Below are 72089 nucleotides of genomic sequence, written 5' to 3' on the forward strand. Positions count from 1 at the left end.
AGTTGAGAATTTCGCTTACATTTCCAAAATCAATCAATCAATCAATCAATCAATCAATCAATCAATCAATCAATCAATCAATCAATCAATCAATCAATCAATCAATCAATCAATCAATCAATAGTAGTATAATAGGACAGTTCGGCCGCCACCGCCACCGCAGGCTCTCAGAGGCCACCTCCACCACCACCACAGTCAGAGGCCTCCCAGATGCCTCCTCCACCACCCCCACAGCCAGAGGCCTCCCAGAGATCTCCTCCACCACCCGCGGGAAATTTGAATTTGTAAACAAAGCCACGCGCTTTTTGACAGCTGTCATCGACAACAACGCATCGCTAACCTCAGTACTGCCATCTTGACGGGCCTAAACTTCAGTGGTACCAACTTAACCTAACTAGCGCGAGGTAAACAAAGCCACGTCTTTTTTGACAGCCACGTGCTTTTTGACAGACAACAACGCATCGCTAACCTCACTGCTGCCATCTTGACGGGCCTAAACCTCAGTAGTACCAACTTAACCTATCTAGCGCGAGATAAACAAATCCACGTGTTTTTGACAGCCACGTGCTTTTTTGACAGCTGTCATCCGCCATCGTTAAACCACAGAGCACTATGCTGCCCTCTTTATCGTAGTAGATGTAAATTCGTCACCTGTCATCGGCAGTGCTGCCATCTTGGCGGGCCTAAACCTTAGTGCTACCAACTTAACCTCACTAGCGTGAGATAAACAAATTCACGTGCAGCTGACATCCGCCATCTTTAATCTATAGAGCACAGTGCTGCCCTCTTTAGCTACTTACCTTTGAAATGTGGTACGTCACAGCTGTCATCCGCCATCTCGCATCGCAAACCTCAGTGCTGCCCTCTTTAGCTAGATACCTGTGGTGGCAGACAATTCCACGTGACAGCAGCCATCTTTGAGCACAGTGCTGCCCCTCTTTGTGGCGGCGGGAAATTCCACGTGCTCTTGTTTGGAAACAAATTCACGTGCTATTTTCTGACAGCTGTCATCCGCCATCTTGCATCACAAACCTCAGTGCTACACTCTTTAGCTAGATACCTTTGAAATGTGGTGGCGGCAAATTCTACATGCTCTTGTTTGGAAACAAACCTATGCGCTTTTTTGACAGCTATCATCCGCCATCTTTAATCCAGAGAGCACCGTGCTGCCCTCTTTAGCTACTTACCTTTGAAATGTGGTGGCGGCAAATTCTACGTGCTCTTGTTTGGAAACAAACCCATGTGCTTTTCTGACAGCTGTCATCCGCCATCTTTAATCCAGAGAGAACAGTGCTGCACTCTTTAGTTGAAATCTGGTGGCGGCAAATTCCACGTGCTCTTGTTTGGAAACAAACCCATGTGCTTTTCTGACAGCTGTCATCCACCATCTTTAATCCAGAGAGAACAGTCCTGCACTCTTTAGTTGAAATGTGGTGGTGGCAAATTCCACGTGCTCTTGTTTGGAAACAAACCTATGTGCTTTTCTGACAGCTGTCATCCACCATCTTTAATCCAGAGAGAACAGTGCCGCACTCTTTAGTTGAAATGTGGTGGCGGCAAATTCCACGTGCTCTTGTTTGAAAACAAATTCTACGCGCTCTTCAGCTGTCATCCACCAACTTTAATCAAGAGAGCACCGTGCTGCCCTCTTTGTGGTGGCGGATAATTTGAAAAATTCTTTTCGACAAGCAGCCATCTTTAATCCAGAGAGAACAGTGCTGCCCTCTTTAGCTACTTACGTTTGAGGCGGTTAATTTGAAAAATTATTTTCGACAAGCAGCCATCTTTAATCCAGAGAGAACAGTGCTGCCCTCTTTAGCTACTTACCTTTGAGGCGGTTAATTTGAAAAATTCTATTTAACAAGCTGCCATCTTTAATGAAAAGAGCATCGTGGTGCTATCTTGCGGGTAAATTTTACGTCACAGCTCTCATCCACCATCTTGCATTGCTAACCTTAGTGCTGCCCTCTTTAGCTACTTACCTTTGAAAAAATCTATTTGACAAGCTGTCACCCGCCATCTTGCATCGCAAACCTCAGTGCTGCACTCTTTAGTTGAAATGTGGTGGCGGATAATTTGAAAAATATTTTTGACAAGCAGCCATCTTTAATCAACAGAGCACCGTGCTGCCATCTTAGCTACCGCCATCTTACATCACTTACCTCGCTGCTGCACTCTTTAGTTGAAATGTGGTGGCGGTAAATTCGAACAAGTTTAATCACGCATCGGGAAAGCTAGAGTAAGCACGTGCTGCAGTGATGACGTCATCATGCATGTTTAGACTTGTCCGTTTTCTTAAGAGTAAGTCGGTGTAAAGGAATGTGGTAGCGGTAAATTCGAACAAGTTTAAACATGCATCGGGAAAGATAGAGTAAGCACGTGCTGTTGTGATGACGTCATTGTGCATGTTTAGACCTCATCGTTTTTTCTTAAGAGTAAGTCGGTGTAAAGGAATGCAATAAGTACAACATTTTTTTGAATGCGATCAAATATTTATTTACAAATGTACTACAACAGTGTTCGTTTATGCTGCTGACAAGTTTGGTGTGCTTCTTAACAACGTATGCTTCTGAAATGCCTCCTGCAACATTCAAATTAAACAAAACATTTAGAAATATATTATACTAAGTATGTTATGCTTTACAGAGAAGATCATATACTTCTTACCTTGCTGTTATTCCTTTTCGGAATCATCATCATCATCATGAGGTACTAGAGCAAGTTCATTCATACACTGTGTACAGTGTTCAGTCCTCGGATTTGGTCCATCCCAATCATCATCACCATTTTCTCCTCGATGCTTGTAATGTCGTTCACAAGTTCTGCATAAAGCTATTTCGATCGACATCTTACTGTGTAGAGGAAGGATGTCCAAAAAATTATGTACGTAAGAGGCAGCGTACGTATATAAAAATCCTGGTGGTAAGTATTGAATAAGATGTTTCGGCATCGACGATCTATGTTTATAGAACATCTTAAAAGCCTCACTCACTCGTGAAAGATAAATAAAATGTTGCGTATGAGCATGCAAACAGCATGCACATTTACAGTTTTGTTCCATAGCGTACGATGTCGAAGCACACACTAATGAAAATGATAAAGATCTATTCTTATTTATAGTCTCGTAGCAATATTCGTTAGCGGATGGTAAGTAACATCACTCATATGAATAATAAGACAATAGGCTGCTGTGTTAGCAGGAATGTTTTCAGATGTTTCAAATTCTAAACGAATATCAACTGGAGATTCTTTTATAGATTTTTCATGATAAGAGCAGTCTATAACTACAATCGGTGCTTTATTTTAAAATTCTTGAGGTGTAAATGGCGGACGATCTTCTTTCTGATAATACGATGATTGAAATTTACAAAACATGTCATAGAGCATCCCAAACTTATTTTTCTCAAAGTTAATGTCGATGTTTTCGTAGGGATACGTAATTCCGTTGAGATATAGTCTAACGTATCTTAATTTACAGTGATCAAACAGTGAGCTATCTTTTTCGTGATTGAATTTACGATTAGTTTGAAATCCGAAAATAATGTACAAGGGCTTCTCAGTAAAACGTGATGTTTTAACAGCCCAGCTATGCTTGTTTGTAGGTGGTAACACAGGATATTCATGCAGCTCCCAACTTCTAAAACGTATAGGTAATGGTGTATCATTTTCTACAATCTTGAGCAATCGAAGTTTTTCACGACCAGATAAGGTTACATGTGGAATCCGCCACAGTATACGATGCAGTGTTATTTTCGATTCTACAGGTGTTTCTACTGCTTTAAGAGAATTGTAATCACTTCGATCACGGATTAGAATAAGCTCTTGTTTTGCGTTGATTATAATACGTGTAAAGTCTTCTGCGAATCCAAAAATATGTTTCAGTGATAACATACCCGTAAAAGTTCCATCCTCATTGATCATCCAGTTGTTAGTAGCTTTTGGACACCATCCAGCCATCCGCAAAAGATTACTTTCTTCATCACAGAAAGAAGGGTAGAGTTTCATTGCACTTGTAATACCAACATTCTTCGTTCGATCTATTTCAACATTATTTACTTCATATCGCGCTTCAGAAAAGAGAAAAGCTAGAGCATGGTTGTTTAGTTGTGAAGTGCTTGGTCCACTTCCATCAGAGTTTTCTAATCGTCCTTCAATATAGAGGTAGCTTTCGTGTGGTAAGGTGTAAACATCTTGTTGATTAATAATAAAATGAATTTCATCATTGTTATTTAATCCAAACGTAAAAGGTTGATAGGAATGAAGCTCACTTCGTACTACACCTTCACGACTTTCTACTGTATTCGTAATGTCTAGCATTTCTTCCGTTCTGTTGTAGTAGTGTATATCCTAACTCTTGGAGTATCTGCTTATGGGTATCTGTTAACTCGATGAGTCTCTGCACACATGTAGTATGTCTTCGGAATGTACACCGTATTTTATAGATGGTTTTCATACTGGTTTAAGATGTAGTTTGTAAGCTACGTACGCGTGCTGATCTAAATGAATAAGCTGATTACGTTTATTTACAAGTCTAAGAGTAATGTTGCTAATGTGCTTTACAGACACAGGATGATAAAGAACTACTGCTGGTTTCTCACAAATAGTATATCCACGTTCCTCTGTAACAATAGAGTCGTGCAGGACGTGCAAAGGTTGTAGATTACTATTCAAGTCTGTAATAATATTACAAGTAATGTTCACATTATAATCATCGAAGAGTTTTATAGGTTGATCAGACTCGTAACGTACGTTCGGTAGGAGCTCCCTCGATGAAAATCCAAGCAGTGGTCCAATCGAATCAGGTTGTGATTTGAAGTCAATTTTAAATGATGATTCAATAACACATTTATGTGTAATGTTGCTTATAGTGATTGAGAACTTGTAATTATGATTACTAAAACCATCTTCCCCAAACTGATCAATTAACGTACTTTCAATATAGTCGTGAATATCGTCTACTGTATAACTACCTGAGGGTAGTGTTAGCACATACTCATCGTAATAGAACTTGTTTACACCATCACGCACATTATAGATTTTATTGTAGCTTTCAAACGATACTAGTCCAAGACTATGCGGCTGATAGCTAAGTTCGATTGGTGGATTAAAATAGACGGTTGTTTCAGGTCCTTCTCCGCGTACAGCAAACGTTCTTTCACTGTTCGTCATCACGTAGACACTAATGCACTTTCTGTACTGTCTGGGTTTGATATAAGAACATAAGACATAATCGTCCGCACATGCGTGTATTAAAGTTTTGCACACGGTTTTTATTGTAAACAATGTCCGTACTGCTTCCGAAATAACGTATGAGCTCAAAAGGAGGAGGTAAGTCTCCATAGCTATCAAAATACCATACTTTAGATTTACGTTTTACATAAGCAACGTAATGAGTTCCAGGTCCACGACTGTCGTCCAAGTTAATTACGGCACTTTCACGTTCACGTGGGCGTGCTGGTAGTTGATCGCGCATATACACTCCTCGAAAATAATGAATTCCTAGTTGTTTAGCAAACATAAAAACATCATGCGTTAGAGCTCGATGTGGCGGTGCATTCAGTAGACTTTTTTGGAGAAATGTAGATACCAAGCCCTTTCTTGTATGGCGCTAGCTTCATGTTCATACCTTTGCCTCGTAATGCAATTGCCTCCATCGTCTTGTTATGACGTTCACGCTCTTTCAACTGTTGTTTCGCTTCTTCTACAGCTTTGACTGTTCTCGCTACAGCACTAGCACCACCTAGCAATGACCTAAAGCTGCTAAGCCAGCAAACAGCGCAGGAAGAAATCCTCCTCGTTTTGGTACAGGAATAATTCGTGCACGTTTACTAAATATTGCTCTGCACTTTGGAGAAATTCTCGCTCTTGCTGCGCGTAACGCTTTAGTAATAGCTACACGAGGATTGTATTCCCCTCGAGTAGCTTTTTGCGCAGCCTTTATAACATCTTTCCATCCAACAGTTTTTACTTTCTTCTTCTTCTTCATGTCGTTTGGATATCGTTGTTTTACCGTGCTGGACACGACTTTACCAGTCAAGAGCAAATCATAAACTAACCGTTACCTCTTGTTTCGTTTAATATATATATTACTATTACATACTTTATGATTCAGTTATCATGAAGATTATAAAGCAGCAAGACACGCTACCTGTTACCGACATTGTACAACATCTCTTACCTAGTTCTAGTACTACTACAGGAAAACGTCATGGAACGTTGTTTCCTTTTACTGTTCGATGTATTATATCAGGCCCGTCGGGATGCGGGAAAACAAATCTTTTACTCACACTTATTACTTTTGTAAATGGTGTACGCTTCGAGAATATTTACGTTTTCGCAAAGTCACTCTCTCAGCCGCTATATACTATTCTACAAACTGTAATGCACGATCTAGTTAAAGATGGAATAAGATATTTTAAATTTAATTCGCATGAGCAAGTACCATCACCAGACGATGTGCTTCCTAATTCTCTTATGATCTTTGATGATGTCGCAACAGAACAGCAAAACGTTATTCGTGCATTCTTTAGTATGGGTCGGCATAAATATGTTGAATGCATCTATTTGTGCGAAACTTATTCTCGTGTGCCCAAACAGTTGATACGCGACAACGCAAATGTTATTGTGCTTTTTCGGCAAGATGAGCGCAACATGCGACATGTGTATAACGATCATGTTAACACTGATATGACATTCGATGACTTTAAACGTATGTGTGCTAAATGTTGGTCATTACACCGTTACAGCTTTTTAGTTATTGATTAAGAAAGTGATGTACAGCATGGACGATATCGCATGGTTTTCGATCATTTTATATGCATTAACACAGAATTACAGTAACTACTTGATTAAAAACCATCATCATGTTAACATCTAGCAAGGAGATCACAAAACATATCATCCAAGCTCGAAACAATATTCGACGGAAATTTAAAGAGCTTAAACGTATTCAAGCAGACACGGATTTATTTTTAAAAACACAACTAGGTACACCACTCAAAGAAATTTTTAATTCTACTTCATTACCGCAGTCTACTTCAAGTTTTGCTTCTATGCAAACATCATATCATAAAGAGAAGCATGAAGAAGAAAAGCATGAACAAGATAAGGAAGAGAAGAAGCAGGATGTAGATCAAGAAGAGGAAGATAAGGAAGAAGAAGAAGAACTTAATGATACATCACCATCTAAGCTTGTTGAGTTTTTAACTACAGATGTTATTGCTGAAACACTTACTACATCGACGCAAAATCTACCATCTTTGTCTGAGGTTATGATTACACCAGAGTATCGCAATCAGTTTAGAACTTTTATTCAAGATACCTATGGATCACTCTTTGCACCTTATATAGAAAAACTTTTTACAGGACAAACTGACACTACCTACGGTATTCGCTACGAAGATGACTGTTTCCGGATAGAAAATTCAAATGTTAAGATTAATAACAACAAACGCATTGTAAAAGGTGTTACCTATAAACCGACGAAAGGACTCTTAGAACTTCTTTTCTCACGAATACCTGACAAGGATATAATTTTACAAGGTGATCTTAAAAAATATAAAGCAACACTTTTTGCTACTGATGCAACACGACGTAATTACAAGAGAACAGAAGCTGTAAATGCGAATAAGAGTTACAAGTATCGTGAGTTTATTTCTAAGCTGTTTCCGACTGCACGTAGTCTTGATGTTATCTACAAGCCTTTGTTGCCGTATGTGGATGTAAGATACTGGAATGACCCAAACTTACTCGTTGAACGATTACAACTTTTAAGAGCATCGCAAGAGGCTGGTCACACTGGTCACGGATCAGAAATTCTAGAAATAGAAAGAGAACTACGTTATGCCGGTATTATTTTGTAATGGCTCGTCAAGAGAAGATCTCACCTGTAAAGGTAAACATCGCACATGAGTTACATAAACCAGCACGTCGCACCTACTGTCGCAGACGCGTTATTACACGAGGAAAAGATGATCTCTGGCAAGCAGACTTAGTAGAAATGATTCCATATGCCTCTAGTAATAAGGGGTATAAGTATCTACTTACTGTTATCGATGTGTACTCGAAGTTTGCTTTTGCACAACCCGTGCGTTCTAAAACAGCAGCTCAAGTTAAAGAAGCATTTAAACATATTGCTGAAGAATCGAAACGCTGCCCAAGGCTTCTTCAAATTGATCAAGGTAAAGAGTTTTACAACAAGGATTTTTCTTCTTACCTCAAGTTACTTGACATTCAACACTACTCTACGTTCAGCAATCTCAAGGCAAGTGTTGTAGAACGCTTTAATCGTACACTCAAAACAATGATGTGGCGAGAATTTTCAGCGCAAGGTTCATATCGTTGGATTGATCTGCTACCTAGACTTTTATCTACCTACAACGATACACCTCATCGCACTATCGGAACAAAGCCACATCTCGTTACAAAGAATACACCTCGTATAAATGCTATTCATCTTGTAATTAAAACAGCTGATCCACGTCGCCATCGCTTTAAAGAAGATGATTTCGTTCGCATCAGCAAACACAAGTCTATCTTTGCAAAAGAATACACACCTAACTGGAGCACTGAAATTTTTCAAATCAGAAGTGTTAAGCTTACTAATCCAGTTACGTATTTACTTCGCGATCTCAGAGGACAGCCTATTGAAGGAGGATTCTACATCGAAGAACTGCAGAAAACAAAATATCCTGATCACTATTTAGTTGAACGTGTTATTCGACGTCGTGGCAATAAACTGTATGTTAAATGGCTTGGTTTTAATAACAGCTTTAATTCATGGATTAATAAAGAGGATGTACTTTAAGTCTTATGTGTGTTTTCTTTTAATCCTCTACGTTTCCTTTCTTCAAAGTCACTAGGACATGCTGTAGGATTAAACCACACCTGTAATATGTTTTGACAATTCATATTTATTTTAGAATATATATATGTACATTTTTATCCTTTGTTTATTTTACGGTCTTTGTCACTCAGTTTTCGTTTTATTACACCAACAACGACAAGTGCTGCTATATTCTTCTGAGCAGCTAAAGCACTAGGTAATATCACACACACACACACACACACACACACACACACACACAGCATAACTTTACGAAGCAGATTTTAACAGCTACACGACATACTCTATGCAGGCAGCATGTAACTACATGTCAGGCGAACGTGTTCTAGGGCCGCAGGGGAGATGAAGCACGAAGAAAAGAAGATCAATCACTCTATTGATGAGTCCACTCCCAACATGCTTCCTCATCTTTCTCCCAGCACGTTTCTTCACCTTTTCCTTGTTTACTCTCTCCACAGCCATGATAAGTGTTTATAAGCGAAGACAACTCGTTAGTTTTAGGTCCGTGATACAGTTTAATTAGTTGACATGTACGGCACTGTCTCACAGAAGGTCTTCTACCTAAACTCACGTGTTCATGATGTAAACTACACGTTTGAAGCTCTGACAAAACAGGATCTTGAGTCCACTCACGAGGCACCTTATCCCAAATCTTCTTTACAACATTCGCAGCTACATTAACCAAAAATGCCTTTGGTAATGCATTTAACTCTTCTTCAGTAAAAGTGTTTAGTTTTTTTTTTGCATGCATAAAACTTTACGATCGCCTTTTCAACTGCGTTACACTTAGTATCTGTTAGAAATGACATGATGTATTTACTCTAGAAATGTTTCTTTTACACTAAGGTTATTTCGACTTTGCAGTTTACATATGTTGTTCACTTCCCGGCATGCACTGCAACACAACCAATCAAAGAGCATGCATACATGTTGTAAAGACTGTTTACTTGTTTCTCTACTATGCTCTTTCGCAAGAGTTTTAAATGATGGGCACCAAAATTCATGCATGTCGATAACTTCACACGATGATGGTAGAAAATCACGCAACCATTCTTTCTTTTCACAACCCTTTAAAAGAACAAGATCTGCTCTTGACAAATGTGCATTCATCATTAAAGGTAGAAAACGATAAGGTATTCCTTTTTCTTCCCATTTCAAACCTAAATTGTTTTCAATCCACTGAGTCTGCTTTTTATCTTCATCTGTTTGCAAACAGTAAGGGAACGGTGGACTAAATACTAAACTAACAAGTTTTGGTGCCCACAACACACTGCAATCTAACACAGCCACCTCTTTAAACACAAATTTGTTTCCGTTTACTTTAAAGCCTTGCACATCAGCTATTAATGTTTTCGTCATGTTTGCACTCCACTCTCTATCACTGTTTCTCGAAGACTAAAGCTTTTAGTCAACGAACGGGTTTAAACATGCACAATAACGTCATCACTGCAGCACATGCAAACTCTTGTTTTTATGATGCATACTTACTGCATTCCTTTACACCGACTTACACTTAAGAAAACGGACAAGTCTAAATATGCATGATGACGTCATCACTGCAGCACGTGCTTACTCTAGCTTTCCCGATGCGTGATTAAACTTGTTCGAATTTACCGCCACCACATTTCAACTAAAGAGTGCAGCAGCGAGGTAAGTGATGTAAGATGGCGCTAGCTAAGATGGCAGCACGGTGCTCTGTTGATTAAAGATGGCTGCTTGTCAAAAAGATTTTTTCAAATTATCCGCCACCACATTTCAACTAAAGAGTGCAGCACTGAGGTTTGCGATGCAAGATGGCGGGTGACAGCTTGTCAAATAGATTTTTTCAAAGGTAAGTAGCTAAAGAGGGCAGCACTAAGGTTAGCAATGCAAGATGGTGGATGAGAGCTGTGACGTAAAATTTACCCGCAAGATAGCACCACGATGCTCTTTTCATTAAAGATGGCAGCTTGTTAAATAGAATTTTTCAAATTATCCGCCTCAAAGGTAAGTAGCTAAAGAGGGCAGCACTGTTCTCTCTGGATTAAAGATGGCTGCTTGTCGAAAAGAATTTTTCAAATTATCCGCCACCACAAAGAGGGCAGCACGGTGCTCTCTTGATTAAAGTTGGTGGATGACAGCTGAAGAGCGCGTAGAATTTGTTTCCAAACAAGAGCACGTGGAAATTGCCGCCACCAGATTTCAACTAAAGAGTGCGGCACTGTTCTCTCTGGATTAAAGATGGTGGATGACAGCTGTCAGAAAAGCGCATAGGTTTGTTTCCAAACAAGAGCACGTGGAATTTGCCACCACCACATTTCAACTAAAGAGTGCAGCACTGTTCTCTCTGGATTAAAGATGGTGGATGACAGCTGTCAGAAAAGCACATGGGTTTGTTTCCAAACAAGAGCACGTGGAATTTGCCGCCACCAGATTTCAACTAAAGAGTGCAGCACTGTTCTCTCTGGATTAAAGATGGTGGATGACAGCTGTCAGAAAAGCACATGGGTTTGTTTCCAAACAAGAGCACGTAGAATTTGCCGCCACCACATTTCAAAGATAGGTAGCTAAAGAGGGCAGCACGGTGCTCTCTGGATTAAAGATGGCGGATGATAGCTGTCAAAAAAGCGCATAGGTTTGTTTCCAAACAAGAGCACGTGGAATTTGCCGCCACCACATTTCAACTAAAGAGTGCAGCACTGTTCTCTCTGGATTAAAGATGGCGGATGACAGCTGTCAGAAAAGCACATGGGTTTGTTTCCAAACAAGAGCACGTAGAATTTGCCGCCACCACATTTCAAAGGTAAGTAGCTAAAGAGGGCAGCACGGTGCTCTCTGGATTAAAGATGGCGGATGATAGCTGTCAAAAAAGCGCGTAGGTTTGTTTCCAAACAAGAGCATGTAGAATTTGCCGCCACCACATTTCAAAGGTATCTAGTAAAGAGTGTAGCACTGAGGTTTGTGATGCAAGATGGCGGATGACAGCTGTCAGAAAATAGCACGTGAATTTGTTTCCAAACAAGAGCACGTGGAATTTCCCGCCGCCACAAAGAGGGGCAGCACTGTGCTCAAAGATGGCTGCTGTCACGTGGAATTGTCTGCCACCACAGGTATCTAGCTAAAGAGGGCAGCACTGAGGTTTGCGATGCGAGATGGCGGATGACAGCTGTGACGTACCACATTTCAAAGGTAAGTAGCTAAAGAGGGCAGCACTGTGCTCTATAGATTAAAGATGGCGGATGTCAGCTGCACGAGGTATTGTTTATCTCACGCTAGTGAGTTTAAGTTGGTAGCACTAAGGTTTAGGCCCGCCAAGATGGCAGCAGTGAGGTTAGCGATGCGTTGTTGTCTGTCAAAAAGCACGTGGCTGTCAAAAAACACGTGGTTTTGTTTACCTCGCGCTAGTTAGGTTAAGTTGGTACCACTGAGGTTTAGGCCCGTCAAGATGGCAGTACTGAGGTTAGCGATGCGTTGTTGTCGATGACAGCTGTCAAAAAGCACGTGGCTTTGTTTACAAATTCAAATTTCCCGCGGGTGGTGGAGGAGACCTCTGGGAGGCCTCTGGCTGTGGTGGTGGAGGAGGCATCTGGGAGGCCTCTGACTGTGGTGGTGGTGGAGGTGGCCTCCGAGAGCCTGCGGTGGCGGTGGCGGCCGAACTGTCCTATTATACTACTATCAATCAATCAAAGCAAGCAAGCAAGCAAGCAAACAAACAAGCGTGCAAGCCAGCAAACGATCGATCTAACAAGCATGTCATTTAGGGCTGTCGTCCAGGTGGCAGATTCCATATCAGCTGCCTTCCTTTTCTTAAGTAATTTCAAAGAAATTCGAAGTTTATCGAACATCTCCCTTAATAGACTATTCCAATTCCTAACTCTTCTTCCTATACACGAGTAACTTATATGCCCCAATTCATCTGCTTGAATTCTAACTTTATCTTCATTATTATCTTCCTTCCTTAAAAGAATCTTAATTGAAATAAGCCTGAATAAGTTTCGAGCCTACCGTGAACGCAAACAAGAGAATAACAGAGTCGAAAGGAATCGATAAACACAAAATTCCCGAAGTCGAGAGTAAAAGATCTCGTAGATAGAGCCCTCCGCAGATATACAAAATATTATTCGCATCCCACCCGCATCAGCATCCACGAATGGTTATCCGCATCTGCAAATGGTTATCCGTGGATATTGGAAATATTTAACTACAGTATATTACACCCAATGCATTAAACCGAGAGATTTGTTTAACATAATACAATAGGCCTGATACTTGGCACAAGAACCCCTACAGGCACCGACTTATGAGGGATTTTCTCTTGCGACAACTAACCACGTTTTGACCTTTGTTCCTTCCTTACACTATTTGCGGGCCGGAGCCAGTTATTCTAGGTCTTATTTATGGCTTTATGGCCTCAAGGCCCTTTATATATCACCATTCTCCCATACCAATGTCAAGGATCGCCTAACCACAAGCAAAAATAAGAGCGTGCCTGAGTGAAAATCAATAAACTTCATTAGTGATAAATTATCAGCAAAATTATCCGCCAAGACACTAACTTAGCGGAAAATCCGCGGATATCCGCATCCGTGCAGGATAACGTAAGAAAGGCAAGATGGCCGAGCACCGCGAGCCGAAACTGAGTACGTTTGATGCTCCGTGGAGCCTATGGGGATAGATACATCAATCTTCGCATACAGTAAGTAAGCCATTCCCTCAAAATACATCTCTCTCTGCACAAAATATCTGCAAACAGTCAAACACCATCTCTCAAAGCCTAAACTCCGTTCATTCAACCGATACCTAAAAGCCGAAAAACCTACGCCCGTGCCTCGAACAAAGCCCTCAACTACGTTTTCATAATTTGAGATAGGGGGGAAGCATTTCATTTCACTTAGTTGAAATGATATGTCTCTGAGGGGCGTGATAAACGAGTGGCATTGTCAGTGGCTTCTCACCAAGGTAAATGCAGTTTCGAATCTCGGCCTATAAATTCTGTTTCTGAAATTAAAAGTCACACCATGTGGTTTGCATACAACTTAAAATAAAATATCCCATGTCCATGATCAACCTGCCTGCTGTCATTTCTTGATGGTTACAGTACTTTTACATCCATCTCTTGGCACAGGCCAGAGCAAAGTGTAGCTTCTACTGAAGTCCCAGTCTCATCCATGGCTGTGACAATATGGAAGCTGCTGGGGTATGGGTGGTGCTGATTAATGACATTCAGAGCACAAGCAGTGTGTGTGTGTGTCATGAAAGGTGTTGCTCATAGGGTTAGTTGTGCTACAATAGCACTGTCTGGCCCAGTGAGGAAAGCAATGGCAAACTACCTCACTCCTCATCTTGCCTAGTATGCCACATTTTGGTACTGCCATTGGTTTTTGTGGTTTCCCTATAACTGCATAGCCTTTGGTGATGCTATTTGAGGATCCAACCAGCCTCTGGGCTGATGACCTAACAGACAGACATGTTCAACAGTCACATCAAACGTATCAGTTTTTATGTCCCTCCTTTAAATATTTAAAATCTGGCAACGTAGTGGCTCAATTAAGTACAGTTATAGGATATGGTCTAGAGTATAGTCACGTTGTAATTTATCAAAGAGATTAATTACTCCTTTAGTAAATTGCAGACAACTCCAAATTGTCTCATTGCGGTCAACTGTGGTATGGAATTTATGTACTATTTTGAGAAATCAATTTGTTGCACATCCCAGACTGAAGGAAATAGCTAATTTTCAGAGGTCCATAACTCATCGCCTGCTCTGCCGTGAGTCACGTTCAATATTCGTCCTGTCTGCCTTCCTCTTGCCTTCCTCTCCCACCGGATTGCCGAGAAATTAGCTCTCCAAGTCAAGAGTTTGGCAAGAATATTCTCTCGCTTAATTAAGTCGCTCTATGGTTTTCACGCTAAAAAGAAATCAATTCTGTTTGAAGTTGGAGAGAAATAGTTTCTCTTTCAACTTCCTTTTCTCTTTAAAAACTGCCAAAGAAAACTTTTACTTACGAACATTTCGACGGAACACATCCAGTCATTTTTGGCATTACTCTTTTCCTCTTCCCAGGACTTATGACTCTTTCATTGCAAATGGTGTCGTAAGTCATCTAATTCTTTTAGAATGTGCTGTATACTGTATTTTTGAGAAGTCCCTCTCTAACATTTGACATCGACCCTATTAGCCTGTGTATTTTCCTGAAGAAAACTAGATTTTCCTCTCCTCATTCCATCTCCAATCAAACAAGCAAGTAGGCAAGCTTGTAGTTTTGCGTGGCAGTTAATGTCATTACAGCCGCGGAACCTCCAATTATAGGCTACTTGGAATTTAAAGTACGGAATCGTGACTTCTCTTTCCAGAAATATGAAATGCATTGGTCAGGATTAGAGCCAAGGCTGCCTTCGCTGAGAAGCCAGTCACTATGCCATTCGAGCACTATGCACTCTTCCTAAATTAGTTACAACTTACACCCTAAATTATCCTGAAGATGATCATCTTACCAAACACTTTCACTAATATATCTAATGGCAACGATAGGATAGGAAAGGGATGGGAGTGAGAAGGAAGCGGCCGTGGTATTAATTAAGGTGCAGCCCCGGCATTTTCCTAGTGTGAAAATGAGAAAACAATCTTCAGCTCTACCGAACTTCCCGAATGCAACCTAACAGTCAGTGGTACTCCAAGTGATAAATTCCTCTTTCCTGTCTTATCACAGGTAAATCTTGGTACAGGTCCTACTCTGTGGTATACTGCTTAGTGTGATTAGCTGCCACTCCCGGAGGCCCGGGTTCGATTCCCGGCTCTGCCACGAAATTTGAGAAGTGGTCCGACGGCTGGAACGGGGTCTACTCAGCCTCGAGAGGTCAACTGAGTAGAGGTGGGTTCGATTCCCACATCAGTCATCCTGGAAGTGGTTTTCCGTGGTTTCCCACTTCTCCTCCAGGCAAATGCCGGGATGGTACCTAACTTAAGGCCATGGCCGCTTCCTTCCCTCTTCCTTGTCTATCTCTTCCAATCTTCCTATCCCCGGCAAAGTCCCTGTTCAGCATAGCAGGTGAGGCCGCCTGAGCGATGTATTGGTCATCCTCCCCAGTTGTATCCCCCGACACAGAGTCTGAAGCTCCAGGACACTGTCCTAGATGCGGTAGAGGTGGGATCCCACGCTGAGTCCAAGGGAAAGGCCAACCCTGGAGGGTAGGCAGATTAAGAAAGAAATGTTGGTACAGTATTTTCTTAATCCTAATCGTCAGTAATTCAACAATAAAAAAATTAACAGTGGATATCAGTCGACATCCTGAGATACTCAGTATTACTAGTTCATTATTCTCGTTAGCAAGGGGCACACCAAGTGTTCCAGGTCCGCGTCACTTACCGAGTTAAGAAGAATGTCTTATCACATTTCTTCATATGCTCGTGTGATCATGCAGTTGTTATGCGAAATGTTAAATGGATATGATGGACTGCAAGCAGCATTCGTTGCGAACAGTGCTCCTGAAATATTGAAATACTCCACTTGGAGTACACGTGCAAATGTCAGTGTGCTGCCGCATCGCTGCTATTGGAGAATGAGAAAAAATGATCGCAACTTAAGGGTGTAGTGGGTAGAAACTGGCTTCGCCACTCTGCTAACGTTATCACTTGCTGTTATCGAAGGCCTGCCGTTCGTTTTCTATGACAGAACAATATCTATACAGAAAATGCACCTCCATTTTCAAAATGTAGAAAAAAGAAATATATCCAGCAGTGACTTGTAAATGTTGTTGCATAATTTGAGGGATTTCTGATATCTTGGTCAATAGTAAAGTGTAATGACATAGAGACGAATGTGATAGGAAAGAGATATCAAATTCACAATCTTATGAATTTTATTCCACATTATAGATCAGAGTTCACATGGCTATTATCAAAATATAGATAATCAAGTGGAGTTTAACAGATAAATCTGTGGGTCTGTGGTGTATGTACAAGTCTACGTTTCATTATTATTATTATTATTATTATTATTATTATTATTATTATTATTATTATTATTATTATTATTATTATTATTATTATTATTATCTGTTATTTGTATTTGCACTTACAGTATGTGTAGACTTATATTTCACAGTAGCTAAGTAGTAAGAGAGGGGCCTTGAGATGATACTTCGATTCAAATAAAGGTAATATCTATGTACGTATCTGCCTATCCATTTATCTATGTATCTTTTTGTTCGTACGTATGCGTATGTATGGGGGAGAGCGAGATAAAGACAGTTAAAATCTGTTTCTTGAACATCCTAGAAGAGGATTTCCGCGGCATCGTTACCAAATCTAAGAAAATGCTGCGACAGTATCTTCTTACAGGCTACAGTCCCCCCTTCCCCCTCACTCTCTCTTTCTATATTTCACCCCTAGCCCCAGCTAATTAAAAATGAATACCAGTAGCCTACGCCCACTAAACATAAACAGACTCTTGGACATGCCACAAGCTCGTTTAAGGCGAGCTACTTGGCCAGAGGTTGGTAGGCCTATTCTTAAATATAAAACTGTAACAATAACAACGATATAACAAAAATAACAGCAACAAGAGTGTAAAAGGCCTGTTAAATTTTCGCTTCTTCGAGGGAAATATGTATGTTCGTTTTAATATACATTATCTTATCTTCACAGTTTATACGATTTTATGTACATCTCTAACCGAATGATACTTTAACATTAATTTTCAGGGTTCGTTCCCGAAATCTCCCAGAAAAGAATTATATTCCTTGAACTACTCGAGTGCGTTCCTCAGAAGAATATTCGGAATCAATTGAACTGGATATTTCTAATTAGAACACAGTTCAAAATGTTAGTTGCCCTTGTAAGTTGAACTCGAAATGCTACTCGTCTCTATAGTAGATAGGTACGGACCAAACCAAATATCACTACCACCACCATCATCAACATCATCATCATCATCATCATCTGGGTCCGACTCGTTGGCTGAATAGTCAGCGTACTGGCCTTCGGTTCAGAGGGTCCCGGGTTCGATTCCCGGCCGGGTCGAGGATTTTAACATTCATTGGTTAATTCCAATGGCCCGGGGGTTGGGTGTTTGTGCTGTCCCCAACATCCCTGAACTCACACACCACACATAACACTATCCTCCACCACAATAACACGCAGTTACCTACACATAGCAGATGCCGCCCACCCTCATCGGAGGGTCTGCCTTACAAGGGCTGCACTCGGCTAGAAATAGCCACACAAAATTATTATTATTATTATCATCTGCATTATTGTAATCTCTTCAACCCAAAGGCTGGTGGGGAACATGAAAGTTGTGTACTGGCTGCCTTCTTTCGGCCACTTGTTTAATTGTTTGATAAAGTTGTCCTAGTTTGATGCTATCGAGAAATTCTGTTCTAGGTCTTCCCCTGGGCATTCCTTCCTGCAGCATAAAGCACCAATTGGAGGTGGCCGATAAGTTGAATTTTAATTTCAATTGCAACACTTCTGTATTTCTTTTCCTACCTCTGCAAGATATTCGCAACATTTGTCGCTAGCACCACACCCCAAACGCTCCCTCCCGTTCTCAGTTCTTCCGAGGGACCATGCTGCCAAGGCGTATATACATGTGTGCTTTAAATGAACTCCACGGCACTTAGCGCCCTTGAAAGGGCTTTAGCCTGCCCAGCGACCACTGCTCAGCCCGAAGGCCTGCAGATTACGAGGGGCCGTGTGGTCAGCACGACGCATCCTCTCCGTCGTTATTCTTGGCTTTCGAAACCGGGGCCGCTCTATCACCGTCTGATAGCTCCTCAATTCTAATCACGTAGGCTGAATAGACCTCGAGCCAGCCCTCGGGTAGAGAGAAAAATCCCTGATCTGGCTGGGAATCGAACCCGGGCCTCTGGGCGAGAGACTGGCACGCTACCCCTACACCACGGGGCCAATTCATAAGAAGAAAGTTAAAGCAAATTGTGAAAATTATAGAGGTATATCTTTGCTTAGTGTGGTCTATAAGGTTTTAGCCAAGGTTTTGTCTATGAGACTCACTCCACTGGTTGGGCAGATACTAGGAGACTACCAAAGTGGCTTTCGACAGGGTAGGTCAACAACAGATTACATCTTCACTGTCAGGCAAATGCTATGAATATAATGTGGATGTGCATCAGCTGTTTGTGGATTTTCGGCAGGCTTATGATAGTGTGGAAAGGAGGAAACTGTATCAAACAATGATGGACATGGAGTTCCCAACTAAATTGATAAGACTGGTACAAATGACCCTAACGGGTACTAAATGCATAGTTAAAATGGAGGACAACTTAATAAAGAGTTTGAAGTAAACCAAGGTTTGTGGCAAGGGGATGTGTTATCTACCCTGCTCTTCAATGTGGTTTTGGAGCGTGTGATGAGAAAGGTGGAGGTCAGTAATCCAGGCGATACGCTGTTCAACCGTGTAACACACAATCTGACTTATGCTGATGATGTTGATATGCTTTCTAGAAGATTGAAAGGCCTAGAGGAATGACTGGATAGATTAGAAAGGAAGGAGGAGAAATGGGCCTAAGAGTGAATAATGCCAAAACTCATTACCTGTTTGCATCTAGGAGGACCGTAATTAGGGCAGACAAGTGCATAAAATGAAATGGGATTAACTACGAGAGATGTAAAAAGTTTAAGTATTTAGGAGTGTTGGTGACAAAAGATAATGCCATGAAAGAGAAAATAAAAGCGAGGATTGCTGCAGGCTATAGGGCTTACTTACCTTTACTGAAAGTGTTTACATCACGTAGCCTTGGTAGAAGATTAAAGTTGACAGTCTATCGAACAGTAATACGACCAGTGGTAACTTATGGTTCTGAAACATGGACAATGATCAAAGTAGATAAAGAACTCTTGAACAGATGGGAGAGAAAAATACTGAGAAAGAATTTTGGCCCAGTGAAGGAAGGAGAATTGTGGAGAATAAGGAAAAACAAGGATTTGGAAGAACTCTACGGAGATTCAAGTACCGTAACCGAAATCAACAGATTAAGGTGGTTGGGACACGTGGAGAGAATTCCAGATAATAGGGCTGTCAGGAAAATCTACAAAGGAAATACAGGTGGTAGAAGATGGAAAGGAAGACCCCGGAGAAGACGGCTGGATGATGTGGAGGAGGATTTAAGAAAGATGGGAATAATAAGATGGAGGAGGCGTGCAAAAGATCATGAAGATTGGGCCTAGGCCCTACAAGGGCTGTAGCACCGAGGAGTAGAAGAGAAAGTAAATGTTTTAAATGTCTTCCAAGTTGTTAGCGAAGTTGTTTTAGATATCTATAGATTATTCCTAAATTATTATATTGCTTAGACTATTCCGGTTGCATTTTCGTTTTGACATCTTTTCTCTGATCGTGTATGCCTGCCTCGATAAGCAAACGATTTCACTTGTAATATTCCGATCAAAGATTAGTCTTTTGATTATCATCACGAGTTCATTTTATATGTTTGGATTTTTTTTATAAATTCGTATTGCTGACTTCCTTCAAGTTCTCGTTCATAATTTCAAAGTTCTTCTTTAATAAGAGCTATGCCGCATACAAATCGTACAGTAGTAAACTGTACTCTATTTTATCCTAACGACAAACATGTTAACATTAGTCATTTCGTCCATAACCTCTTCGATACAGGTTGAACACGAAAGATAAAATTCCACAACTCACTCCTTCCGAGATCGTTGTTTCGACTGTCTTTTCCAATGACAGCTTTCCGATTTTTATACAAACCAACATAATCATACCTATGTGTTACATTTGTGTTAGTGCATTAGTTTCGATAGGTGAATACTTCAGTCCAGCTCGGTATAATCTTCAATCGCTGGATTTAGTGGCTCTTGATGATAGAATGCTGGCTTTCTAAGCTTCTTGTCGGTAGACTGTCGCCACGTGAAAGAACTCCTGCGGGTCCTAAATTTTGGCATCTCTGAACATAGTAAAATTATTTTAAAATATTATATAGTGTATATAGATAAATCTCATTACAGCCAACTACAGACGTCATTTCAACAGTCGACTCCTTTGAGCTTTGACATTTTCCCAGTAGTTCCACATTCCCTCTCTGTGTTGTTCGCTTCTCTCCTGTGTCCATGACTTCGCTGGTTTTAGCTTCGGCTCTTCCTGGAAACCATGGCATGCTTGAAGTTTCTTCTTGAGTGGGATACACTCCACGATGTCATTATCTGATGCACTTCGAGATCTCTTTCTACCTCAGTGAACCAGGCCCCTTTGATTTTCTTGTCCTGAAAGTAGTTAATGATTTGATTGGTCAATCCTGATAGGTTAATTCACGTCACGTGTACATAATAGGTGATCCTTCTTTTCCACATGGGTGTAGAGTTCATTGTTGAGCCGTCTTCTATATTCAACATTTTCTATGGCAGGGCGCAAGAGTTTTTCTCAAAATGTTTCTTCCCTTTCTTCCCACTTTTTCAATCTGGCCTTTATTGTTCGTTGTGAGACCAGATCTCTGGTCGGATGACTGCAGTAGCGCCTCAGCATCAAATTGAAGAATGTTGAACTTTAATTGTAAATACTCTTAGTTAGCCATGTCCATTTTGTCCGTGCCATACACGAAGACCTTTTTATTGGAGAAATCGGGTTCAATACACTCTCGCAGGTTCTTAGACGTTTCTGCTCGCTTGATTTTTCCTTGTCCCAAGAAAAGTTCCCTGGACGCCGGCTTGATATTTGTTCTGAACTCCGTTTCTCAAAGGAGAACTGGAGTTCCGCCTTCTCTGCTTGTGCCGCAAGCCGATTAATTAGTTTTGTGGTTGTGTCCAGGGAATCAGGAAAAATTACAGATCATCTGCAAATGCTAGAAAATCGAATGCAAACTTGAAGTTTAGTATTTTTATTTTGTACAGTTTTGCTATGTCCACCTCTGTGGTGTAGTGGTTAGCGTGATTAGCTGCCACCCCCGGAGGCCCGGGTTCGATTCCCGGCTCTGCCACGAAATTTGTAAAGTGGTACGAGGGCTGGAACGGAGTCCACTCAGCCTCGGGATGTCAACTGAGTAGAGGTGGGTTCGATTCCCACCTCAGCCATCCTGGAAGTGGTTTTTCGTGGTTTTCCACTTCTCCTCCAGGCAAATGCCGGGATGGTACCTAACTTAAGGCCACGGCCGCTTCCTTCCCCCTTTCTTGTCTATCCCATCCAATCTTCCCTTCCCCCGCCAAGGCCCCTGTTCAGCATAGCAGGTGAGGCTACCTGGGCAAGGTACTGGTCATTCTCCCCAGTTGTATCCCCCGACTCAGAGTCTCACGCTCCAGGACACTGCCCTTGAGGCGGTAGAAGTGGAATCCCTCGCTGAGTCCGTGGGAAAAACCAACCCTGGAGGGTAAGCAGATTATTATTATTATTATTATTATTATTATTATTATTATTATTATTATTATTATTATTATTATTATTATTATTATTATTATTATTATTATTATTATTAAACAATTTCGCAGGCGTGATTAGTGGAACAGCTGCTGACCTTCCACATGCATGGCCCAGTTTCGTGTACCAGACGAAATCGAGTTGGAATTTTGTCCTGAAATATTACATGGTGTTGGGAACGGTATTTGGCCCTCAACCCCTCGCCAATATCCAAAATGATACTGGGTGTCTCCATTGTCCCCCAAAATATCCACAGTTTGCTGAAGAAATATTTTAGTGTTATTTTTCAGATTTACGAAAGAGTGCGACTCATTGGCTATATGGTCAGCGTTGAGGCCTTCGGTTCAGAGAGTCCCGGGTTCGATCCCCGGCCGAGTCGGGGATTTTAATCGCCTCTAATTAATTCTTCTGGACCGGGGACTGGGTGTTTGTGTTCGTCCCAACACTTTCCTCTTCATATTCGCACAACACACTAGAGTATCAACCACCAGAGAAACACGCAATAGTGATTATATCCCTCCATATAGGGTTGGCGTCAGGAAGGGCATCCGGACTTAAAACAGGGCCAAATCCACATGTGCGACACAGTTGTCATCCGCGACCCCACAGGTGTGTGGGAAAAGCGGTAGAAAAGGAAGAAGATGAAGGAAGATTCAGATTTACGACAGAGCTAACTGGGAATTTACCGTTTTTTCGTAGTGTCCTTTAAATATCAAATTACATTCATTTTCCTTCCGAGCGTTTCTCCTATACCAAAACATGGCCTGCGTAACTTTTAGATAATATTTATGTCTATGTTATGTTTTGAAAGGTGTTCGCGCTGTATTAATTTTGAAGTTTATATTACTCCCTGCAGCTTTCTTTTTTGCATGATTGTGGTTGTTTCAATATTGTCATGCCTATAGCTTAAATGGACGAGGGATTTCATGTTAAGCCCCACAGTGCTCGTTATCGCACAGAATACAGTCTGTATTTTTGTCGGACACTGCGTCTCCTCACGCAGGGTTCTAAATTGAATCCTTTCTGGTAGCAGAAGCAACTGTGATCCAACTCTCTATGTCCCAAGATTCATCAGAGGCCGGTTGTAAGTGAACAAAAGCGGCAACTGAGGGATGATGTAGCGTTCCCTAGGGGTAAGCGAACCTTAGACCGTGAGGGGGGTGCCTACTGCATGCTCAGCGATGCATACACAAGTATTTCAGCGGTTTAGTAGGTCAGCCCGCTGTCAGGTGCACACGAACTTGAGAGGGCAGGGAAGGGGAAGTCTCCACCTCACCATAGCACCACTACCACTAGCCCCCTCACCCTCCTGGGAGTCGTGAATGATTAATGAGCGGAGAGGTTCGGTTTAGAGACGGACATGACTGGGTCACCAGGCTTAAACATATTCAAATAATAAAAATGGTCGGGGAAAATATGTGTAACATCTGCGAAGAAGGAAGAGAGAATGAAGGAATGGAAAGAAGAAAATCAAGTAAAAGTAGATCGCTGTGCTTCCCAGCTCCCGTTCAACCCAAATAACACGTCCACAATTTATGAGCACATTTTCAAGATTGCTCCTGGAAATCGAAAATACGGTTTCCTTGAATTCACGCGCGTGTCTGTCAATATTTTTAAGGACTCGCTACTATATCAGCCCCATTCACTCCTTTAATTCTATTATTGCCAGTGCTATGCGTAACCTCGATCTACCTGGCGAGACGAATAGAATTGAGGACCACCTCCCCAGCTAGCACTAAAATATTACACCTGATAGTCTGTCGTCGCAATTCTTTCCGTTTAACCCACGAATGAAAGCGGAACTCCCTGAATTTTTATAAAAGGAATAGTTGTAGAGCATAAGAATGTCACTAAAGATGCTCCTTTTAAATACTGTTGTTGCTTTAATTTACGGCCTTTATGGTTCTAGAGTCAAGAGACTCATTCAGGCGTTTGTACAGCTCCAACATCCAAGCGTAGGCGCTAGTTCTGATAGTGATGTACATGTAGATATAAATTCGTGATTGTTCTCAAGCAACATCTAGAATGTGCGAAATGGCACTTTAAATTATTAAATTATACTGTATAAGTTGATGTGCACAAAGATAGTGAAATAAGATCCGACATACTACCTGAGGATAATAGCGACAAGGTGGACTAACTCTAATGCTCGTACGTAGACCGTAGTGATTGCTAAATTTTGGATATGACTTCTGAATGATTCCACTTGTACCAATAAGTCGGACGACTACATGTATACATTCCAGTTTCTATTAATTCTGAAAGTATGGTAACTTTGATCATACATTGCTTTCTTTTCATCGCTGATAGTCGATGCATGTTTAATCCCTTGTTCTAACCACATTTTAGAGCATTTTAGAGTAGATTATTAATCCACATCTGGAACCCATAATTCAAAATTTAGGAAACATATTAATATATTATTATTATTATTATTATTATTATTATTATTATTATTATTATTATTATTTGATGACTATTATATCTGTCAACGATAATATATTTTTCGTTCTCTCATGTAAACATAGACATCTGGCAACGTTTAAAAAAAGCTCATGTTAGTGACCGAAAAATATTTCTCTATTTGTAACGTAACAATCTAGAAATTTTGCTATGAATTTGGCTCTGTTTCAATAATGTATGTTGGCGACACAGTTACTTTTATCAACCAGAACGAAAGCACAAAATATCAAAATTGTTAACTTTTCTGGTGTTTATTTTATGCGTTTTTCAATCAATCAATCAATCAATCAATCAATCAATCAATCAATCAATCAATCAATCAATCAATCAATCAAACAATCAATCAATCAATACTGATCTGCATTTAGGGCAGTCGCCCAGTTGGCAGATTCCCTATCTGTTGTTTTTCTAGCCTTTTCTTAAATGATTGCAAAGAAATTGGAAATTTATTGAACAACTCCCTTGGTAAGTTATTCCAATCCCTAACTCCCCTTCCTATAAACGAATATTCGCCCCAATTTGTTCTCTTGAATTCCAACTTTATCTTCATATTGTGATCTTTCCTACTTTTAAAGACACCACTCAAACTTATTGGTCTACCTCATTCCACGCCATCTCCCGTCTCCTTTCTCTCAAGTCTTCCCAGCCCAAACTTGGCAACATTTTTGTAACGCTACTCTTTTGTCGGATATCACCCAGAACAAACTGAGCTGTTTTTATTTGTATTTCTTCCAGTTCTTGAATCAAGTAATCTTGGCGAGGGTCCCATACACTGGAATCATACCCTATTTGGAGTCTTACCAGAGACTTAAATGCCGTCTCCTTCACATCCCTACTACAATTCCTAAATGCCCTTATAACCATATGCAGAGATCTGTACCCTTTATTTACAATCATATTTATGTGATTACCCCAATGAAGATCTTTCCGGGCTGCCAAGAGTGGGATTCGAACTCACTATCTCCCAAATGTAAGCTGACAACTACGTGACTCAAACCCCGCAGCTATTTACTGGGTCCAAAAATACTGTATTACATTATCGACTAGGATTCTGTTCCCTTTCATGATGATTGTAATTTAGACATTAATGAATACTAATCAATCAATCAATCAATCAATCAATCAATCAATCAATCAATCAATCAATCAATCAATCAATCAATCAATCAATCAATCAATCAATCAATCAATCACATATCAAAGTGTCCCGATAATTACAGCTTATAAGGGAATTATTTTTAAAGTAACGAAAATGTTAATGTAGGTCATCAGTAGCAGTGGAACAGACTGAGGATAGAATAAGCAGTCTTGATCCCTTGTACATCCAAAATTAGAAAGGAGAGAGGAAATGGTAAACGGAAAATTGGGAGATACGCTAGCCCTTAAAGAGGTAATACCGTTGGCTTTGGTTCAGCAGAGAGCAAGTGTTGTATATGAGACGTCGTACAAAGAGCAGGTACTAAATGAAATGAAATGGCGTATGGCCTTTAGTGCCAGCAGTGTCCGAGGACAAGTTCGGCTCGCCAGATGCAGGTCTTTTGATTTTACGCCCGGAGGTGACATGCGCGTCGAGATGAGGATGGAATGATGATCAAGACGACACATAGACCCAGCCCCCATGCCAGTGAAATTAACCAATTATGGTTAAAATTTCCGATTCGGCCGGGAATCGAACCCGAGGCCGCTGTGACCAAAGGCCAGCACGCTAACCATTTAGCCATGGAGCAGAAGTAATTATGTAGACATGGTATCAATGTCATTGTTCTAATTCTGTGGTAAATTATCATCATTAAAAGTTCTTAATGGTATTTCTTTCAACCTTCACATCAAATCATAGAAACCAGAAGCTCTTCAGCCTAGTAATGTACAACAGAATGCACGTAGGTACTGTGCTATTCACACGCATAAAATGTATAAAATAGCTAATACTGGTCAGCAGCGGAACGAAGCGACGTCAGCGAAGACCGGACAAGTGACGGCTGAATGGTCAAAGCTATCTGAGGGTAGCCATCCGATATTGCTTTCAATCGACCACACCACATATATTTTATAAAACAGACCACCGTTACGAACTTTTATAACTTATTTCACTGCTTGACTTTGTAAATATATTTAGATCTGTCCGTGTCGGATCTCAGCAATAAACCTTCTAAATATTCATTCCTAGAAACTTTTCTTTACATCTGATTATTTATTCATTAGTATGCTAATTATGTGCATTACAGTAGATCAGATCTGAGAATGAGAATAAGCTACTAGGACAGGAAATATTCCAATAACGATTCTTAAAACTTTCCGTCTTTCTAGTAGGAGCCTGCCCCTGAGAACAGGCACGGATATCCGTTAAACTGCAATTTGGCAGAAGACTTACATATGAGCGGTACAATGGAAAGAGAGACGAAATTAACACATTAGGTTCAGACTTTCTTGTTTGAGCCCTTATACACTGAATACCACTACATAGTTGGTTGAAAATTTGGAAACAATGTTTCTAAACTATAATAAGTTATAATAGAGGAAATCCTGAGACGTGGGACGGGGATATTTAAATGCTGATTTTGACACTAACATTTTTTAAAATATGCTCATAATAAAATCATATGCTGGAGGATATTTCTGTATATTCAATACTATTTTCAAACAATGGCTGGTTATTTAAATTGTTGGTGATGTTGTCTTCAGGAGTGAAAATCATTCTTTATGTAAAGGGAGATATAATTACTAAAGGAAAGAAGTTCCATACATACATCTTCATTATACACTGTTATACCTTTCAGCGTTCAGTTTGCAAGCCTCTATGAATTCACTAAACGCATCCACTGTGCTCTATTTGTAACTAGCTCTGTTACCTCGTATTTTTTTTTTTTGCTAGGGGCTTTACGTCGCACCGACACAGTTAGGTCTTACGGCGACGATGGGATAGGAAAGGCCTAGGAGTTGGAAGGAAGCGGCCGTGGCCTTAATTAAGGTACAGCCCCAGCATTTGCCTGGTGTGAAAATGGGAAACCACGGAAAACCATCTTCAGGACTGCCGATTGTGGGATTCGAACCTACTATCTCCTGGATGCAAGCTCACAGCCGCGCGCCTCTACGCGCACGGCCAACTCGCCCGGTACCTCGTATTTCAAAATATAAAAAACTGAGTCTAACTATGGCCCTCTTCGTCTCCCTACAATTCAATTATCCTCCATGACCGAGCCTACTCCACTCCTTCTCCATTCGCATCACATGGTCTCCCCCCCGAAGCCGGATTATGCGTACCGATTCGTCCATCTTCATTCCTAACGTAGCCTTTGTATCCCAATTCCAAGCACATTCCCGTCACTGTTTCCACTTGTTTGCACCCGTGATCATTCTCGCTTCTTTCATGTCTGTTACTTCTAACTTATGAATAATATATCCTGAGTTCTCCCAGCTCTCATACCCTATAGCAGAGCTCCTCTGAAAACACACCCGATTATTTCGACCGGGAACTGATTTCTTTCTCACAGAATATTGTTGATCGCAACTGCGAGCTCACTACATTAACATTGCTGAACCTTGATTCAATCTCGCTTACTATAATATCATCCATGGAGAAACAAACCAAACCGCATGGCACTACAGCCCTTGAAGGGCCTTGGTCTACCAAGCGACCGCTGCTCAGCCCGAAGGCCTGCAGATTACGAGGTGTCGTGTGGTCAGCACGACGAATCCCTTCGGCCGTTATTCTTGGCTTTCTAGACCGCAGCCGCTATATCACCGTCAGATAGTTCCTCAATTCTAATCACGTAGGCTGAGTGAACCTCGAACCAGCCCTCAGGCCCAGGTAAAAATCCCTGGTCTGGCCGGGAATTGAACCCGGCATCCATGGAGAATACACATCCTAAATAGTTGATATGGTGTACTTTTTTCAGTTTTGTGTTGTCCATAGAGTGGTATATTTTCAAGTTACGAGAAAATCAAGAATATTCTGTAAGACATACGGGGGAGATGATCATAGAACGTGAGACAGGGTTTTTCTCATATCAAGTGAGAGATTTTCACATTTAGAGTACAGCTTTGCATTTCATCCCTGGGGATATTTACCCTCAGAATTTTAGATTGGCCAGAGTATCCTTCGTAAGAATTACCTCTTCTTCATTTAGATCCCCTCTACTTCACCGCGGTGAATGATGGCCAAACATACGTCAGCGTATCGGACTTCAGGACATACAGGATGACCCAAAAGGCCCATAGGACGCCCTCTCTCACGACAGCTCCTTTTATACTGTACACGGTCTAATGCGGCTTCACTGACGTGTTGCTGTCCAGCGCCATCTGTTGGCCTGTTTGTGCACTCGTTGTTGGTGTCAATAAAACTCCATGTCATGTCAAGCACGTATGGCCATTTTTACCAGACGTGTTGCTGTCCAGTGCCAGCTGTTGATCATTTTGTGTACTTTATTTTGGTGTCAATAAAACCCCATGTCATGCCAATAATGTGTGTCAATGATTTCCTCTATACTTACAATATTCCATGAAATATTGCCTCGTCAAATGCTAGTGAATTTTGGGGTCACTCTGTACTACTCTGGTGTAGTTGCGATATTTAGCCTGCCATTTGCACTGATAGATGGATTCACAGAGGTGAAAAACTGTTTCCATACGTTTGGTCCGATGCTTCAGGGTTTTGAAAAAGGCTATAAAAGTAATAATAATATTAATATTATTATTATCATCCTGTACTTGAAGGTCCCTCAAGACGACTGCCGAGCAACCAGATATCCTGCATACAGTACATTGGAGGGTCACATGATCAGTTTAACGATTCCGTACCCATATTGCTTGACTTTCATGGTCAGGCTCGTTACCTGTCATGCCAGATCATTTTTCCGTTGATTTCAATAGCCGGAATAAGTCCTCTTATAGATGTCAGTCGTTTTACACATCTGTTTTCCAAAAAGCAGTTTGTAGTCAAATTTCGTGCTACACCGAATTATATGTGCTTACGTTGTTAAAAGTACAGTAGAAAGTGGAACTTTAAGATTCTGTAATTATTCAAAGTACTAAACATATTCAAACATACAAACATACAATCAGAAACCTTTCTTAAAACAGCTACTTAGATAGACGGCTACACTGCGTCGGGTAGGTGAGTCAATACAATTATCGACGGAATCTTGAATGAACCACTGTAGTCAGTGACTCCATCGAAACTTTGAGGCACCACTCTTGTGAGCTAACACCACCCATTGTCTAAATTACAAAGGAAAAGGCGAAGGTCTGTATAAAGCTGTAACTGCTCAGCTATACGGTGATATACGTTGTAAGATAAGTTTGTCTTCTTTGGAAACACTGAAGAGGGGAAGAAAAAAATTAATCAGTGGTAGGAAAATAGAAGAAAAAAGTAATTGGGCTCTGTTACAGTTTTATGAGAAATATTTCACTCATTTACAGTCACAAAATTACCTCTTGAACAAGTAATCAGAAGTATTAAATTTACTTAACAGCAAGCCGTTCTAAAGAGAATCACTGACATTTTCTAGCACGAGGGTGAAATGATACCATTTACAATGTAAAAAAGGTATCATTTAAATGTGTGTTCGTTTTAGCAAAGAGACATTGAGCGGCTGTTGTCACTGAGTGAGTCTAGGCATGATATCTTGTAACTTTCAAAATGTATTTCTTCAATATTTTCCTTAATTGATTTCCTCATCTGAAATAACTTATTTACTTTTCGAAATAATAATTTTCTTAAAATTCTGATCGCTACGCCTGTACATCTTGAGGGGAAAAATGCATCTTTGTATTTCCTCTAAAGACGTTCTGCAGGGGCGTTTGAAAGTATACGTTTCTTTTTTGAGAACATCCCCGGTGGTGATTGACGATGTAAGATAAGTTTGATTTCTTTGGGAACATTGGAGAGGTGAAGAAAAAACTATATCATCCAGAACTCGTGAAACTGATGGTCCTGTTGTAGAAGAACTGAAGTTATCTTCATGATCACTTAATTTCTTCCTGTTTCTGCCTCCATGCGATGTACGTAAATTGCTTACTAGAATATAAAGATTACATACTAAATTTAGAGATTACAATTTTATTTAAAAAGTAAATTACGAGCAAAAGTTACATTTTAGTTTTCCGCGGATTCCCATTTCCACACCAGGCAAATGCTGGGGCTGTACCTTAATTAAGGCCACGGCCGATTCCTTCCCAGTCCTAGGCCTTTCCTATCCCATCGTCGCCATAAGACCTATCTGTGTCGGTGCGACGTAAAACAAATAGCAAAATACAAACCAATGAAACAAGTTACATTTTTGTTAAAAGTAACGATTATGTATATGTATGTTGGGCATTCAGCCCGAAGGCTGCTTTGATTCTCCACAGCTATGCCAACAGCTGTCATAGATGGCCTAGGCATCACTGAAGAGGCATACTAGGGAAATGAAGAGTGAGGTAGTTTCCCGTTGCTTTCCTCACTGACCCAGACGTTGCTCACATATCAGTCTGCCAAGCCCACTGAAATGCACGCACCAGCCGACCCTATGAGTGATATTTTCATACCACTCATAAAAGGGACTGGCTGCATAAGGAATGGTATTACTAGCATCACTCATACCTCAGTCACTTTATTATTGTCAAAGCCAAAGATGAGACTGAGACAAGTCAATGAAAGTAACAAATTTATTCTAGCCCATACCGGAAGGTATAGTGCACTGTAAACACTACATCTCACCAGCAAAGGCATAAGTAACGATTATAAGTACAAATTACTGTAAGACTATTTGTTACAGCAATTCGATTACTTTCACTCAGTTACCTCCCACTCTGCTATACATGCACTACTACAATTACCTCTTGCCACAGTACCGGTACACTCTGTCTCCATGGCAGTCTGCATTTGATGAAAGATTTAAAAACAATATAAAATTCATGGATAGCGTCTATTATTTGGATGATGTGCCCTCAGTTGAGTGCTATGTGTTCAACTTAATATATTTTAATGAAAATAAAGTACAACACAGGATAAAATTCTTCACGTTTCACGTATTCGTTTCTAAACCTCACTTTTGGCCATTCAAACTTATATAACAATTACGTCAATGATAATATCGTAATCATAGCCATGGGAAGACAAATTTATTAGACACTGTATTATTTGATAGCTCCAGGCATTTAAGAACCTGGTAAAGCTTGTAGATATATAAACTCTCTTTCCCATTTTCTAATACTTCGGAGCTCATGAGACAAGATGAGCCGTCATCTAGCTGCGTACGTGGGAGGGACATGTGTGATGTGAGAACACATGTTGCAAAGGTTTCCGTTACCACGGACTGAAGTTAGAAGGTAATTTAGAAGCCGTGAAGTGTTAGACAAGGATGGGAGAGGCGAGAATATAAACTGAGGACGTGCGGGAGCAGGAAGAAGTCAACCTAATTTGGTCGGCAAAAACGGTCGAGGTCTGGTAACAGGCTGGTGGACCTCAATTGATGTAATTACAGGCGTCACGAGCACTGCTGGACGCATCTATCAGGCGTCGGGACGCAGCGCGCCCATTAGCGCTGGCAAAACACCAGTAGTGTGATGTACTTCTTGTGAGGCGAGATGTAATGTGCGTGCCATGTAAACACAGCGCCCTGTAGGCAAGCTACGTGTGGGTTGAATGAGGTGCAAGGTACTATCTGTTCCATAAGTAGCCTATTTCCAAGATTTCCACCCATTCTTACGATCACTCACTAATCTGATCATTTGTAGAGACTGTTTACCTCGTAACAAGTAGCCTATCAATTTACCGCTTCCTTCCCATTCCTTTCCTGTCCCTTCCAATATTCCCACTGCCCCCACAAGGCCCCTTTTCAGCATAGCAGGTGAGGCCGCCTGGGCGAGGTTCTGGTCCACCTCCCAGTTGTATACCCCGACCCAAAGCCTCGCGCTACAGGACACTGCCCTCGAGGCGTAAAGGTGTGATCCCTCCCTGAGTTTGAGGGAAAAACCAACCCTGGAAGGTAAACGGATTAAGAAAGAAAGAAAAGAAATAAATTATTCAGTTACTGTACATTCGACCGCCTTTGCTCAGAGTGTATAACCACTAACTACGATTGGCCAAGATACACTGACGACTGGGTGAGTTGGCCGTGTGGTTAGGGACGCGCAGCAGTGAGCTTGCATCCGGGAGATAGTGGGTTCGAAACCCACTGTCGGTAGCTCTGAAGATGGTTTTCCATGGTTTCCCATTTCCACACCAGGCAAATGCTGGAGCTGGACCTTAATTAACGACACAGTAGTTTCCTTCCCACTCCCTAGGCATTTCTTATATAATCGTCCCCATAAGCCCTGTCTCTGTTGGTGCGCCGTAAAGCAAATTGAAAAAAAAAAAAATGACTCATGTTAGAGTGGAGTTCAAATATTATTCGCCACTGTCATTTTCCATTCTTGGGGAATTCCCCAATAATAGAGTGGTTGTTTGGTTGAATAGTGAGTTATAAATTGAAAATTGAAGTATAAATTAAACGAATGACCAGCGGTAACGCATCTTGCTGCTTTATCCTTGTTCACAAAACACAACGTCCACCTTAGTGGTTAGTTCTCACAATGTGTTTTCATGTTTGTCCTCACAATGTGTTTTCATGTTTGTCCTCATCTCCTATTTCTGCTCCTCCCTCTTGCTACACTGAACTATCGTTGTGTTCAGCCTATTTTACGTTCCTTTTCACGTTCCTATTTGATATTTTTTTTATTTATTTCCAGTTACTTATATTGAATGTTCAACGTTGAGGCCTTCGGTTCAGAGGGTCCAGGGTTCGATTCCTGGCCGTCGGGGTATTTTAATCACGTCTGATTCATTCTTCTGGCTCGGGGATTGGGGTTTGTGTTTGTCCCAACATTTTCATCTTCATATTCATACAACATACTACACTACCAACCACCACAGAAACATGCAATAGTGATTACATCCCATATAGGGTTGGCGTCCGACCGTAAAACAGGAACAAATCCACATGTGCGATACAATTCGCACCCGCGACCCCACAGGTGTGGGAAAAGCAGTAGAAAATGAAAGAAGAAGATTTCTAATTACTTGTATTCATCCGTTGAAATTATGTTCTCCTTCTATGTTTGTCCTGTGTTCCTATGTTTCTACCATCTGTATTCATTATTTACTGTCTATTATGTTTTCGCGTGTCCATTTGACTTTTCTCTTATCCTACACTTTTCACATCAAGACTGAAGATAGGTGAAGAATACCCCTCAGTGAACGATGATTAAACCTCGCATTTTTAGGTGCTGTATATTTTATTTTAGGTACCTAAAATAGGCTCTCAAATAAAAATGAAAATATAGTTCCTAAAACATATTTTAGGCAGCTTCTATTTTACGTGAAAATACCATTCTTATTTTGCTAAATTAAAATAACTCTTTAGGGGGAGAAATTTAAAACAAATTACACTCACCTTAAAACGTCACAGAATATGTTTCACCATCTGATGTAAAGTGGGGAAACTCCTCTAGCCACTGTTTAAGTAAAGACGCCGGGGCTGAGTGGCTCAGACAGTTGAGGCGCTGGCCTTATGACCCCAAATTGCCACTCCGGTGGTATGTGAAGGTGCTCATGTGGCCGCCTTGTGTCGATATGTTTAATGGCACGTAAAATACACCTGCGGGACAACATTTTGGCTCCTCGGCGACTCCGAAATCCCTAAAATTAATTAGTGGGACTTAGAGCAAATAACGTTAGTATGCCTATTAAGTAAAGGCGACATAGAAGCTGAAATTTTCGGCATAATGCACGCACTGAAATTAGGAATAAAGAGTTTCGTTTCCAAAATTTCAATGGACACTGTCTGCTGTCTTGTGACACCCAGACTACGGGCGTGTATACCGTGGGATTTTATTCGGGATGTCCGGGGCGTGTGGTTTATATAGGCTATAGATTCCCGATTTTAAGATTTTATCTGAAAAGTGTTTCAATAATACATTGTATACTGTTCAAGATACCAAAAACGAGTTAGCAAACAGTGGGTTCGAATCCCACTGTCGGCAGCCCTGAAGATGGTTTTCCGTGGTTTCCTATTTTCACACCAGGCAAATACTGGGGCTGTACCTTAATTGAGACCACGGCCACTTTCTTCCAACTCCTAGGCCTTTCCTATCCCATCGTCGCCGTAAGACCTATCTGTGTCGGTGCGACTTAAAACCACTAGCAAAAAAGAAAGTCAGCAAATATTTCAGTTTCTCGGAATAAATAAAAATAATTATTGATCCATTTAGGAATTTAAGAATATAGGCAAATACACATTCTAAAGTCAATTTAGACTTTTTAGGCACTGTGGGACCATTGTTTTTAAACTTATGAATACATGAAACATGTAAATAAAATTATATTTTAAGACCTCTTCAGGAACAAAATAGGTTTTTGCCCAAAATACGAGGTCTAGTGATGATGTTATGATATTGGACATCCTATAAACTTTCCTCTTATTTCAAATTACATTACAGAATATTTGATGACATTTAGTTGAGTATTTTATTGGTTATGTCCGCCTCTGTGGTGTAGTGGTTAGCGTGATTAGCTGCCACCCCCGGAGGCCCGGGTTCGATTCCCGGCTCTACCACGAAATTTGAAAAGTGGTATGAGGGCTGGAACGGGGTCCACTCAGCCTCGGGAGGTCAACTGAGTAGAGATGGGTTCGATTCCCACCTCAGCCATCCTGGAAGTGGTTTTCCGTGGTTTCCCACTTCTCCTCCAGGCGAATGCCGGGATGGTACCTAACTTAAGGCCACGGCCGCTTCCTTCCCTCTTCCTTGTCTATCCCATCCCATCTTCCCATCCCTCCAGTAGGCCCCTGTTCAGCATAGCAGGTGAGGCCGCCTGGGCGAGGTACTGGTCATACTCCCCAGTTGTATCCCCCGACCAAGAGTCTGAAGCTCCAGGACACTGCCCTTGAGGCGGTATAGGTGGGATCCCTCGCTAAGTCCGAGGGAAAAACCGAACCTGGAGGGTAAACAGATGATGATGATGATGATTTTATTGGTTATACTACACAGATTGTCCGTCAAATAGTAGAGCAAGCCAATCTCTGGAGAATGCTGCATATCAAATGATTCTAGCATAATTTTCTTGAACTATTCTACCTTGAGTTCTGTATGAGAACAAACGATGGACTTAGCAATATCGCATGGTAACTACAGGTGGGTCCGCCTCTGTGGTGTAGTGGTTAGCGTGATTAGCTGCCACCCCCGGAGGCCCGGGTTCGATTCCCGGCTCTGCCACGAAATTTGAAAAGTGGTATGAGGGCTGGAACGGGATCCACTCAGCCTCGGGAGGTCAACTGAGTAGAGGTGGGTTCGATTCCCACCTCAGCCATCCTGGAAGTGGTTTTCCGTGGTTTCCCACTTCTCCTCCAGGCGAATGCCGGGATTGTACCTAACATAAGGCCACGGCCGCTTCCTTCCCTCTTCCTTGCCTATCCCTTCCAATCTTCCCATCCCTCCACAAGGCCCCTGTTCGGCATAGCAGGTGAGGCCGCCTGGGCGAGATACTGGTCATTCTCCCCAGTTGTATCCCCGACCCAGAGTCTGAAGCTCCAGGACATTGCCCTTGAGGCGGTAGAGGTGGGATCCCTCGCTGTGTCCGAGGGAAAAGCCGACCCTGGAGGTTAAACAGATGATGATGATGATGATGAACTACAGGTGGTCGTGTTGTAAACAGTCCTGGTAAATACGCGCTGATGTAGTGTGTGAGTCACCTGCCGGCTTCTACCGTTTGACACTGCGGATAAGTGACGCAAGCGGAGCCATTGCTACTGCCACACGTCACACTTTTAGAGAAGTTTCAGGTCATTTCGGTTTGCTGTGCCACTTATCGGGCACCTTACATACAGCGTGTAACAATAAGGTATGGCCAAACTTCCAGGCCAATTTCCTAAAACACAGAAGAAGAAAATTTGTTGTATAGACTTGGGCCCGAAACGCTTTATTTTCAAGTTAGAACTGATTTTTTTTAATAACTCTACATAGTAATTTAATAAAGGGAAACATCCAGGAAAGAACGTACCAACATACCATGTGAAACTCTCTCAAATGTTCAAAATGCCGTCTGTTTGCATTGATCCATGCATCAACCCGCCTTCCCAGGAATACGTCAATGCGGAAAAAGAACCTTACTCTACCCTACTGTAGGAATGTATGTTTGCATGACAAATTTACCCATTCCTAGAGTCTTCTTTTCTTATTTTCCTACCGCTTTATCCCACACCTGTGGGGTCGCGGTTGCGAACTGCATCGAGCATGTAGATTTGGCCCTGTTTTACGGCCGGATGCCCTTCCTGACGAACCCTATATGGAGGGATGTCATCACTATTGCGTGTTTCTGTGGTGGTTGGTAGTGTGGTATGTTGTCTGAAAACGAAGAGGAAAGTGTTGGGACGGACACAAACACCCAGTCCCCGAGCCTTAAGAATTAATAAGGAGCGATTAAAATCCCCGACCCGGCCGGGAATCGAACCCGGGACCCTCTGAACCCAACGCCAGTACGCTGACCATTCAGCCAACGAGTCGGACTTACGCACTTCCAGAGTATCATACAGTATATTTACGGTTCCTTTTCCTTTACGTATGCGCATAGGAAAATGATCACAACGAAAATTTTTCTGATGAACTGTGTATCAATATGTGGCTTCGATTCGTGACCAGTCTTAAGGGAAATAGTGGATAGTAAGAGCACTGTCACACTTGCGATTTTGACACTGCAGCGAATGCATATACTGTACTTGTGTATTTTTATTGAATTTATTTTGATAGCGTTTCTTCACCGGGCGAGTTGGCCGTGCGCGTAGAGGCGCCGGCTGTGAGCTTGCATCCAGGAGATAGTAGGTTCGAATCCCACTGTCGGCAGCCCTGAAGATGGTTTTCCGTGGTTTCCCATTTTCACACCAGGCAAATGCTGGTTCTGTACCTTACTTAAGGCCACTGCCACTTCCTTCCAACTCCTAGGCCTTTCCTATCCCATCGTCGCCATAAGACCTATCTGTGTCGGTGCGACGTAAAGCCCCTAGCAAAAGAAAAATAGCGTTTCTTCAGTTTTATGTGTTTGTAGGCTTATTATTGCATTTATTTTATCATATAATGATAAAAAGTATCATTACTACAGGAATTATACGTAGACTTAGCACTGTGCGTGTCACGTCGCAACTCTTGCTAGCAAGCCTTCTATCAAGATGACTGTGGCCGTGTACATCTACTGCTCCAACGGTAAAAAGTGATTTGGATCTCATGTACAAGTTAGTTTATAATTGAGAAATAAAATGTCGCCAAAATATATCAACTCTCTACTGACTAGTAATTTTGTACAGCGCCTTAGTTGAATGATCAGCGTACCAGCCTTCGGTTCAAAAGGGCCCAGGTTCAATTCTCAGTCATGCTTTAGGTAGCCTATTTGTGTTCGCCTTAAATACACATCCCCAAATACATTCAGCACATAACAAGATAAACCAATACAAAAAACCCGCAATAGAGAATACACTCATGTTCATAGAAACCAGAAGACGTTGAAACACTAGAGATAATAAGTTCATATTCACAGGACATATGCATTAGTATGTTCTGAAGAAATGATTAGCATTTGAACCACGTCGGCCCTCAGGTTCATGGTCCACATCGATATCTCGGCGCACAACCACCGACTGGTAAAATGTGCCTGCAACTCTCGTTATCGCTATAAACCGAAGGTAATGGAACAGTGTGACTTAAGCGGACGTGCAGGATGCCTCGCAGACGTAGGAGAGAACCGTACCGTCAAGTAAGTGAGTTTCAAAGAGGGCGCATTATTGCCATGAGAGAACGTGATGCATCCATCCGGGAAATTGCTGCTCGTGTGGGACGAAGTGTGTCGACAGTGCGACGGGTGTGTACAGAATTATTCACAGAAGGTCGTACAACACAACGTGGTGGGTCTGGTAGCACCACCCAGACCACCCTCCGAGAAGATAACACCTCATCAGAATGGCATTAAAGGACAGATCCGCGTCCTCCTCGGCTCTGGCCCAACAGTTGAACAGTGTAACACATCGTACACTATCAGGAGTGGCAGTCCGTCGCCGTTTATTACCGTCTGGGTTATCGGCGCGTCGTCCACTTCTCCGCCTACCTTTGACTAATATGCTTAAACATGCTAGACTGCAATGGTGTATGGAACGACGTCACCGGGGACAGGAATGGCAGCAGATAGGTTCTGTTTGTTTGAAAATGATGGCCGCATGTTAGAACAAACAGACATAAAGGGTGTCCCATTTGCCTCGACCACTCACCAACAACTCTATACTGCGCTAATTCATTCACAGTAAAAGTAACAAGGACGTCGGGCCTCATACAACCAACAAAATGGCGGTTGACGTGTTAGAAGGCGGTGATAAACTAACATCGATAATCATGGATAACATATAACCTATAAAAATCAGGATGGCCTACAAATAAATAACGGAGAAACAGCTGATATTACTTAATTATTAGTATCTGGCTGATAGAGGTTGGATCGGAATCATTGCTAATTTTTATTTATACTTGATAATAATAATAATAATAATAATAATTTGGTGTGGCTATTTCTAGCCGAGTGCAGCCTTTGTGGGCGGCATCTGCCATGTGTAGGGAACTGCGTGTTATTGTGGTGGAGGATAGTGTTATGTGTGGTGTGTGAGTAGCAGGGATGTTGGGGACAGCAAGGAACACCCAGCCCCCGAGCTACTGGAATTAACCAATGAAGGTTAAAATCCCCGACCCGGCCGGGAATCGAACCCGGGACCCTCTGAACCGAAAGCCAGTACGCTGACCATTCAGCCAACGAGTCGGACATTTATACTTGATGATGAGTGATGAATGATCATGAAAAACAACAGTAATTTATAAATCACTTTATTATTAATTTCGTACAAAAATATGTTAACTAATTATTATTTTACCTTAAAGGAATACAATCTTAATTATAAAAAATATGTTAATATACGTTAACACCTCTTCCCACACTACATTGCGAGAGTGGTGTGGATTCTCCCGTGGAAATAGTACTCTTAATATGCTTGGCCTCTTGACACTTGAAAATAACACGTACAGCATACCATGCATAAAAACTGATGTTTTTAGGTCGATGCCAAAAGACTCCAAAGTTTGGTCCTGCAATTTGTGCACCGTAATAGTAAATGCAGGTCTTACTGGAAATTCCGTAATAGTAAATGCAGGTCTTACTGGAAATTGATGTTGTTGCATGGTACATCCTGGATGACCTTCTGTGGAATCAAGGGTGAGTCTTGGAATATCCATTTCTTTGCCGGATTTTTCACCAAGTGATGAATTTGCTTTCATTACGTTATTACACACGCTTGCTACAATTAGTCTAGTTACGTTACTTAAATATCCTGATACATCCTAATGACGCAATATAATTGCGTTTTTTCAAATTCAATTCATGTCATGGCAAGTCTGAATTGTTCACCAAATTAGGGAATTACGTTGTACATTCAAATGCTCTTTCAGGTTGATCTTTTACAAAATCGTAGCTACAGTAGATTTTGTACTCTCCGGGAAGTTTAGCAATGAGAGCTTTGTTAATTTTATCGACGTCTTTATTAAGTGTCGTGAGTATTGCTCTATCTTTCATTCCTCCGTAATTTTCAGTGCAAAGCAGTTTCCGAAAGATCGTCAATTGAAATGTCTTCTTTAATAGTGGCCATAGGGAATATTTCAATGGAACGATCTAATAATTAATTTATGTTTACTCGTTGCTGTATAGGAAGACCGTGACGAAAGTCTCCTCCCAGCACCATCATTTTGCCACCAAAAGGACATCCGGCTTTCCTACTCTTTGTAATCCGTATTTTGAAAACATCGGAGCTTCATTCATTAGAGATCCGTTCCTACTAATTTCCTGACTTTGAACAATCCTGGTTTTGAAACTCTAAACTGACTCTGGTGCTAATGGTACTTTGAGTCCAAAGGTTTTATGAGAAGTTCGCGCATTAGGGAGTTGCATGGATGCCATACCGGCTAATTCCATACATTTTACTTTAAGATGTCTTCCGATGAGCATGTACTAGAAAGTTTTATAGATAAATGGCTTCCCAGTGCCATCTAGACCATCAACAGAAACTTTACACCATTTACTGCACTGAGTATGGTATTGACGATTTCTATTTGTTTCCCTTTGAGAAGCCGACACATTTGCTCTCCCAGTGCTGCTGATTGGTCGGCATTCAGAATATCCTGATTTCTTTCTTTCTCGTAATCGCTAATATCCCCAAACCCGTAAGTTTGTACCCAGTATTGGAAATTTATGCCTTCTGTTGCTTCAGTGTTTGATTTATAGGGAATAATCAGGTAAGCGCTTAATTGCGTGTTCCGTAGACTCTCCGTTTCGCCGGGCTGCGTGTATAAAATCTATGCCAGATTTTCTTTAAATATTTCTCAGTTCCGTTTAAGGTTTTCAGGAGATCCAAAAATTAATCTTATTCTTATTCTTCTACTACCGCTTTTCTCTACACTTGCGTTGCACACGACGAGTTGGTCGTGTTTTTCACATACCTGTGTGCATTTCAGGATTCTAGTAATTCTTCTACCCATTGCTCATCGTCGTAGGCTAAACCACGAGCTAAACAAACATGATTATTTGTCTCATATCGAACGTCAAAGAGCCTCCGTGGCTCAGATGGCAGCGCATCGGCCTCTCACCGCTGGATACTGTGGTTCAAATCCCGGTCACTCAATGTGAGATTTGTGCTGGACAAAGCGGAGGCGGGACAGGTTTTTCTCCGGGTACTCCGATTTTCCCTGTCATCTTTTATTCCAGCAACACTCTCCCTTCACATTCCATAGCACCTGTCATTAATTAATAAATCACTTTGGGAGTCGTGACCCCATCGTACTAACAGCCTATATCTGCTTCATTCATTACATCCCTGACCCGGTCAATGACTGGAAAACAGGTTGTAGGTTTTTTCATCGAACGTCAAAATTTGTTGCGTCTTTTACATGATAAAGCTACAGTTGGAAGTGGTATAGGTCCGGTTGCACAATGTAATTTACATTGCGAATCCTACTAATGAGTTGCCACTGGCCAACTCTCTGCACCCATTCACTCGATCTTCCAATCCATATAAACTGTTCAGGCATCTGCCAGTAACAATAATGCGATACACTTTCAAAATGTCCATTCAATCGACTGATCTCTTCTTGTTGTCTGATGTTTGTATTGTGTTAGAAGTAAGCTTCTAATGTTAAAATTCTTTGACCAGTATCGACTAAATCTTCCGGAGCTTTTTCTAAGTTTGCGATTCGATATCGGCCTGGTAATTGTATGTTCAAACGTTAAACACTGTGACTTTCCTTTTGAATTTAACTGGAGTCTCTTGTTATTCGATGACTATTTATGTCCTTGAAATAAACATGTAAAAATTCGGAACTATGAGGGTCCAACTTTGTGTCGTATTTTCGTCTACTGAAGATGTTACTTCCTGAAAGGACTTAGGGTAATCGAATCAACACATTGTTCGTTCATATTGTTGATCATACACGTCGCTTGGCCAGTGTCCTGGAACGTGAAACATTAATCGGAGATAAAACTGGGTAGGAGGACCAGTACCTATTCCAGACGAGGGGGTGGGAAGGAAGTGGTCATCGCCTTAATTAGGCACCATCCCGGCACTTGCCTGTAGAGGTGGGAACCACGTAAAACCACATCGAGGATGGCTGTGGCGGGAATCAAACCCCCTCTACTCAGTTGCCATCCCGAGGATAGTGGACCCCGTTCCAGTCCTTGTACCACTTTTCAAACTTCGAGGCAGTGCCGGGAATAGAATCCGTTCTTCCGGGCTGGCAGTTAATCACACTAACCACTACGTCACAGAAGCGGGCATAAGGTGCATGCAATTGTAAATTAATATGATAGCCTTCGGTACCTGCTGAATAAAATAACGGATGAGTAAATGGCTCTACGCGTATATCATTATTCTTCAAATGGATTTTCATTAAGGTCGGACATGAATATTTTGTGGGAGATTAAGATCACTGTTTTGGTCTTCCTAGAAACCCCAATCAAAATGGGGATTTTGAAATGATATTGGCTCTAGAACCTACCCATGAATAGGTGGATTCTATATATGAAGTTTGGTTGAAATATATCCAGTGTATCTTTATTTATAAGTACGCAAACAGAAAAAACAGACTAACCGGCAAACAGACAGACACCAAAGCTACAAAAATACAGTATGTAGACGGTCATTATTACACCTGAGGCAGTTAACTATACAAATATTTAAAAAACTTAATCAATGTACAGGCACAAGGTCATTAAGGTTTTATATATATATAGATACTCCAGTTAGAAAAATGCTGCCATTGGTGTCAATTGTATTTTGATGCTTGTTGATGATGCTTGTTGTTTTAAGGGGCCTAACATCGAAGGATATCGGCCTTAATTGTATTTTTAAATGAGGAGTAAATAATACAATCTTGTGAATAAATGAGTCATTTTAACTAAAAGTAAATATATATTTTAAAAAAAGGGTGCATTGGGGGCAAGTTTCTTACCTATTTAATCAGAAAATGCAAATTGCTTTGAGGAATGTATGTTCAGTCCGTCAGCGATTCCGCTGGTGGGATCCTCAACAGCTCTGCCATCAGCTGTCATAGATGGCCTAGGCATCACTGAAGAGGCGTACTAGGGAAATGAGGAGTGAGGTAGTTTCCCGTTGCTTTCCTCACCAAGCCAGAGTTGCTATTACATATCAGTCTGCCAAGCCCACTGAAATGCATACACCAACCGACCCTATGAGGAACATTTCACACCATTCATAGCAGGGACTGGCTGCATAAGGATTGGCATTACTAGCATCACTCATACCTCAGTCACTTTCATATTGTCAAAGCCAAGGATAAGACAGAGACAGACCTATGAAAGTAACGAAATTGCTCTAGCCGATACCAGAAGACATAGTGGACTGTAAACACTACGTCCTGCCAGCAAAGAACTGAAAATATCACTTTTCATTCTTAGTCATCCAACTCCAGCTACAATTTCTAAATGATTCTATAATCTTAAATAAATAAGAATAGAGAGCACATTAAATAACTGAGTGTTAATAATATTGACTAACTAAAGATTATGAGTTTCCTCTTATCTAAATAATTTGAGAGGTGAAAGTTGATATTACATGCACCGTCACTCTAAATTACGGCAAAATTATAACTCAGCGAATAGGTTTATGTAGAACTTCAAATAAGATTTTATTGGCTAAAGGAATTTGTCTTTAAACAGGGCACGAGACGATACTGTAATAAAGTAAGACATACACATGCCATTTCCCGTCTTCATCAAAGGTTCTCCTCATATTTATCCTTGACTCAAAGTAAAATCAGAGACGATCAGTCCCATGTTCTCGTCTCATATCCTTTAGCTTGCCCGCTTCATGTAGTCTTTGCTTTGTCAAAGCGGCCCATATATATTACTCTCGTATCTCTCATAAAGCTTTCCCTTTTCCTCTTGTCCAACATTTCTCTCACTTTTCTACAAACACGAGCACTCATTGCCTAACTATTCTCACCATAATTACGTTTCCCTTTGTCCCATTCTCCTTTCATAAAGTCCTTCGTCTTTTTGCATCATATATTCTGCTACGTGTCACGAACGATGTAACCTAAATACACATTACCGGGGATGATGTTTGTTGTCAAATTTTCTATTTTTTTTACAAATCCTCCCGCTATGAAGGAAATGGTCGACGAACATATCAGAAATCAGTGGGAGTTGCAACGAAATTTCCTTCCGATATTTCCGTCACAAAAAGGATGGTTTTAAATTTATATTTTGTTAATAACTCTCATTAAATTTTCAGCCACTCTCCGTCTGGCTCCATGCCTAAGTGACCAGCATGCTAGCCTTTGGTTTAACGGATCCGGGGTTCAATTCCCGGCTCAGTCGGGGATTTTCACCTTCGTTGATTAATTCTTCTGGATCGGGGTTGAATGTTTGTGCCGTCCTCAACCTTAGAATGCATCCTAGGTGAGGCCACATTCTCACAGATTCACAAGTCGCCCCTGGGCGTCAATTTCAAAGACCTGCACCAGGCCTATCCGTAGACTGTAAGGAACTAATATTAGCAATTCTCCCTCTCTTGTAACAAATTGTTTCTTGCAGGAATTGAAACTTTCTCATACACATAAATATAGGCTATCTGGTGAATAAGCCGTCCCTGTTTCTTTGGATATATGCAACACGCAATTCATAATCTAACGTGAAAACATCTCCCCTGTCGTGTGTACTGTAGGTACGTGGCTTGAAATACGTGTATTCGTTGTTGACAAACAAGTAATAAGGAGGTAATAATGAATAATGAATCATCTCATAGAACCATGCTGTGCGTATACAGGAATACGCATGCTGATCGGAAAGCGCATTGATACCGAAATATTACGGCAAAAGAGCAACCTTGTGTCGGTGCGACGTAAAGCCCCTAGCAAAAAAAAAAAAAAGAGCAACCACAACAGACTTTTCCGTGACGGGAGTGATTAATTGGTATGGGTATGTTATGTATTGGGAGGCTCAAATCCAACGCGTTTATGCGTTTATTTCAATACCATGTGAGCCACAATAATGAAGACAATTAGTAATTGATTATGATCACATATCACACTACTCCACTATGTTTGCATGTTAGGTAGAATCAGCTCTTACATCCGAGGTGGGATGGCATGTTGGATGCACATTTGATTCCTTGACCCATATTAACCTGATCAATGCAGAAAGGGCTCAAAATGGTTGGTATGCAGGTTTTTTCTCAACTGTATTATGCTAAGTACCTTTGCTATCGTCAGACGTCAATGGAGCGAACCGTCATTATGTCACTTGGACACCTTTAAACCCTTGAAAACGCATCTGCGTTTGAATCAAAATAAAACGAAATATTTAAACAATTTTGCAGTCATTACGATCGGAACAACATCTGAAAATCAACAATACTTGTACAGCATAGGTTGTTTTCGCGCTTTTTAAATTCACTTTCACAAGGTCATTTACTTCATTTATTAATCTGCCCGAAATAGCAACTGACCATAAGAATCCATAATACAGCAACTTTATACATTAATAGCTGTCATCGGTCATGGGCAACATATATATTAGTACTGATGTGGTCTAGAGTGTTGTTGGTGTATTGTTCACGTTGCACATCAAACTTGGTATGTTGAGAAATCAAGGTACAAGGTCTGAACCCATTCAATATCAAATCCAGTTCAGAGAGGCGAAAAGATAACAGAAATATACATGTATTTACCATACACAAGAGGTACACAGAAAACATCTTATCAACAGTCATCATAGGAGAGACAGGCAAAGTTACACAATGCAGTTGCTCAGGGAAGCGGAAGATATGGACTCACTAGAACCCAATTGTCGTCGGGATCCGAAAATTATGAAATAGTATTACCAAATATGATACCATCATTTCAAAATAAGGAGTAATGAGGAGTGAAATTCACAAGTAAATAGCTTAAAGTAAATGAATGACAGAATAAATTCCAATCAACAAGAGAACTAACTTTTAAAGTTGTATTCAGGTGTACTCGAAAACGAGATACATACTTAAGATACACAGCATGAATAGCGTAACTTACAAGATTTTAACATATGATTTACATCATCATTAATCGATATGCCAAATTAATCAAGCCTGACCGAATATTTACAAGGTATGATGACCAGCGATGACATATAACTTAAATAATTAGTACCTTCTGGCAAGATAGCGAATCTGTAATCTTTTCTATTAGAACTCCATCTATTGCCCATACAAATTAATATATTTTACTAGACTATATTTTTATTTTGTAATATTTTTAAACGTCATTATTGGCCAGAATTACCCGAGTGAAATATTGTTCATTAAATTCAGTGAAGCGTACTTTATATTTTTAACATAATTTTTGTATAAATTGCATATTATATAATTGCACCGTGCTTATTTTATTAGTAACCTATTTATACCTTATTCAAAATTATGTTGACAGGAATTGCCTTTCTGTGTTTTCAGAAAACATCAGAATTAAATTTACTTCAATAGTGATGATTTAAATTTCGTTTTAAATTTATATTAATTGGAAGTTCATTTTCGTCACGCCCAATATTTGTTTTATGTTTTTGCTCACAGGAATCTCAAAATATACAATGACTGAATTTTAAGTCTTTTACCCGGAAGCTGATTGAAGCCTCATATTTCTTTACCAGTTGTTAGGCGGTTATAGGAAAACATCAAAAATCTAAGCGGAGTGAAGAATTTTGTCATTGCTTTCCTCACTGGGCCGAAAAAGTGCTAGTGCAGTACGAATGGCCGTACGAGTTACACCTTTCACAATGTCCAGATGCACCAGTGCTCCGAATGTCATTACTCAACACCACACACCTCAGCAGCTTCCAAATTGTTACAGCCATAAATGAGACAAAGGTTTAGGTGGAAGCTACATTTTATTCTAACCTATACAAAGAAGCACATGCAAAACTAATGCATTCATTTAGAAGGAGCAACAGGCGGAAACAAATGACTGAGAAGTAACAAGTTGATAATTACGAGTTTCTCTATGGAGTCTGAGTGAACAGCTTAGTGGCAACAATTTATATTCAAAAAACGTAATTACGTGAACTATAGGTTTAAATTAGGGTTTCGCTTAGTCAGCCTCTGTATTGTTTATGAAATAATCGTCTTATAGATTTCATAACCAAATGGAGGAATCAACTTATTCCTCATTTATAGAAGTGCTGCATTGAAATATTCACAATGAGACCTCAGAGATAACACCGTCGGCCATGATGGCTACCAGCCGACTACTGTTCATGCATGAACTATTTTAAATATTTAACAAATACATTCGCTTGACATAAAAATTGATTTGTATATCACTTTAAAGCCGAGATTCCAAAGATGATTGTAGATTTAAAAAAAAGAAAATTGATTTTGTGACCCTAAATCTATATTCCAGGTCCCCTTAATCATTTTCATTACAGTTTCATGCATTACCGAACAATATTTTCCTGTTAATGGTCAATTTAAACTCAGGTACAAATGGACATTTGCAGGCGAATGCGTTTAAACGGAGGGAACAGGCACAGTCACATATCAGCAACGCAAGAGAGAATACCATACGTCAAATACAGGTTCAAATAACATATATAATATCCACTCACGCGCATTATACAGAGAGCATCAACACATGCTTACGATGTTTCACTCTAGGAGATGGCGATCAATGGCGCTGAGTAGGTACTGTCGTTGTAATCTCGTTCGGATTATGATGTCATTGTACTCATAAAGTTAGAATTCAAGAAGACAAACTGGAACAAATGTTCGTTTAAAGGAAGATGAATTACAGTGTGGAACAATTTATCAAGGGAGATGTTCGATAATTTCCTATGTGTGTCTATGTATGTTCAGTATTCAGCCCTAAGGCTGATTGGATCCTCAACAGCTCCACCATCAGCTGTCATAGAAGGCCTAGGCATCGCTTAAGAGGCGTAATACGGAAATGAGGAGTGAGGTCGTTTCCCGTTGCTTTCCTCACAGAGCCAGACGTTGCTATTACATATCAGTCTGCCAAGCCCACTGAAATGCATGCACCAACCGACCCTATGAGCAACGTTTTCTCACCATTCATAGCAGGGACTGGCTGTATAAGGAATGGCATTACTATCATCGCTCATACCTCAGTCACTTTCATATTGTCAAAGCCAAGGACAAAACAGAGACAGATCAATGAATGTAACAAAATTGCTCTAACCCATACCAGAAGACATAGTGCACTGTAAACACTAGGTCCTGCCAGCAAAGGCACGATAATTTTCTACTTTTTGAAATCATTTTTCGGTAACAAAAGACTAAGTAAACAATAGATAGGATTGTCACCTGGGCCACGGACTTAAATGCATATAATCTGTGAATGATGATGATGATGACGATGATGATGACGGTGATGATGATGATGATGATGATGATGATGATGATGATGAAGCTGGTCTGGTGGTCATGTTCGTTAAGGCGTTGAAGTCTAAATGGTCTGACATCGTGGTTAGCCGGTTTGAGTCCCGTTGGTCGAAACTAATTCACCATCACAATGTTGGCCTGCAGAGTAGGGGATGTGGTGGTATACCGTTTATAATCATTAGATTGCGTGCCAAAAGCCTGGATTAAATTCCAAACATATCCGCAGTGCTTGTATAGAGTGAGGGCATATGACGCTGTTGATGGTGATTCTTCCGTCGGATTGGGACGTTAAGCCTTGAGCAGATCCCTTGGTGCTATTCTACATGAGGATTCTATCTGCCGGTAACGGGTTTCACCCTCTCCCTTCCTAATGCCATATATCACGTCATAATTTCATCTCATTAACCCCTCTGATGAGGATGACGTCAGGAAGGGCATCCGGTCATAAAAACCTGCCACGACAGATTCATCTCAAGTCATACCCGACCCCGTATGGAAACGGGACAAGGACTGGACACACAGCATGATGATGATAATGATGATGAGCTGCGCTATTATTTTCCTTGTCATGTGTGTTTGAAAGCAACAGTCTTGCTACGGAATTTAGTACATTTTTGCGAGAAACAGGAACGAAACACACACAAAAGAACTGATAAAACAACTCATTATGGCCTTCTTTACCTGCCAAGATTATGCTGCCCAGCCAGATGTCCAACAGATACTGCAGTACCACGTGGTCAGCGTAACGTCATCTCAGACCTAACGCTATGCTTTCTTGACTGTGTCAACTTTTTATTAGATCTCACGAGTGAAAACAGTTTCAGCTCTCAGACGAGAATTTAAATCATTAGAGTGGGCGGGAATCGAACTCGACGGCTCTTGGTGATTCATGTTACCCTTTCGCGCTACCCCTTTGTCGGTGAATTAACATGAACTATAACCAGTATTGATTGCAGGAAGTCAGCCGTCAGTCAGTGAGCTCTTTGTTAACCTTATAAGACAACGTATAGCGTCCTTGCGTCTCGAAATACCGCTATGTGACAATGTTGAGGGGAGGAATACTGACCGGCAGCACATGTATCACTTAGAAGGAAAATTCGTTGATAATCTTCAAGTAATACTGAACCTTAGACGACAGAAACTTTCTATTCAGAGTTCTAAGCGGTAATATTGTCATATAGCGGTTTTTCTAGGTGCAGCGACGATATATTTCGTTTCGTACTATCTAGCAGCAGTGACACGAAGGACCAAATATGACTTAAATTAGTCTTTTTTGAGCCGTACGGCAGTCATATAGGAAGTACTGATCGCTGTGGGCAGAATGTCTGTGTATATCGGACGTCCATGAGAGGGAATAAATGATACTTCCCAATCATTGCTCATCTGTAAGATATCGCTGCCATTTATACAGGTGTAATGAAGAGAATATATATCATCTCTGTTTCTGGTGAAAAGTTGCTACAGGTATTCCGGAACCAAAACAAACCAGCAAATATAAGCCTTCCAAGGTATGGAAAATGGTATCCCGGCATGATGGATAAGAGGGCTATGTTTCTGATTTCCCAGTAGACATTCATACGGACAATATGAAGCAAAGGAAACGGAGGTTGTGCCAGGAGAAAGCAACCATAATGTGCCTAAAGTGCGATCTGCTCCACCAAGTCAGATGTTTTATTTCTTTTCACACACAGTGAAGCGATTGTTAAAAAATATTAATTTATATCCACAGTAAATATTATATTATAATATTTATTTCCTTCGGTATGTTTCCAATTGTTTCTGACCGAGCGAGTTGGCCGTGCGGTTAGAGGCACGCGGCTGTGAGCTTGCATCCGGGAGATAGTGGGTTCGAATCCCACTGTCTGCAGCGCTGAAGAAGGTTTTCCGTAGTTTCCCATTTTTATACCAGTCAAATGCTGGGGCTGTACCTTAATTAAGGCCACGGCCGCTTCCTTCTAACTCCTAGGCCTTTCCAATCCCATCGTCACCATAAGATCTATCTGTGTCGGTGCGACGTAAAGACAATAGCAAAAAAAAAATGTTTTTTGAATGAAGGTCTTGAAACATACCATTCCTAAACAAATACCAATAAACAGAAATTCTCAAAATGTATAGATTTTTAACGTAATTCTATAATATATTTTAGTAGTTTTATATTTTCGGATATCCACGACATTCATTTGGGTACGATCGCGATCAGAAGAATTTCGGGTGGAAAGGGATACAGGTAAAGTTTGGGCGAAGATTTTAGCCAACCCTGAGGATGAAGGAGAAGTAACCAAGCCAACGTCACATGTGTTCGTCATCCAGGAGGTGTGGCCTGTCCCCGTTACGCACTCAGAAGTCACTTCCAACACCATTTTCTTGGGAACTGATTAAGATGTTTCTATGGTTAAATATTCTGGCTATTCTGGCTTCTTCTAATCAAGGAAAACAATCAATTACCTGTACTTTACTTTGAAAAAATTGCACGATGTAATCTCGCCCCAATTTAGTTGTATGATCAACGCTCCATAGGAACGGTTTTCCAAACACTCTTGCTATTAACAAAGTAATGAAGAACAATTCTTTCCGTTTTTCCATTATTAGGTCCTCGATTAATTTGAATTGCTAGAAAAATGTTATTTTTATGTAAAACTAGCGCACTGTTTAAAATAATACAAAACAATTAATTTCATGTGCAGGTAGCGTTCATTTCAGTTATTTACATTCTACTTACAAAATGTACTCCTTTGTTTCTTTTAAGACATTTTACTGTGATATTATGAGAATATATTTATTATTACCTACCAATATTTTTTGGATTGTGAATAATATTCTTCATTTACATGTCTTTTAAATATAAGCACCGATCTGTCTTGTATATTTTACGACATTTTATCCCATTTCATATCTATGCCATTTCCCATATTTATATTAAGAAAAGCGAATGGTATAATATTTCAGTAAGAGGGTACGTCCTAAATCTTAATCTGAAACAGTTACCTTCTTTTATCTTAATTTCTTGCGTTCAAATGTGACATCCGTATACATTTTAGTGCAAAGTAATTCTTCTTTTGACAGTGTCTGCATGAGTATTAAGTAGTTTAATTTAATAAGGCCAATATTGACGAACATATGGGTAATTCTTTCCTACAGTGGCTGAACGCGATAATAATAATAAAGTCACGGTAGAGACCGCTATCATTCCAGCCAGCCTATGCACACAAGTTTTTTTTTGCTAATTGCTTTACGTCGCACCGACACAGATAGGTCCTATGGCGACTATGGGACAAGAAAGGCCTAGGAATGTGAAGTAAGTGGCCGTGGCCTTAATTAAGGTACATCTGTTGCCTTCAAGAACTGTCCTCATTCCCTTCCCTGGTCGTTGTCAAGCCAGGGGGGACGTGCGGGCAGGCGGGCAGCAAGTACCTTCCCCTCCGCGTGTTTCGTTCATGCTAGATATACCGTACTTCACTCTGTCCACCTCCCCTTCACTCTTCAGATGTGTGCATGTGTTTCGTGCCTAATGTGACCAATGAGAGAGAATGTATAAGCAGGTACTGGGTGGTTCTGAGGGCTGTACTGATTTCTTGCCTGAAATGAATATTTCTGGCTATGAGATACTAACGTTCTCGAGTGTACATAGCATTAACATATGCTTGTCACGTATGAAAATACATTTCTCATGAAAATGTAGCCACATTAACTCGACTTCCTTCCAGAAAGATGCCCTTTAGTGCAAAACTTACGAAGTTACATGAAACAGTTAATATGCCATTATTAAGCATCCCCAGAAAAAATATAAACACAACGTTTGAGAGTTTCTAAAAATAATCAAGAATACCTGGGTTTATCTTACTCTCAAAATTGTCAATGAGTTCTCCATTCAAAATTTATAAAATCTGACTCGGCTTTCATGTTCATTCCTCTGCAGTGCTCATTCATCTTCCATGTCCTACTTTTCGACTTCTTCGAAATTCTCATCTATATTTTTCTTACTTTACATCCACCATTAAACCACTTCCCCTTTGTCAGTCCATTAACAAGGTCTTGCTATTTCTCTTCCTCATTTTACCTTTATACTTGCCCTTCCAGCTTTCACTTTCCTGCAGGTATTTTTTTAATTACATGTCGCTTTTCAGAACCCTCTGTATCGCTAAGCTCTATCTCCCTCCCACCCTGTGGCAAGTAGTGTTCGTCTCGTCCCTGTGATAAAGCCCCGGGGGCTGATTAGAGGGGCGGACCGCACAGAGAACCGACAGGACGACGCACGCGAGGCGAGCCGACGAGTTATGCGGGACAAGAACTCTTGTTCATTGCCAACTCGAACAGGCTAGCCAGCACTACCTTTCTAGTAGTTCTTCACTATCATGTACAAAGCATAGGCCTACTTTTCATGAAACTGCATATTCACAACGGTACTGAAATGTCCATTTTGAGAACATAAATATCTGTAGTAAAATTGACTGAAGTTCCAAAGAGATTCCTTCTCCATATTTGTTCATTTTAACGTTGAGAATGTGGAAGGATTTACAGTTGATTGAATATACTGTAAATGGTAATATAATGCAAGGAAGCTGAAATAAAAACAAGCATATAATGACATGTTTCGTTCAATCGAGTTGATCAAATATATATATATATATATAAATGTATCACATCAAATTAAAATGAAGTCACCTTGTAACTGAGTACAACTTGGTTTAGTGTAACGTATGACTTTATAGCCTTAACTTGACCTAGCAAAACAAAGCAAATAAATAAATATGATATTTTCAGAACCATAGTGGACGAAGTCCAATTGGTATATTTCGAAGAAATAAAGCCTATGTTTATAATAGGTAATTAATTCCCCTGAAATAGTAATGTAAATATAAATACGGAACTAGATACCGGTAGTGAGAACTATAGATTTCTTGTCGTCCTATGCTTGGAGTTTACAAAAAAATTACAATTAAAACTATACCATTGAAACCAAACCAAATCCCATGACACAACAGCCTCGAAGGCCAGTGGCCTACCAAGCGACAGCTGCTTAGCCCGAAGGCCTGCAGATTATGAGGTGGCGTGTAGTCAGCACAACGAAATCCTCTCGGTCATTATTCTTGGTTTTCTAGACCGAAGCTATATCACTTACCGTGGTTGAATTCATTCAAGGATTCAAGTACTGAATAAAGATCTTAGGATCATATTCTTCACTGCAATATTCAAAATCATTGTTCATTTTTGTTAGCTGTTTGATTCTTTGTCATTATTGTTATAAACATTTACTACTGTGTAGTATGGACTTCATTCGCTAATTCTTCTCCCTTGTTCTTTACAAAACTGCCGACTGCGAAACAGCAAATGAAATAACTTGGTTCGCTATGGCTATGGATACCTGATAAAATAAGGTAAGGGTTATTCTGCCCGAAGGCAGGTCCAAACCTCCGCAGAGGTGTGCCTGAGCCGGAGTTTACGTGCGGTAGCGTGGCCAGTTCCTTTCCGCTCCTCCATTCCCTTAGCCCCCCCCCCCCCCCACCAACAGCGCGTGGCAACCCATCCAACTCCTGACCACGCCCAATGTTGCTTAACTTCGGAGATATACGGGATCCGGTGTTTCAACACGGCTACGGCCATTGGCGCTAATAAGGAGACATGTTTAAAAATTGTAAACGTGCTCATGAAAAGGGAACTGAAAGCAAGTACTTCTTACTTATATTTGGAGAATAACGTTTAGTTTGTTCCTAATTAACCTGATATTCTTAGGTATTTTGATGAACATCGAATTCGAATACGTCTACTTCATTTGATGAAACATGTCATTCTGTGTTTAATAATGGTTTATTTCAGTGTTCGTGTCTTAAATTTTCGTGTACTATAATGTTCTAGTGACTGGAGATCTTTTAACATTCTCACTACTGAAATTCAGCATTGGGTAATATACCTCCTAACCAACTAGTTTAAACACTACTGAGTGGGCTGGTGGTGCTGTTAGGGTCGCACAGCTGTGAGCTTGAATTCGGGAGATGATGGGTTCGAATACTACCGTCGGCAGCCCTGAAGATGGTTTTCAATTTTCACACCAGGGAAATGCTGGGACTGTAAATTCATTAAGGCCACGGTTGCTCTCTTTTCAGTTCTAGCCATTTTCAAACCTTTGATGTGTTAATGCAACGTTAAAACACTAGCAAAAATAGTTTGAAAACTTTAAAAAGAAACCATATTAGAGATCCATAATTATCCAGTTAAACAACCAACATTTTAGAAACCACTCATTCTCTAACATCAAAATATATATACCGGTAATTTAGAACTCGTGTCGACAATGTCGGTGCTTAAAGGGGTCTACAAATGAACAAGACCTAAATAATGATTGTTGACAGAACCTAGAAATTAGCAAGCACAGACATCTGCAAAGAAATATAAAACGTATCATCACCGGGCGAGTTGGCCGCGCGGTTAGGAGCGCACAGCTGTGAACTTGCATCTGGGAGATACTGGGTTCGAACCCCACTGTCGGCAGCCCTGAATATGGTTTTCCAGGGTTTCCCATTTTCACACCAGGAAAATGCTGGGGCTGTACCTTAATTAAGGTCAAGGCTGCTTCCTTACAACTCCTAGCCCTTTCCTATCTTTGTCGGTGTGACGGAAAGCAACTAGCTAAGAAAACGTATCAGAAATGCTATACTTTGGTTCAGCCATTTCCAGTTCAGGAGGCCGTGCTTCTGAAATTGTGAAAAGAACACCTATGTCCAAAAAGTAATGACGAGTTTGTCCCATTATATAGCCGAGAGGTGGACTCTCCGTGCTACAGACCTGAAGAAAATCGATTCCTTTGAAATATGGTGCTGGCGACGAATGTTAAGTATGCCTCGGACAGCATTTCGCACCAATTATTCCATTATAAACCACATAAATCCCAGAATCAGATTATCATCAATAAGTAAACAAAGATTTTTATATGAGGCAGTCAAGTGAAAACCGAAAATCCGCTGCAACTTTTATTCAAAAGTAATTACTGAAAGCATTAATAGCCTGCATTTATGCCATTGGGAGACGAGACGGTCAGTTCCAGTTTTGTAAAAGAGGTAGGTCACTGACAGATCCACAACCGCACTCACTCTTGCACATCCGACGTCCACGAATGTCTTTCTCCCTCCGTAGTTCGTCGGTTTTCCGGGATAAGGCTACCAATCCGCCCCATCACATCAGGAGCAATCGCTCGATGGGCCTGTCCTGGGCGCGCATCGCCTTGCAGTGATGTGTGTCCTTCTCGGTATCTCCTATCCCACTCTTGCACACTCGTCATAGACATGAGTGTTCGCCATACACAGTAGACATGCGACGACGAGTTTTGCGTACTCCAGCACGCTCAGTCATCAGAAAACGAACCACACTTCTCTCCTCTTCCTTGCTTGCCTTCATTTCTACAGTTAGACGAATACAGTAGACCAGCCCGTGCACCAACAAAAACATAACCCAACAACTGTGTGCACCTGCAATTCCTCTACCACAGCGATGGTAGTATCGATACGTAACAACTGTGTTGCTACCTTTCACGCGTAATATGTGTTATGGCAGGTGTTCGGTTTTTATTTGACTGTCACTTATACAATTCCTTGGACACACTATGCTACGTGGGAATGACAGCATTGAAAACCTTATCTTCTTTGACATATTACCGGCAAGAGAGATCGTGGACGAGTTTCCACTCAATGGTTGAACATTATCATGAATATAAGTGGGTTGAAACTCTTTAATGCAGCACGTTCAGCCGAGGATTGCAAGAGATGTATACAACTGGATCCTCAGAACTGAGTGAACAATAAGAGAAGAAAATTAGAACACTGAACTCACTACAGAATTATGGCACTCGCATCTTCACTTCAAGCGCTGCGCCGGTATATTTCTTAAAATTTCTTACCCTGTCTGATAACGGACAGACTTGGCTATTCACTATTAAAGCACTGCCTGTAAAATACTGTATTAGACAAGATCAAATTAACAAAAAAACTCAACTTGTTTCAGAACTGACTGACGCCAACCCTGTATGGAGGGCTACATTCAATATTTCATGTTTCTGTGGCGGTTACCGGGGTAATGAACTGTGTGTATATGAAAAGATATGTATTGAGACGCAAACACAAAAATACAGTGCCCGAGTCAAAATACTAACCAGACGTACCTAACATACTCGGATTAGCCGGTAATCGACTCCAGGACTCTCTGAACCGAAGACTCGTGCGCTGATCATTTAGCTAAAGACCGGAATTAAGTTAATTACAAGTACTCATACTCTGAACCTTTAGTAATGTAGACTGTCAGGAAAGCCGCGTGGAAACAAACAAATAAAAAACGAACGAACGTACAAACAAACAAATAAGGCTGATAATCAGAGCGGCCAAAGTCCCTCAATTAATGAAGCTACCCCTGCAAGAATAAAAAGTAAAAATCATCAGCATGCCATATTAATGAACACTCGTATATTCACTTATATAAATATAATTCTTCAGCTGATATTTAGTGTTTTGTTTAGGTACTGTGTGGTCCGTTTCCTTGACGCCTGTTGGTAATGCACATTGTACCGTATTACGTCGTTACAACGTAATGCGCAGGGAGCGGATAAGCTGGGGATCATAGGGTCTCTATTCCGTTAACTTATTCATTGTTAGCAGCCCAAACTGTAATCTCTACAATTTTCCAATTTTGCTACACAAGGTTGAGTTAGGTGCAGCACGCGAAGCGATGTACGATACAGCTACACCTTGTTTCCAAAGTCACATACCTTTTCTGTTCGCAGGAAGCATGGAACTTCCCAGTGCGAAAGCTGGCTTGATATCCACATTTCTACCATCGCTGTCATAGAAAGATCCATCCATTATTGAAGAGGCGTACTAGGGAAATGAGGGATGAGGTAGTTTCCTTTAGCTTTCCGCACCGAGTCAGAAAGTAGAATTCAACCCTAGTCTAAGCAACCCTATAACAGCCATCGTATAGCATCGCAGGAGCTAGCTCCGAAACGAATTGTACATCTAGCATCGCCCAAAGCTCAGTTACTTATCAATTTCTCATTTCCAAGGATAAGATCGATGAAAGTAACAAACGTATTGTAGCCCATGTCAAAAGACAGAGCGTAGTGTATAGATAATAATCTCGCTGGAGAAGAAAAGTGGGCTGCATGTCTAATTAGTGCTATTTTACTAGGTAATATATTGACAATAGCGTACGTAACTGTATGTCCGACTCATTGACCGGATGGTCAGCGTTGAGACGTTCGGTTCAGAGGGTCCCGAGTTCGATTTCCGGCTGGGTTGGGGATTTTGTTCGCGTATATTAATTCTTCTCACTCGAGGACTGGGTGTTTGTGTTTGTCCCAACACATTCCTCTCCACATTCAGACAACGCACTACACTACCAATCATCACAAAAACAGGCATTAGTGATGACTTCCCTCCATATAGGGTTGGCGTTAGAAAGGGCATCCATCCGTAAAACAGGGCCAAATCCACATGCGCACCTGCGACCACACAAATGTGGGGAAAAGATAAAAGAAGAAAAAGGTCATGCAACTATAATCACTCTATTGCTGGTGGTGATGATTACAGTTTTAAGGGAAATACATTATTATGGTGCCTCCAGACTGAGGTATGAGGCCGAAATATGAAGTAAAATAACGTTCTGTTCAAGTCCTTCTCTGGACTGCGTATGCATACGTGCAGGAGACTATTTCAGATGTGCAGAGCATCCAATAGACTATGATGTCAGGTATACCATGATAAGAATATATTTAAGGCAACATAATAACGCTTCTAGGGGAGCCTCCGTGGCTCAGACAGCAGCGCGTCGGCATCTCACCGCTGGATACTGTGGTTCAAATCCCGGTCACTCCATGTGAGATTTGTGCTGGACAAAGCGGAGGCGGGCCAGGTTTTTCTCCGGGTACTCCGGTTTTCCCTGTCATCTTTCATTCCAACAACACTCTCCATTCTCATTTCATAGCATCTATCAGCCATTAATAAACCACTTTGGGAGTGGCGACCCCATCGTACTCATCATCATCATCATCTGTTTACCCTCCAGGTTCGGCTTTTCCCTCGGACTCAGCGAGGGATCCCAACTCTACCGCCTCAAGGGCAGTGTCCTGGAGCTTCAGACTCTTGGTCGGGGGATACAACTGGGGAGAATGACCAGTACCTCGCCCAGGCGGCCTCACCTGCTATGGTGAACAGGGGCCTTGTAGGGGGATGGGAAGATTGGAAGGGATAGGCAAGGATGAGGGAAGGAAGCGGCCGTGGCCTTAAGTTAGGTACCATCCCGGCATTCGCCTGGAGGAGAAGTGGGAAACCACGGAAAACCACTTCGAGGATGGCTGAGGTGGGAATCGAACCCACCTCTACTCAGTTGACCTCCCGAGGCTGAGTGGACCCCGTTCCAGCCCTCGTACCACTTTTCAAATTTCGTGGCAGAGCCGGGAATCGAACCCGGACCTCCGGGGGTGGCAGCTAATCACGCTAACCACTACACCACAGAGGCGGACCCCATCGTACTAATAACCTATATCTGTTTCATTCATTCCATCCCTGACCCGGTCAAAGACTGGAAAACAGGTTGCAGGTTTTCAATAACGTTTCTAAGCTAGTACGACTTCAGTATTGAGATGAGTACATGGTAATGATGTTCACTACAATGTTAAAATGGCACGGCTACTCTTGGCAACTCTTCTTGTACGACGAATTATTGCTTCATTATTTTTATTTTTGCTACCATCTAACGCTATTTTGATTTACAGGCCTAGTACCTACCATACACTTGGGCCAGCCCTAGACTGAGTAAGTTATTTTACTTAATTTAAATAAATTAATAATAATAGAATCTCATTGAGGTCATTTTAATTATTATAGATTTTACGACATGCCGGTATCAGAATTTTGTGCCTAAGCCAACGAGACAGAATTATTGTATTTAAGAACTCTCAAATGTCACCAATGTCATCCAGATTCGATGGCGATATTTTTTAAACAGAACTACGGCTAACTACCTACTTCATGTAGATAATATTTATATAAAATTAAATATTAAAAATATTCAATACAATTTATAATTTATTATATTAGTACATGTTTCGTCCCCTAAGGGACATCATCAGCTATAATATCAAAATACAAAATAGATATTATTAAAATTGGCAAGATACATTAAATATATTGATGTATGGTACGACATTTAAAATACAATCTTAAATCAAGAGTGCTATTCACAACAGCGGTCATTTAAGAATTTATAAAACACAACTGTTATTCCCAAGAACATTATCAGGAGTTTAATGGATAATTCAAGTTTTTTTAATCGACCATATGACTTATAATTGTAATTTTAATGTGTCTTGCCAATGTGTCTTGATATATTAATGTTAATTTACTATACCTGATGATGTCCCTTAGGGGACGAAATATGTACTAATATGATAACATTTGAACTGTATTGAATAGGCGGACAACTTGTTTATAATATTTAAGATTATCTTAAATATTTTCTATATGATATATAGTAAATACGGGATTATTATTATTAGAAATGACGCTGTTAAAGCTTGTTATATGTAACTACCTACTTACCCATATCAATGGACTAAATTATCTGTCTGGCATGTACTTTAAGTACAATATAATATCATAAAAACGCAACTTAAAGTAATATTAAAGGAGTCGTCAAACATTCGTTGAATTAGCCTTCAGTCGGCCCACAAGATGAAATCCATGGCTGTATTAACTGCACTGACGGGTAAAATCCTTTCCTCAGGTCACGTTCAGACATCTGGTTATACATGGACAATCTTATTTTTAATTACCTTCAATTACTACAGGATGTGTTTTTCCCCACATTGCTGTATAAGTTCGGGACACCTCCAGGCGTTCTCAAACGTTGTGAACGAGGAGTGACGACCACAGAAATATAGCTGAGTCTGTAATACTTTCCACTTATATGTATCTCAACGTCTCACACATCTTTTCTCGTTTACCACTCTTAATCATCTTTTGTTCTTTACTGATTTCTCCAGTATTAGGTTTGCAAGACTTACGATTTTTTTAAAATTCTCAGTCACTTTATTTAACTGAAGGGCTGAGTAGTTCAGAAGGTAGAGGTGCCGTCATTCTGTGTTCGAGTTCATGAGTTCGACCTCGTATCTGGCATTTGAAGGTGCTGAAATGCGCCAAATTTCCTGCCACGTAAAAGACCTCTTGCGGGGCGAAATTCTGAAACTCGGGTGACTCTGAAAACCGTAAGAGTACTTAATGGGACGTAAAATGAAAGACATCATTATTTATTTCTTTAGGTGATGTTTTCATTCTTCGAATCGTCTCAACTAAGGTTAGTAATACATGCGAACATGGGTAATAAATAAACGTTAATAAAAGTGAATTTCTAATCTCTACAATGTTCAGAGTCAAGTATATGCCAAAAGAGGAACCGTGCCCCAAGTACGTGCCTATTCTAAGGCACTAACCGGTCCGTTCTAGTAATATTGTCATAAAAAGCCGGTACCCGCGTTACCCCGTTACTCGATCACTCAAAAACGGATCTTCGTATTACCCGGGTACTCGTAGCTTACAATAATATAATCGCATGACAAGCAGAAATATGAATAAAGTCCAGCTACTCGAAAATGATCGTAAAGACTAAAATAGTAAAAGGGAAGGTTAGTGTTCTAAAATATATTATACCTTCCGTAAAATCATGTAACAGAATTTGTTTTACTCTTTTTCCGAGAAAGCATCTACTTAAAAGAGCTTTCCCTACAGGGAATAGGTACGACCTAATTAAACGAGTTGAAATAATTGTACTTTAGTCATATAATATTATTTAGTCTTCCGGATAAGTTCCTTGATTCAAAGCTGCCTCTGTGGATCCGTGGTAGAGTGTCGGTCTCCGAATCCCAAGATTCAAGAATTAGTATTTAGACCAATATTTTAATTTGTCGGCCAAATACATATAAAAAACAAAGTAACATATAAAGGGCCGAAATTTATACATATCCAAGCAGTGGACGAATCTGTTGAAAATTTGAGTTGAGTGTTCAACACACTGCAAACAAATATTTTAAAATAAACAATTGATTTTAAATATAAATAAAAAAGAACATGTTGGAAGCTCAAGTGAGGCTTTTAGAAAAATTCTGTTTCAACGTAAAAATGTAATTAATCAATTGATTCTATGGCCATGGACAACTACGTTTTCAGTGACAGTAATGTTAGACAAACTGGGCTTAATCGTTAGCGTCGATCCCAGATACTTGAGATAAAGCCAAGAATTCTAAGCTCTGACACGAATTTCAGACTAGTTTCAAGAACTTTAATTGAGTACTCGAACCTCAGTTAGTACGTTTGAGAAGATCTGTTACAGTCCTATAAAATGAACTTGCTTATTTCAGAATCGCATATTCACACTAGACTCACACATATTTTCACACATACCGTATTCCAGACACATTAAGTAAAAAGAAATATTGGACATCTTGTCTCCAGCCGTTTGTTTAAAAGTTAACAAAAGTGAATTCCTAATATCTTCAGTTTTTGCAATGTTCAGAGTCAAGTATATGCCAAAAGAGGAACCGTGCCCCAAGTAAGTTATGTAGTCTTCAGCCTTTGATGATGACTACCATTCAGTTAAAATAGTGAAATGTTGCGTGTTGGACAAGATCTGTCTTTCTCGACAGTAGGGCCGCGGTGCGGTACCAGGCCCTGGCATCAATCATACTGGGCCGTGAGATATCCACTGGAAATATGTCATTTTATTCTATTTCCCACGAACAAATGCCTTATAGTGGAAATTTTCTTAGGAGAGTATTTTTTAATGATTATGTCAAAAAGTTCAGGCCCGAATCGTCTCTAAACCCTAACTTCCACCTATAGTTCATTCCACGTTAAGAAAACGGTATTGATCTTATGACAACAGGGTTGCCATATCGAACGGCTCTGCTCAACTGCATTACGGGAAATGAGGCATATAAATGTGTGAAATTCAGTATTTAAGTTCAAGATAAAAAGCGGAAGAAACTAAGCTGCAAATTATTTTTATAAACTAAAGGGGGTGGCAGCTTACAGGGGCTATTTTTGGTTTGTAGAGAATCAGAGGTAAACTACGGCACATAAAAGATCTCAGCATTGAAGTGTAAGGCAAATTGGAGGAGAAAATAGAAAATAAATATATTTTATGAACTCGAGGGGCGAGGGATGCATTTAATTGCTCACAAAAAATAGTAAAAATTAAATGCGATCGTGAAAAAAGTGTTAAAATGCGTTTACGAAAGAACAGCTCAATAAAAAACCAAGCACAAATAAAACACACGGCTTTTTTATCAGTACAAGTTATGCCATGAAGTATAGCTGCACACCACAACACCAAAATCCTCAGTAACAACTTCTGTGCAGTACGGAAATAATAGAACACACACAAATACTATGCAATATACAGTACAACCAACTCTCATTCAACACAAGACAATTACGCACTGATTTAAAGCCTAAAACCACACACACAACAAATAAATACTATAAATGACTTCACTACAGAAGTGAGCTGCCGGCGGTTCACAGAGTGAGGAACTACACAAAGCTCGTACCAGCGCAACAGAAGAAAAGGAAAATGAAGGAAGGCAACGAAGCGATGGATGTTCCTGCCATTGTGCTTCCTCCCTACGAATATATTTATTAAAAAAGAAAATCTTATGTAGTTATTTTAATAATTCATGGGCAAAATGCCTCATCCTTTTTATCTCTTTCATAATACATTAAAAGTACAATCTAATGTCCCTTAATCACGAGGAATGATGGGTGCCTCAGAAGGGGTGTGTTCACTCCTTGTAGGTCCATAAGAGCAGCACTGTTTTCTTAAAGTGGAATGAGCTATAGGAGCATCTGTGTAGCAATTGTCGGTAATCAAGTCACCTACTTTTGAATGATTTGAAATTTTCAGGAATTGAAACCTTTCAATATTCGAGAAAGGAAGTAACGCTGTTTATAATTGGTCATGAAAATTGCCTTTAAGTCGATGGGCGGCGAATCTTCTGTTCTGAACAATGAATGGAATTATATATGTGTTGCAGATGTCCGTGATCAATTCGTCAGCTGAGGAGTATAAACGAAAACTCACTCTCGTTCAAGATTAAGGCAGTCCGTATCTGGTTCTCGATACTGAGCAGTCGCAGTGAATACTGTCTCTTCGCACATTAACACTGTAGTGTATTAGTGGTTGTTTCGAAATTATAGTGACGTATTTTTTTTCAAAGTAATAGGCTTAAATATTTAAATGTCAATATGAATATAAGACAAGGGACTATGCTTAATTTTGGTATTGAAAGTGTCCTACTAAAGGTGCTTGTGACGGATCTCTCTCAAGTCCACAATGCTATTTCGACTCACCGTCAGATAGCTCCTTAATTCTAATCACGTAGGCTGAGTGGACCTCGAACCAGCCCTGAGGTCCAAGTTAAAATCCCTGACCTGACCGGGAATCGAACCCGGGGCCTCCGGGTGAGAGGCATGCACACTACCCCTACACCACGGGGCCGGCAATGATGCATTAAGGTCGTGGCAATTAGCCTGTGTTAGGCTATTGTGTGAAACGAAATTTTAAATTGTTGTCCGTGTACTTTCGATTGAACGTAGACATATTATTCTGTGTGTTGGTAGTTTTATCCTCCTTTTACTTATAGTCGAAATGCAAGGTACAGCCCCAGCATTTGCCTGGTGTGAAAATGGGAAACCACGGAAAACCATCTTCAGGGCTGCCGATAGTGGGATTCGAACCTACTATCTCCCGGATGCAAGCTCACAGCCTATTTCGTGTTTAGACAGACTCAAAATCTTATGTTATATTAATGGAGTCGACACCGAAAAGGAATGGTTTCCTTCTTAACAGACTGTCTCAATCTGTTAAATTATTAATTCTATAAAAATGATGCTTTAAATGTGATTTTTTAAAAACCATTTTTCTATGAAATGGGATAGGATCATCGGAATCTTATTTTCCATTCAGAAGTTCACTGGCTATACCACGGTAAAGTTCTGATGAAGTTATACTAACTTCGGCTCTTTGTATTTATTATGAAAAGTGACCTGTTCCATTCTTTCTTGCAAACGAAACGGGTAGCCAACTGCGCATATCTCACTGATATGCTTTCTTACAAAACCGAGATAAATTTCCAGCGTTCAGACACAACGATATAATGACTGGAACAATTATGGAATCCTTCAGAACGAAATTCAAGTTGCGGCGTAATATAATAATAGAAGGAAACAATGAAATATTTCAGCAGTACTCCGCTTACATTTTAGAAGCTTCTTCTGCGAAAGTTAGCTCTGTTCCGTATGCCAAGATATATCGGTTAAGCTCGACAGTGGGTCAAGGATTGATGCAATTGTAATTGATTTTGCTAAGGTATTCGATCTTGTGCCACATGGCATCCTCCTTAACAAGTTAGCGCGTACGGGCATTGACATCGGGGTTGTGAAATGGTTACGAGAACTCCTCAATGGAAGAACTCAGAGGGTGCACGTGGGAGAAACGATATCTTCACCAAGAAGTGTTACCTCTGTTGTGGCTCAGGGTAGCGTTATTGGGCCAATTCTTTTCATACATTTCATGAATGATATGCCTGATTCGATAAAATCGGAAGGGCGCCTCGTTGGCGACGACTGCGTCATATACCGTGAGATAAAGACAGAGAAGGACGAACTATTGCTTCAGCAGGATTTAAATACGATTGAAAAAAAATGGGCGCATGAAAATTGAATGAAAATCCACAGCGGAAAAAGGCAGTAAGTTGTGTTTCAGTAAAAATAAAATGGCAGGGAAAGAGGGATTACGAAATTGGAGGGGAAGGTGTTGTTGAAGTTGATAGTTGAGTTGATAGTTGTAAGTACTTAGGTGTTACTATTACAAACGTTTCAGAGCAAGTGGGAAATGTAGTTAAGAAATCCTGGAGATAGTTACATTTCATTATGCGGAATCTCAAGAAAGCTAATTCACGTGCCAAAAGTAAAGCTTATAAATGCTTGGTAAGACCGATTTTCGAATATGGATCTACGTGCAGCGATCCGTACAGGGTGGGTTTAATAAATTCCCTAGAAAAAGTTCAAAGAAGAGCGATGCGTTTCGTAACCGGGAATAGGGGGAATACCATTAATTGGAAAAGTCTTGAATCTCGAAGAACTAGAGCTCTCCTGTGTGGTCTATGTAAGAGCTATACGGGAAGGGCTGCCTGGAGTAGTATTAGGAATAGGTTGGAACCTCCCTCATACTTATCGAAAAATGATCATAAGCATAAAATTTGGGCCAAAAACAAGCATACGGACGTCGGCAAGTTTTCCTTCGTAAACTGGGCCATAAGGGATTGGAATAAATTACCTGCAGCAGTTTTTGATAGATTAAATTCTGGTATCAAGTCATTTAATAAGACTATTAGTGCTAGTGTAAAGTGAAAAGTAAAAGTTGTAAATTACGGACACTGAGTTTGTGATTTTCTGCTTGGTTTAGATTGTGAAACTAGTAGTTCTTTCTGTGGTATTCTCTTACCATGGAATTGCTTGTTGTACTCATGTTGTTGTACCTGTTGTTGTTGTTGTTGTTGTTGTTGGGTAATTACCATTGTTTTGTAACTTTATTTTATTATCACTTGTAATGTTAAGCTAGTAGTAAGTTCAACCTGTAGTATTGTAAGCTGTAGTGTTAAGCACTGGGAAATACTTAAGTTTTGTGTGAATTTGTATATGATGATGATGGATCTAGAACTGTAAACCAAATCTAGTAGTATTTCTTGTAATATTTTCCTTCCAGGGGTTTGCTTGTTGTACTGTTGTTGTTCCTGTAAGGTAATTATGTTTTTAACTCTACTTTATTATCACTGTGATGTTAAACTAGTAGTGCTAAGCACTGGAAATACTTAAGGTGTACGTGAATTTTTATACGATCATGCTGGATTTAGAAAGTTTAACTAGTAGTATTTCTTGTAACATTTCCTTTCAATGAAATTACTTGTTGTACTCTTGTAGTTGTAGTTGTTGGATAATTATGTTTTAACCTTACTTTATTATAACTTATAATGTTAAGCTAGTAGTAAGCTCAACCTGCAGTTTTGAAGGCCGTAGTGTTAAGTACTGAAAATAATGTTGTGTAAGAAACTGTATATGATGATGCTGGATTTAGAGTGTTTAACTAGTAGCATTTCTTGTAATATTTTCATCATCATCATCATCATCATCATCATCTGTTTACCCTCCAGGTTCGGTTTTTCCCTCGGACGTAGCGAGGGATCCCACCTCTACCGCCTCAAGGGCAGTGTCCTGGAGCTTCAGACTCTTGGTCGGGGGATACAACTGGGGAGTATGACCAGTACCTCGCCCAGGCGGCCTCACCTGCTATGCTGAACAGGGGCCTTGTGGAGGGATGGGAAGATTGGAAGGGATAGGCAAGGAAGAGGGCCTTAAGTTAGGTACCATCCCAGCATTCGCCTGGAGGAGAAGTGGGGGAAGCCACGGAAAACCACTTCCAGGATGGCTGAGGTGGGAAGCGAACCCACCTATACTCAGTTGACCTCCCGAGGCTGACTGGACCCCGTTCCAGCCCTCGTACCACTTTTCAAATTTCGTGGCAGAGCCGGGAATCGAACCCGAGCCCCCGGGGGTGGCAGCTAATCACGCTAACCACTACACCACAGAGGCGGACTGTAATATTTTCTTCCCATGGAATTGCTTGTTGTACTCTTGTTATTTGTTTGTTTGTTTGTTGTTGGGTAATGATAATAACTGTACTTTATTATTACACTACTGTAAATGACCATTGCCACCGGGATATTCCCATTTGCGATGTATTTGTTAATAATAATAATAATAATAATAATAATAATAATAATAATAATAATAATAATAATAATAATAATAATAATAATAATACAGGATTCATTTTGAGACATTATGATAGCCCACTTGAGGAGGTCGTTGTTATTGCTTGAAAAGTGCTCTCTCCTAACACGAGTATCCCCGTAGGCAAAATATGTGGGTTGTGAGCCCCTTTGATTTGAAGACCGATATACAACTTTTCCCATGCACAAACTCTTCTACTTTTCAACAATTAATTAATTTTTCTACATGCCCCATCATTTTCATTGAGTATTAACAATCTTTATGATTACACCGTACTTAATTATGGTATTAATATTTGTGGTAGATAAATGTAACTCAACATTTTTAAATGTATTTACGAGTAAATATTCTGTGACCAGGCCCTCCTCTTACGGAAAATGAATCTACCAGGCAGCAATCTCTCGAATGCTGATAACCACGGAGTTAAACGACTATCACTCAACTGAGTTCTCTGCCTCTCTTGCTAGTTCATCAAGTTAGCTCATGAGGTTGATTCCAAGTCTCAGGCTAGAGTACAATTCCCTTGACGAGTAGGGAATCGAACCAAGGGACTAAAGTAAGAGATATAAATTACAGCTCTAAGCGTCCTGACTGACTAATTGTCATACCATACAAAATATGCACGCTGTAATTTCTACACCATGTTCTAGAACGGGATCAGTACAATAGACCTCGACAAATAAGCCACTAAGTAATATTCTAACTCCCTGTTCGATGTGCCTACTGCTATAATACACCGTGCTTCCCGTTGTATTCACAATGTGAGTATGTATCAGTGGAACAATTGCACAAAGGGAAGCAATTTCGTGGAAAGGAATAAAGAGCTTGAACTCTGGAGAGCGTATTGTTCACTTTAGAGCAAAGCCACCCACAGAAGCGAAAATGTTAATTGCACGGCAAATACGAGGAAATTACTCACCATGTTAGTGGAAATATCTTCTTGTTAACAATATTATAAATGAGACAAGCAGAGAGTATGTGCTTCGCAAACTGTTCCTCGATGAGAACAAGGAGGAGGTAAATATTAGCAGAACATTCGTAAATGAAACATTTATTATCTGAACTTGTTCTCATGTAATTAACTTTTTAATTGATATTTAATAAAAGTTGTATTCGTTACAGAGCAGTATTGTCTACTGTATGAAGTTAGGCTGGGCATTTAGTCGGTCCCAGTGAATGAAACCATCTTATTTCATTCATCTTTTTGCGTTCTCATTATATATAAACTGATCTGCATTTAGTGTTGTCACCCTGAAAGCAGATCCTCTATGAATTATTTAACTAGTCCTTTTTTAAGCAAAATCAAAGACGTTACAAAATTATCGAACATGTCCCTTCGTAATTTATGTCAATCCCTAAATCCTCTTCTTATGACAGAATACCCCAATTAGTCCCCGTGAATTCCATCTTCATATTCCTTTCTTTCCCAATTTTAAAACTCCACTCAAACTTATTCGTCTACTAACGTCATTCTACATCATTTTGCTACTGACATTGCGGAACATACCACTTAGTCGAGCAACTCGTCTCTTTACTCAAACATATTTCCAGCCCAAAGACTGTACTATTTTCATAACACTACTTGTCTGTCTGAAATCACCCAGAACAAATTATGCTGCTTCCCTTTAGATCCTTTTTCCATTTCTCGAATTAAAACTATTCTTGGTGACGGTAAAATAAACTGAACAAAGCTGTAATTGTGGTCTTACCAGTGACTTATACGTTCTCTCCTTTTCATCCTTACTACAGCTCCTAAATACACTCATAATTTTGTGAAGATATCTGTGATCACTTTTTACATCCTCTTTAATGTGATTACCCCAATGAAATCTCTTACATTACCACCAAGATACTACAGCAGTCGCCATGAGCTGCATTATTTCGGTAATCATAAGGGACTTTTCCTCTTGACAAAACTTTCATTTGCCGGGCTGAGTGGCTCAGACGGTTGAGGCGCTGGCTCCTGACCCCAAGGTGGCAGATTCGATCCTGGCTCGGTCCGGTGATTATTTGAAGGTGCTCAAATACGTCAGCCTCGTGTTGGTAGATATACTGGCACGTAAAAGAACTCCTGCGGGACTAAATTCCGGCACCTCGGCGTTTCCGAAAACCGTAAAAAGTAGTTGGTGGGACGTAAAGCAAATAGCATTATTGAAGCTTTCATCACACTTACCTCTCGGTCACTACAGCTCTTTTTGGAGTTGTTCATAATTCTATCCTTTATTGCTCTATACAGTAGAGCCTCTTCCTTAGAAAGCCCATATCTATAATTCCGGTTTTTAACCCAAACTTATAAGAAAATATATAGGTCCAGTAACACTGCCTTGCTGAAGCCCATTCTTAAACTTTAGAGGATCATATAATGCTTTACCTACTCAAATTTTCTTAGTTATATTTTCTAGAAATATAGCCACTCACTTATTGACGCTTCTGTATAGTAAAATAGCCCTCATTTTCATTAGTCTCCCATGATCTACCCTCTCAAAATAGCGGTCAATAGCGGTACTGTCCATTTCTCCTCCTAAATCTAAAACATCCTCTATGTCTTGCAGGAATCCTACAAGATGAGCCTCTTTGGAACAACCTTTCCTAAAACCAATCTGTCTTCTATCAAACCAGTTGGTAATTTCACAAACACATTTAATATCAAAAGAAAGGGGTCCCCATCTGCATATAATGACTTATAATTATTTTCTAACTGTTGGACTGAGTTCAACGTTGCACACGTACATTGAATGGATGCTGATTTCCGATATGACATCTAACAGTTACATATAACTCACATATTGTCAGAAACTCTTTGATTTGTGGATGAGTTGAATTGTTAACAAAGTACCTGTAGCAAAAAGCATTCACTTTGTAAGAAAATGTGTTAATATTTTATTTTCCTTTTGCTTTTTAAGATTATTACGATAATAGAGACAAAATATACTGCTAAAAAGGACGTTGGTCATATTTTTGTATGTTCATACCACCATGATATACTGCATAAGCAGTAGATTGAAAGAAAGATGTGCCATGAAAACAATCATTCTTGTAACAATTAAGAACTGAAGTGAATAGTGTCCTTTGGATACTCAATACATGACATCATTGGTCCATGGCCATACACCAAAATAGTTACATGGTAATTAATCGTCTTGAAAAGGAGCATTCCCACCCCTCTCATTGATAATAGTTTCAAACGCTATATCATGCTTCTGACAAACAGCCACACAATCAGGTGGGCAGAGGTCGTCACTCTTTCAAAACGGTATTCTTAAGAAATTGTAATATTGTGATATATTTCTAGATCGAATAATTTGCTCCAGCTAGCCACATTCTTGTCCGATCGGATTATAACCGGGACTTCTGGATGGCCACTCGATTCGTTCCACACGGCGCTCTTGCAGTTGTCTATGAACAATTTTGGCATAGTGTGCTCTAGCATTATCATGCTTGAATACCTTGTTTTCTCCAAGTTGCCTAATCCACAGTAAATACATTTTACTACAGATGTACTTACAATAACGTAAATGATGTCCCTAAAAGTGCCAGTTTACCTGATTTAATTATGACATGTTATTGGTGGAAATTTCATTGGTTATTTGTGAAAATCACCTAATATTATCAAACCAAACATTATGCCAATGCAAGTTGCAATAATGGAGATTCACTTACGTGAATAGATTGTGCGTGAAACTTACTGTAATATGCAATCCTACAACAATACTAGGCATTAAATACTTTTATTGGAAGGTGCCTCTATTCTATTCTTCTGAGGAAGGAAATTTGGTTACGACTTTAGTTGTTCCAGACTAGATTTTACGAATGTATAGTGGGATGGGGATTGAAATATTACACCAAAAATATGTCTTGTTTATATAACAGAGAGTTCCACTGCTATCTGAATGTTTGGAAGGTGTCAGTGTCAGTTGAAATGTACTAATGCCTCAATTTAAAATGTATGCGAGGGTTGGTCTCTGTGGACGCTCGTGTGGACCGAAGTAGGTAACGAAGGAACCTGTTGTTGATTGCGCGTACACTGCTTATAGAAGGCTACTGGCAGAGGTACATTGGTAGAATGCAAGGGGATGCTCAGAATACCGTTTAGGATCTGTGGAAACTTTTTCCGGGGATTGGAAGAGTTGTCAAGTATCCTGACATGGGCTGACCAAGGAAAACAAACCAGAATAGGATCCTTTTCTGTGTCTACAAGCTCTCTGAATCCACCAGTTGCAGCATGAGTACGAGTTAGTGGCCAGTCAGAAGCAGACTTCGAGAGGCGAATTTATGATCCCAACGTACCGCTCAAGTACCTGCACTGGACAGGTGGCATCGTGGCAGGAGACTGCAGATTGCTAGAGGTCTTCTGTACTGTCAGCTAAGAAATTCCATTTCGCATCATATCGTTCGTCTGCAAATCTGGAGAAGACGTGGGGGAGTGATTTCATCCGACAGCTGTAAAATCCGTCATACTTTATGGAGATGGGTCTGTTATAGTGTCTTAGCACGAAAGCAAATCCTCTGATCAATTTCATTGGGTCCTTGTTGATGAACATTCACGAAATCTTAGTGCCAC

The sequence above is a fragment of the Anabrus simplex genome, chromosome 1 (genome assembly GCF_040414725.1).
Source record: "Anabrus simplex isolate iqAnaSimp1 chromosome 1, ASM4041472v1, whole genome shotgun sequence".
Taxonomy (NCBI): Eukaryota; Metazoa; Arthropoda; class Insecta; order Orthoptera; family Tettigoniidae; genus Anabrus; species Anabrus simplex.